Source organism: Abrus precatorius, unplaced genomic scaffold (genome assembly GCF_003935025.1).
Source record: "Abrus precatorius isolate BTA unplaced genomic scaffold, Abrus_2018 Scaffold3, whole genome shotgun sequence".
Classification (NCBI taxonomy): Eukaryota; Viridiplantae; Streptophyta; class Magnoliopsida; order Fabales; family Fabaceae; genus Abrus; species Abrus precatorius.
This window is the reverse complement of record NW_020874373.1, coordinates 19,158,802-19,230,890: the sequence shown is the minus strand read 5'-3', so window position 1 is coordinate 19,230,890 and position 72,089 is coordinate 19,158,802. Positions and strand designations below refer to the sequence as shown.

General features: G+C 32.2%; 3 protein-coding genes and 1 pseudogene across 6 annotated transcripts; 1 reads left to right on the top strand and 3 right to left on the bottom strand.

Moving 5' to 3' along the window:
- Nucleotides 1-6,101: 6,101 nt before the first annotated feature.
- Nucleotides 6,102-7,478, bottom strand: LOC113862294. The gene is made up of 2 exons (XM_027495381.1): nt 6,344-7,478; nt 6,102-6,256 (listed from the first exon to the last, which is right to left on the bottom strand). The coding sequence occupies exons 1-2, from the start codon at nt 7,476-7,478 to the stop codon at nt 6,102-6,104; spliced, it is 1,290 nt and encodes a 429-aa protein (XP_027351182.1).
- A 17,562-nt stretch (nt 7,479-25,040) lies between these two features.
- LOC113861780 (uncharacterized protein At3g27210) lies at nt 25,041-29,117 on the top strand. The gene is made up of 3 exons (XM_027494807.1): nt 25,041-25,483; nt 27,442-27,522; nt 28,054-29,117. The coding sequence occupies exons 1-3, from the start codon at nt 25,264-25,266 to the stop codon at nt 28,491-28,493; spliced, it is 741 nt and encodes a 246-aa protein (XP_027350608.1). The 5' UTR covers nt 25,041-25,263; the 3' UTR covers nt 28,494-29,117.
- Nucleotides 29,118-41,624: 12,507 nt separating this feature from the next.
- On the bottom strand, nt 41,625-56,059 carry LOC113863606 (DNA replication complex GINS protein PSF2). 4 transcript variants are annotated; one of them, XM_027497244.1, is made up of 9 exons: nt 48,338-48,507; nt 45,115-45,271; nt 44,953-45,027; nt 44,747-44,861; nt 43,405-43,504; nt 43,294-43,324; nt 43,131-43,223; nt 42,133-42,285; nt 41,625-41,902 (listed from the first exon to the last, which is right to left on the bottom strand). In XM_027497244.1, exons 2-9 carry the CDS (start codon nt 45,160-45,162, stop codon nt 41,885-41,887), a joined length of 633 nt encoding a protein of 210 aa, XP_027353045.1. In that variant the 5' UTR covers nt 45,163-45,271; nt 48,338-48,507; the 3' UTR covers nt 41,625-41,884. The 4 variants fall into 4 exon arrangements, with proteins under 4 accessions (XP_027353045.1, XP_027353047.1, XP_027353046.1 ...); XM_027497246.1 differs by having other exon boundaries at nt 41,631-41,902; nt 45,115-45,206; nt 48,338-48,487; XM_027497245.1 differs by lacking the exon at nt 48,338-48,507 and adding an exon at nt 55,854-56,059 and having other exon boundaries at nt 41,784-41,902.
- Nucleotides 56,060-60,585: 4,526 nt separating this feature from the next.
- On the bottom strand, nt 60,586-65,678 carry LOC113862293 (annotated as a pseudogene).
- Nucleotides 65,679-72,089: the final 6,411 nt, after the last annotated feature.

The following is a 72,089-nucleotide window of genomic DNA, read 5'->3' as shown; positions in this document are numbered from 1 at the left end:
AAATTTTAAGAATATTGATTAAGGGTCAAATAAAAAATTAATAAAGAAAAATTATAAGATTTAGCTAAAGTAAAATTGACTAACCTAAAAGTGGAAGAGAAACATGTATTAAAAATTTATTAAATAATTATAAAAATATTATATTTTATGGTCTATATATATATTTTTCTCTTTTGTAAAAAAAATAAAAAGAATAAATTTTGAGTTTAATTTTAATATAAAATGTAAAAAAATTATATCATCGATCATTTAGAACATACTGTGAATATTACTTTTATATTGATTACTACAAAAATAAAATTTTGTTATAATATGATAATATATGATGATTATATAAAAGGTTTTTATAGTATTAATATATTTATATCACTATCATGAATTATTGATTCAATAAAAAGTGAAAGGAAATAAGTTAATAAATAACTTAAATGATATGTGATATTTAAAAAAAATATATAATTTATACAAAAATATAAAAGGATAAAAATATTATTATTCATTTTATTAATTAAAAATACCTATCGAAAACTATGAGCTATTTTTTCTTTTTATTTTTTTATAAATTGTTGTGAAAATATTGTTAAGAAGAGAAAGTTAATAATAAAGTTTTTTTTAGCATTTCTTCGATGATTGGTCTAATTTTTAATAAATTAAATCTATATCTTGTATATTGATCCTTTTCAAAAATTATTTTGACGTTTTAAAGAAGGACAAAATTTGTGTATTATTTTTCAGGTGTTATTAGTATTGTTTATTAATTAAAATTAAAATTTTATTTTTGTAAAATATTTATATTTAATGTTAATACACATTATTAAGATAAATTTTAAATTTAATTAATAAATAACACTAAAAATGAATGTAAAAATTATACTTAAATTTTAATTTTATCTCTTAAAAATTAATCAATCATAAAAAAAAATATTAAAAAATCTATTTAAGAGAATATATTACTAAGCTTCCTCCATTTCTCTTAAATAAAGGGAGAGTAAAATTCGTTTTGCAAGCTTTTGTTTGAAAACCACAATCATGTCTCCACGGCAAAGAAAGTGACAGAGTCCCACTATGAATTTTACTTTTTCACCACGTTTGGTTAAAACACCCAAACTGTAGCACTTTTCTTTTTCTTTTTCCAAGCTTCCTTTCTATTCACTGCATTTTTCTTCTATGCATTTTTACACAAACCAAACAAGGCGTAAAGAAATCCCCTTGGAATGCATATAACATTTGCCCATGTAAAGATTAGATAGAGAAGTGAAACATACCTATCAATAATAATAATAATAATTATTATACACTGTTGCTAAAAAAATATCATAAAGAGAAAAATAAATTTGAGACAAAAAAAACTATTTAACTTGAAAAATAAAACATTAATACTATATTATTAATTATTTATGAATTTTCTTTTCATGAGATACATACAACTCTCAATTATGATTGCATAAAAGTCAATACACACATTAAAATATCAAGGAATGTACATGAATCCTTTGAATAATTGTCCTCCCTATATAACTCGCTTTCAGTAACACCTTTCCTTTTCTAGCTTTTCGTTCACTGAAATTATATTCCTTATTTTTCCATGCACGTATTTGATTTGAATTGAAATCAAGATAACATAACTTACATATGTTAATAATTGAATATCGTGGGGTAAACAAAGAAAACGGGAAATCGTAATAATTGAAAAGGAAACGGGAAATAGACAAATAACCAATCTTTATTCAACTTGAATGCAAAAATTAGTTGTTCTCGAGCAAATTCCGGATGTGTAGGGTAATTTTTTTTTTTTTATAGGCAAAACAAATATTATTAGAGAAAGTTTAAGGGGAATTCAAAACTCATATACACTGAAAAAAAATTCCTTACTCAAAGAACTAAAAAACAAATATATATTTATACAAAGCTAAGACGGATGCAATTTCGTGAGTTTAAATACCAATCAGTTAACATAATAGCTTCTCCCTTACTAACAAGTGATAGTCATTTCTACGACTTTAGAATAATAGAATCTAGGACCTCCCTCTCATCCAAAACACCATTAGAAAACACAATTCTATTTCTATGTAACCATAAATACCACACTGTATTTACCTAAACAATTAATAAGCATATCCCTTCTCTTTTACTACAGCCAACACCAACCTAAGAAAACAAGTGAGTCGATAAATCTGAAGGCAAAGCCAGTAAGAATCCAAGCCAACGTGCAGTAAAGTACCAGATTTGAGATGAAACTGGACACGTTAAAAATAAATGAGTTGAAGTTCCTCCAAACCATGACAGAAGCAACAAGTTATATCATCATCAATTTGAACTCCACGATCAATTAGCAAACCTTTACAAGGAAGTGCATTCAACAATAATTACCAAGAAAATACCAGACACTTAAGAGAGACCTTCTCTCTCCATAACCTTTGCAAGGCATCTGCCGTACACTGATCTACACGATTAGGAGCACCAAAAAGTTCAAATAGCCATGAATATGCAGATTGCACTGAATAACAACCTAAAGAATCTGCTCTCCATACCCATTTATCTTCTTGTAGTAACTTAGTAGGAACTCCTTCCACAAGCTCCAACAAAAGATTAAAACTTGAGATCTCATGTTGAAAGAGTCTTCTTCGCCAACTAACGTCCCAAACCCACTTAGTGCAATCATGAAAACCATTCTCCAATACACACGATTCAACATTCCTCGCCACCACAAACAATCGAAGAAATGCTTCACACAATCGCACCCCGCCTACTCACTTGTCTCTCCAAAAAAGTGTGTGTAAACCTGCACCCACACTCCTATCAAACTTCTCATCTAGCCATTAATTCCCTTGATGAATAACATCCAGCAAATCAGGCCACCACAAAGAATATCTGTTGTGAACTGAAGAACGCTAAATAAAAGAAGCTAATCTTCCATATCTAGATTCCAACACCTGCACCCACAATGAACTAGAACAATTAACACCTCGCCACAACCATTTACCAAGAAACGCCCAGTTAAACCACTGCACATTCCTAATGCCCAAGCCATCATTCTTCCGCGGTCTACATACTGTTTCTTATTTCACCCAGAGGATTTTAGATCTATCCTTAACACCCTTCCATAAAAAATTTTGTTGGATAGTGACAATCTCCTTTATCACTGACTTTGACACCTTAAAAAAGGATAATGAGTGCAATAGCATAGAATTAAGAACATCATTAATCAAAGTCACCCTGCCTCCAATCGATAAATACCTATGCTTCCAAGATGCTAACCTCTTTTTAAGAGCCTCTAGCACACCCTTTCATACACTAGGCTTTCTCGGGTTAACACCTAACTGTAACCCGAGATGCTTTAATGAGAAACTACCAATCTTACAATGTACGAACTCCGCAGCCAAGTTTTCAAAGTCATCACCAGTGTTAATCCCCAATACATAAGATTTATGAAAGTTAATATTCATACCTGATATTAATTCAAAGCTACGCAATACTGCTTTCAAAGTCCACAAATTCTGCACCGAAACCTCTCCCATAATCAATGTGTCATCCACAAACTGCAGCAAAGAAATATCTGGTCCCTCTACCCCAATCTTCACACTAGAGAATAACCCACTAGTCACTGCCTTTTGCATAAGAACTCCTAACCCTTCCACTGCCACAAGAAAAAGAAAAGGGGCAAGAGGATCCCCCTGTTTTAGGCCCTGCTCAATATGAACCTTCAATGTAGAACAACCATTAATCAAAGCTGATAGGCTACCCCCCCCCACACACACAAGCTTCCATCCACTTAACCCATTTTTCTGAAAATCCAAAGCTACGTAACATAAACAAAAGATATCCCCACTTTACCGAATCATAAGCCTTCTCATAATCAAGCTTTAACACAAAACACCTCTTGTTATACCTCTGCACATAATCAACTGCTTTATTAGCCACAAGCACACTATCTAACATGTTCCTTCCCAGGATAAAAGCTGATTGTTCTTCTGAAATTATTGAATCCAAAACCCCTTTCAACCTATTTGCCAAAAGCTTGGAAACAATCTTATAAAAACAACCTAATAATGAGATAGGCCGAAAATCATATATCTGTTGTGGGCAAGACACTTTTGGCATGAGTGCTACAAAGTAAGATAACAAAGACCTAGGTAGTTTCCCATTTTTACAAAATTCAGTAAGCATACTCATCACTTCTTCCTTGATCACTCCCCAAAACCTCTTAAGGAACACAAAATTGAAACCATCAGGCCCAGGACTTTTATCCCTCTCACACTCCAAAATCATCCTTCCCACTTCCTCCTCTGAAAAAGCATTAACAAGCCCTTCATTCTGTAGAACAGAGGCTTTCGGTAAATTATTAACATCAATAGTAGGTCGAAGCCAACCTCTATTACTAAAATGAGCCGCAAAATAGGACACCACACCTGCTTTAATCTCATCCACCTCTTCGACACATCTCTCCCCAATTTGAAGCGCATGTATATTATTTCGTCGCCGCTTCCCATTAAAACACAAATGAAAGAACGTTGTATTTAAATCACCCTCCTTTCTCCATCTCACCCGAGCTTTTTGGGCTATGAGACTCTCTCTATTCTTCCTAACCTTCCAAATATCACCCACCAATATCTGTTGACGCTTCTTCTCCACATCGAAAAGTTCCATCACATAATTTTTATCATCAATCAAGCTTAACTCAGTTGTCAAATCAGAGATCACCTTATCAATATTTTCAAATACCTCAATATTCTATTTTTTCAATGCAATCTTAACATTCCTCAACCTCTGGCTAGCTCTCTGGGCAGCCCATGGGAGGGAAATATCTTTTTTCCACACTTCCTCCACCACCTCCACAACTCCTTTATGAGTCAGCCAACAATTATTAAATCGAAACAACTTTGGACCTCAATTAACCACTTTGTGCTTAAGAATAATGGGACAATGATCAGACACATCTTTGCTCAGAACCTGAATGAAACCATCTCCCCAGTAATCAAGCCAGGAACTAGAAATAAGGACTCTATCCAGCCTGCTCATCATAGAAGCATCCCCTTTTATTCATGTAAATTTTCTACCCACAAGTGGAAGATCCACAAGTTTCATTTCCTAAATGAAAGAATTGAAGCCATCCATTTTAGAGATATCATGATATGCCTGACAACCCTTCCTCTCTTTCACTTGTCTCACAGCATTGAAGTCACCAAATATACACCACATAAATTTGCCAAAACCCCTTCTTGTCATGAGCAAATCTTCCCATAACTTTCTCTTCTCACTTAGTCTACACGATGCATAGACATTCACCACAACACATAGGTTTCCAATAGCCAATACCCGCAAGCAAACACCCAGGAATCCAGTACCAAAAAAGGAGAAAATTATTTTACTTTTGGAAGTATCCCAAAGTGAAAGCATACCCCCGCTTCTGCTAATGGAGGGTAAGATATACCAATCAAAATTCACAGAACCCCACAGACGCGCACATAAATTACTATTACATGTCTCAAGTTTTGTTTCCTGAATCACCAAGAACTCCAGACCTTCAGAGTGAATAATCTCACACACCTTCTTTTGCTTGACCTCGCTCCCCAACCCTTGACAATTAAATGAGCCAATCTTCATTTAGAATCAAAGCAAACCCCATGTTCTTTCACAATCGTTCTGTCACGTACCTCCATCTCAATCAATTTCTCTCGAACTTGCTCATCGTTCCCATGTACAACCAAACCAACCTTCTTGCCAATGTCTAGTAACCTCAACGCCTTTACCTCATCATCACAATTTGTAGCAGTCATTCGCTCCCCCACCTCCACTGAAGGATGCGAGTTGTAGGAGCTCTTAGAAGCATTAGCTAAGATTTCATCAGTTAGCGATACCTGTCTTCTAAGTTGTGATGACATTAACGCTTCTTTATTATGATTCTTAAGGTTTTTTTAAGGGGGTTCTATGGAAACTGCGCTCTTCTGTCTCTTCCCTCCTTCATTACCTCGACTACCTTTCATAAAGCGTGCCCTCCGAAGGGATTCACGTACATTGACCCTCTCTTTCAAAATTTTTGATTGAAAGAGGTCGTCTTGTGTTGTCTCAATTGTCTTCATATCCCCTGATTCTGGATTTTTTCAAATCAATGCATATAATCCAAATGAGTCTGACAAATTCAAATCATCTCTTACTATTGGGACTCCCCTCTCCACATTTTTAGAAGGCTCATCATTCACAGCATCACAGATAGCCACCGTCGGACCCATAGCATCCATACCACCAGCCCCCAAACCTTTATCCACCAAACACCCTTTTGCTGACACTTCACCCTTAATCACAGAATCAAGACCCTTACTTCTGATATCACCTTACAGCATACCCTCCTTTTCACTAGAATAGTTATCCAACGCTTTCAACTTCATTGAACCAACCTCAGATGAGTCATTGCCGTCCTCGGATGAGTCATTGCCGTCCTCAGAAGAGTTAGCCACGTCTTCCTCTGTTACGGCTACTACGTCACAGGCATGCTCTTCAAGCATGACTATTGAGTAAAAACGATCATTGACTTTCATTGTAATGTTTTGCTTGATAAGCTCAGCAATAGTAGTACCTACTTGTATCCTCCCATAATCCAATCGTCGTCTTTTTGTCGTGACTTGGTCTATCTGGATAAAATCACCAAGCGAAGAAACCAACTTACGGAAGAATAATTCACTCCAAGCATGCAAAGGGACCCCATAACACCGTACCCAAGTCACCCTCCGCACAGCTACCACATTTGGGTGCCACTCTCGTAGATCATAGAACCATTTCTCCCACCACAATTTCTTGAGCGATATTGTATCCTCTAAATCTACCCCCGCATCAGATTTCACTAACACCATATCATCACCCATGGTCGTGAGATTAATATCCAACATACTTTCTCGCAGAAGAGCCCTTCGCATATTTTTTAAATCATGTTTTCTATAAAGGCGTTCGACCATAGCACCTCTACATTCCTCAATTCGCCCCTCATCCACCTCAAACTCAAGGTGAGCCCAAGGTTTCTTCTTTTTCACCCACTTCTGCCCTTTGTGTATCTCAATTAGACGGGGTGCTTTAAGCTTTTCTGCATACGTATTCCTTGATGTCTTTGTAGTTCCTATGACAAAGGAGAGTCTTGTTTTATTGCCCTCCGCAGACACCTTTGTACCCACAGTTTTCTCCCTTGCATGCCTCATCAAGTTGATATATAAGCGCATTCTGCCAATGATAATAGATTTAAGCTTAGCCTCCAAACTCTTGGCATCCGCCACTTCCATAAAATGCACAAAATCAAAGCGACGTCCTAGTTTATCACTCTTTTGAGATATGAAAACATTAACCACCTTCTCCCATTGTTGAAATATCTGCCACAAGGCTGAAACACCAGTAATAAATGGAAAATTCGTAAAAACGTACGATGTGGAATTGTTGAGAACTTTTTCAAGATATCCACCAAATTTACCCCTTTCTCTAGACCTCCGTTCCATCATTGAACTTTTCAACTTTTAGATTCTTGGATATATACCGGTGAAAGCGTCTGCGTTGTCATTGCAAAAACGTGAGCAAAGACGATGCAGGAGAGCGTCAGATGCTAACCAAGTGGTCGTGGACACTGACCACGCCAACACACTCGAATAACTGAGTTCAAACTTAAGATTTCAGAAGATATTTGAAAGAACTTATAAATATCATTTCTAAAAATAGTTTACGATTATTAAAAGTTTTTTAATTTATTTTTATATAATTTATTAAAAAAACTAACTTATTTCAATATATTTTATAATTAATTTATTACATAAGCACTTTAATTATCATATTTTCAAATTTCATTTTCTGGACGGTAACGAACTTTTAGTTTAAGATTTGAACGTTCGAAATGTGTGTTTAGAATTTATTGCAGCTGATTTGTATGCTAGTTAAACGGAGTTAACATGATTCAGGTAACACGCCGTCAAAAGTAAAAAAATAAAGAAATAATAATAAATTGTTTTTTTTTTTTAAAGATGTAAGTGTTATAAAATAAATTTTCAAAAATAAAGAAAAATACATGGTATTTAAGAAGGTATTAATAATTTTAACATAAATAAAAATTACTTTTTATAGACTTATGTAAATAATCTTAAATATTCCATGTGTTTTGACTATGTTAATGACTGCATGAGATATTTAAATAGTTAACTGTCTCAAGACCTAAAATAACAAAGTTTACTAACGAAGCACTGGGATTGTTTTTTATTAGTATAGCAGTTTTTTAAGATAAATTAAATTGCTTTGGTTAGAATTAAGAACATTTATTTATTTATTTTATTAATGATATAACTTTAGAATATTGATAAAATTGTATAACGTTTTGATAAGTGTATAAGATTCAGTTAAATAGACTTCTCCATAAATACTTTTTAGAGTAAAATAATTAAGTAGTATTATAAATTGAAATTTTTTCATAAGTTAAAATTAACTTATTTTTCTTTATTTTCAAAAAGCTACTCTCATCTAACTTTTTAAAATTTTGAAAAAATAAATTCTTTTTAACTTATAAATGAAATTTTATTTATTTTTATATTATCTTTTGGTAAAAAAATATTCATAAGCTTAACTAAATTGAGCTAATTAAAGTAACTTTAACAATCTTTTAAAAAGCAGAAAATCATAATAAATGTTTTCTAGAAAACTGCACACAAATATCCCCCAACATCTTTGCAAAGCAACATCTGAAGTATTTAAAAGACTTTATATGGAGTGGTTGACATCTGCATACAATTATATGAAGTTACTTAAGAGGAAATATTTGAGGGTCCTTCAAAAGTACTATACTTGCACCAAAAGAGGATCAAGATGCTGACGCAAAGTTTAGAAAATCTTTTAAAAATTAAATACATGTATTTATCAAGAAATTATTTGAAATAATTTATGTATAACTTGTTCACAATAACTTACGACTTTTGTAGGTTAACTTTAACTTATTTCAATATATAAGCTTCTTAATTATCATTTTAAAAGTACTTATTTATGTTCATACTGAGTATCAACTGAATTCTTTGTTTAGATTTTAAAATGTATTTATGGGTCTATTAATAATGTGACACGTATGATATTAATTCATAAAAATCATATAATATTTATTAGGCAAAGGTTATATTAAAAAAAAAAATCTATCATCAAACAATAATATATGAAATTTTCTCCGGACAGGGTAGGTAGATAAATTATTGTGAATCTTATCTAGGAACAACAACTTGGTCCAGTAATGTTAGTTAATATTGTTAGTTAATTCGGTCATTTCAACGTTGGCCTTATCCAATTCAACTTATTTTAAACAGAATATCTTCTCTCTGTCTCTAATTGCAATTTGCAAAGCTGAAGACTCATCGATCGTACGTCAAGTTTGAACGTGGATATGATAGCAATAGCAAAAGAAACAAAAAGAGAAAAAAGTTGATATGATGTATATATCGTGCCTTTGTTTATTCGATTCAATTGTTTACTTTATTTGTCTTCTACCATGCATTCGCATTCGCACTTCTCTAATGTTCTCTTATAAATATTCAAAATTTTACTGTTTAAATAATATTTGATATTTGATATTTATATTTATTTTTTATTTCTTATGCTAATATATAAAAGGTTGGAAAGCGCAATATGCAAAGCGGAGGAATGGAATTTCATTTAGAATCGGAATTTATTGTTATATTCGTTATAAATATTGCACATTATTTTCACATGATGAATGCAAGTTAACTCTCTTTTCAGTTTTCACGGACAAAACAACTTGTTCCTGTGCGAGTCTTACAGAAAAGAGTATCTGATTAATGACAGAAAGTGGTATTTATAATTTCGTATAGCTGAGATATATATATATACAAAATTGAAGACAATAATTACTAATAAAAAGTGATTCAAGTCTGTCTCTTTATTTATTAATTTTTAGTTTATATTTTTATTAAAACTATTATTTTACTTCTTAAATTGACTAATTTTTTTAATTTTATTATAAAATTTTTCAATATTACAACCTAATTGTAAATAAGTCAAATTATAAAAAAATTATTAAAATGAGTGAAATTAATGAGTTTTTAATTTAAATTTTAAAATTAGATAATAATTTTAATTTTAAATTTTGAGATAGAATATGAAATTTAAATATAACATAGGCATGTCCCATGGTAAAACTCAGTAACATTAAACAAAAAATCTATATCTTTTTTAAGAACAAATGAGATCTTTTTTTACAAGTTAAAACATATTTTTTTTTATACACTTTATATAAATGATTTCATTCTTTCGTATAGATATATTTGACACTTAACCTATTATTATCTCTATACGCTAAAATTCTAAGAGCATGTTTATTTTTTTAAAATACAATTTTTTGTTTTTAAAAATAAAAAAATAATTTTTTTTGTCAATTTAAATTTGTAAAAGCTATTTTTTTTAAAATTTTAATTTTCAGTTTTTAAAATTAAAAAACAAAAATAACCGCTAAAGTATTTTGGGTTCAATATTAATTAGATTTGATGTTTTAATACTTTTTTAATTCAATATTTTATTTTAAATACAGAAAATATATTTAAGTAAATAAAAAAAATTAAATATCAAATATATATATATATATATATTTTTAATTTAAAATACTAAATAAAACAAAACACATTTTCTTTTTCTAGTTTTTAAAATTTGTTTTCAAAAATAAATTTATCAAACAACTTTTTTTTTCTCATCTTAAAAATAATTTTAAAAACTAAACTAAAAACAATTCTTATTTTTTATTTTCTCTTTAAAAATATTTTTTAATTTTTTTAAATTATAATTTTTTAAAAAGCAAAAATAAAAACAAACAAGTCCTAAGTCTTCATCCTAAACTCCCCTACTCCCCTCTTTATTATACTTCTCTCTTTCTTGTCACAAAGTTGTACTTCCGTCAACTATGATATTTTTTTTCCTTATTATTTGTGATTATAAATGTTAAATATTTAGTTATTTTTGAATTTATCTTTTTGACTATGTGTAGTAAATATCACTTACTATGTGGTGGGTTCTTATGATGTAAATTTTTTGAATTTTAGCTTAATTTTTATGATATTAATATTATTTGTTAATCATAATTATCTTTTTGATATTATTTGTTATTATTGAATTAGTAACTCAAGTAAATCTTAGTTAATTAGTTGATAGGTGATCATATCTATCAGATATCAATTGATTAACTAAGATTTATCTTTTGAATAACTAATTTAAGAATAATAATTACTTGAAAATATAATTATAATTGATAAATAATATTAATATTGTAAAATCAAATTGTAATTTAAAATATGTTATATCATAAGAATCCATTTTAGTTTCATAACAAGTAGTATTTAGATACACATAATCATAAAGATGAATGCAAATGTAACTAAATACAAAACATTCATAATAACAAATAATAAGAAAAAAAATTATTATAATTGATCTGTTTTAAAAAAAAAAACACAACTTTGTGATGAGGAAAAGATGAATATATGAGTTTGAAATGGAAAGTTAGGATTTTGGTTTGTAGAGAGAATGATAGGTCAACTTTGTGATTTTTATAATCACTCTCCAAAATCAATTTTATAAAACAACAATGTTTGATATAAAGACTTTTGTTTAGGTTGCTGTAGTTCAATTGGCACTCTCCTATATATAACTTGTTACAAAAACTAGAAAAGGAATTAGTTAGGTGTATTGGACTATTTAATTTAAAAAAATCTAATTTGTAAAATGTTTTATGAAAACAAACACATTAACTAATGAATTTCTTACATTAAACTATATTTTATCAAAACAATTATTATCTTTCATAAAATAAAATATAGCAAATGAGTTAATAATTGATTAATGGGTTAATGATTATTAGTACTTCTATTTGTGATTTTTATATCATTACTATATTGGATAAGACATAATTCGGTTATTTTCACTTAAACAGAAAATCAAATATCTTTTTGGCCTCATCTTGGGCCAAAGGACACCTACACCTCTTTGGCCTTGGGTCGAACGGTACTCACATTTCCTTTGATCACATCAAAATAGATTAACAGACTAGTTAAGATAATTAATCAAATAAAAAAGAGTTAATCATCTAACTAATCAGAAGATAGTTTAAGGCTGACTCATCAAGCCCATTAGCCCAACATTATGCCTATAAAAAGAAATTAAGAAGGACAAGTAAGGGAGACTGGAGAATATTTAATAACATTTATTGTTCTATACCGAATACTTACTTGACTGTTGGAGTGTCATTGCAAGTACCCTCCCCCTACGGACAAGGAGAATTTGGAATATTCTACGAGAACGTCACAGCCGTACGTGAGGACAGAATCTACAATGAACTACTGTATCTTTTGCAGGAACATTTTGATGCCCACCGTAGGGCTCGAATTGCTTCAGCCCTCAATAAACATGGTATAGACTAGGAGTTAGCAATGGGGAATGCCTGGAGAACCCATAGGACCTATTCAGAATCAGCCTATACCGAAAGAAGTTCATGTGGAGAGGAGGAAGATGAAGTCCTGTCCTCATTTGTTAGGTAGCTGAAAGCGGAGATAATAGAGATGCAGCGTCTCCGAGAAAAAAAATGCTCATGAATTGTTTGCGTCACGGAGGGAGAACCCTAATCTCAGAAGTGAAATTAGAACCTACATTCCTTCCCGAGTTACACCCCTTGTTAACGAATAAGAATCTTCGCCCTGTAAGAGAAGTCGAGGACCATTTAGCAGCAGACGAGGGTTAGCCCCTCGGTTGCGAGGGATAGACTTCCAAGTTGCAACCCCTTTACTCAACAGACTTTGAAAGCGAGATTACCAGACGAATGGAGAAGTTTGACGCTGAAAAAATATGATGAAACTTTTGATCCTGAGGAGCATGTGGATATATTCACTACCCAATTTGGCCTTTACACTAACGATGATGCCCTACTATGCCAAATATTCCCGACATCGCTATGTGGACCAGTTCTCAACTGTTTCACTAGATTACCGCCCACTTCCACAGACTCGTCTGCGATGCTTGTCCTGCGCTTCAATTTACAATTTGCCACTAGTTGTCCTCATAAACTGACCTCGTTGGCTTTGGTTAATATTAGCCAGGAGAAGAAGGAAACACTCATGGGATTTATGAAATGTTTTGGGCAAATGGTCCTCTCTGTCCGAAACTTGGATCCGGCAGTTGCGATGCACTATCTGATGACAATCACAAACCGTGTCTCCGAATTAAACAATCTTGAATTGGATTTCACATAATAAAAATGAAATTATTAGGGCAAAAATAGGAATTGAAATAAGAAGAAAATTAATAAAAAGTGAAAATAGAATAGAGATGAAAAATGGCGTCATAATCGCAAAATTGATAAGTCAAGGAACGATCACTTAAAGTCACACGCTCTCACAAGAGTGTTCAATCTCAAATTGTATTCAAAACTGATTAAAGTGTTTCTCCAAGAACTTATATATGCTTAATGCTTGTAAACTAATACTAATGCAAACCCTAATGGGCTTCTTGCACCAATAGGCCTAAATTTAAATAAACTAAATAAAATAACAAGATTTTATCTTAAATAAAAAATTAAAATAAGTAATGACTAATATTAAAATAAATAAACTAAACATAATAATTAAATCTTAATAAAACTCGTTAGAGTTCAAATCCTCTAAGCATATGTAATTGACCATATTGGGTTTTCCTAACTCTAAATTGAGCTCCCTTTCAAATAAGACAACAACAATCTTTTTTAAGTCTCCATTTATTCTTTTTACCCTTGCCTTTGTCATTGGTCCTTGAAGTTCTTCCAATGCCTTCAAGTCTTTGTCTTCAATGGGCCTTCCTTGATCCTCATCAATCCCTCCTTCTTCAAGAGAATTTGTCCTCAAATTTGACTCTTTATTACCTACATCAAAAAGAGATAAATCAAATACATTAAAAGTAATATTAACACTATACTTACCTAGTAAGTCCACTTTGTATGCATTATCTCCAATCCTTTCTAAGATTTGGAATAATTCATCCCCTCTTGTTTAAAGTTTTGAATTTTCTTGCATGGGGAAACTTTTTTTTGCGCATATGTATCTAAACCCAATCTTGAGGTTCAAATTTTACTTTCTTCCTTCCCTTATTGATATACTTTGCTTGTTACTCCACTTTCTTTTCAATTTTATGTTTTATCTTTCTAATTGGAGGTAAGCAGTAAGATACTTCTTTAGGGAAGACATCTTCAAAATCCTGTAGAAGAGAGAAAAACACCACTAGGCAAAATATTGTTAGCAAAATAATCAATGAATTTATTATGATGACTTTTTTTACACAAAAGTAGACACATAGGCCGAGAGGCCAACAAAACTTTTCTCACTTCTTTTTCTCTCACAAACAAATTTTCTCTCCTTTCACATTGATTTTTCTCTTCACCTTTCTTTTCACTCTTATATTTCTCAATTGTAAGTGTCTTTACTTTCATTGATGACAATCACAAACCGTGTCGCCAAATTAAATGATCTTAAATTAGATTTCACACAATAAAAATGAAATTATTAGGGCATAAATAGAAATTAAAATAAGAAGAAAATTAATAAAAAATGAAAATAGAATAGAGATGGAAAATGGTGCCATAATTGCAAGATTGATAAGCCAAGGAACGATTGTCACAAGAGTCTTGGCCTCTTGATAAGATCAAAGAAAACTGACTCACTCAAGAACCTAGAGTCTTACGCTCTCACAAGAGTGTTCAATCTCAAATTGTATTCAAAACTGATTAAAATTATGTCTACAAGAGCTTATATATGCCTAATACTTGTAAACTAATACTAATGCAAACCCTAATGGGCTTCTTGTACCAACAAGCCTAAATTCAAAAAAACTAAATAAAATAACAAGATTTTATCCTAAATAAAAACTCAAAATAAGTATTGACTAATATTAAAATAAATAAACTAAACATAATAATTAAATCCTAATAAAACTTGTTAGAGTTCAAATCTTCTAAGCATATGTAATTGATCATCTTGGACTTTTCTAACTCTAAATTGAGCTCCCTTTCAAACAAGACAACAATAATCTTTTCTAAGTCTTCATTTATTCTTTGTGCCCTTGTCATTGGTCCTTGAAGTCCTTCCAATGTCTTCAATGAGCCTTCCTTGATTCTCATCACCATCTCACAATAGCCCTTAGGCTAGGTCTGTTTGTCAATAGTATCTATAAAATATTCCTTATTGACCTAGATGATCTACGTTGTCGAGCAACCAAGTACATGCAGATGGAAGAATTGGACGAGTTCTGCAACCAGGCTCGGATGGAGCAAGTTCACAGTTGAAGAGAATCTAAAGAGAATGAACACGCAAGAAACAAACACGGAAAAAAGGACCAAAGGATCAGAACTGAACATCTCCTAAGGGAACCTAGGTTTGCGAGTTACACAACGTTAAACACCAGTCGATCCGGGGTACTCGAGCAAGCATTAGCAACAGAGATATTAACAATACCAAAGCGCGCAAACATTTCCACTCAGACTAGAAATTGTACTTCGTAAATTTAGTGCACTCTTTTCTCACTCAGGTTTTGTCTTTTTAAAAGAACATGAAAAGATGTTTTTCGAATAAGGTCTTTAACGAGACACTTCATCAATAAAATGACAGAACTTTCTTTACAAGTCAACAGTCTCTTATTATTCCCTCCCAGGTACCTCACTCGGCTAAAGTTGAATCAAAATTCCCTCCCGAGTATCTCACTCAACTAAGGTTGAATTAAATATTCCTTCCCAAGTACCTCTCGGCTAAGGTTGAATTAAATAATCCCTCCCAAATACCTCACTCGACTAAGGTTGAATTAAATATTTCCTTTCGAGTACCTTATTCGGCTAAGGTTGAATTAAATATTCCCTTCTGAGTACCTCACTCGGCTAATATTGAATCAAAATTCTCTGTCGGGTCCTCACTCAGCCAATGTTGAATTAATATCTCTCGGATATCTTGTTCAACTAAGATTCAATTACTTTTTCCAGATAACCTATCTCGATTAGTATCTATATTCCCAAGTACTTCGCTTGGTTAAAAGTTTGATTATTTTCTCCTAACAACCCTTATCAGTTAAGGTAAAATTTACATTTACGAGTACCGATTCTGTTCAAATATTTGCTGACACATACCTCACTCAGCTATTGTCTAATAACGAATGATTGTTGTCGTGTAATGTATTCGGTTCGAGGCGTTAAAAAAACTACAAATATTTTGAAAGTTATCATTAATACACAAGTAAACATGAAAATAAAACTTGTCTATTTCATCCTTGGATGAACACTGCCAAACATCCCTTCGGCCTCATCTTTTGATGAAAGGTGCCAAACATCCCTTTGGCCTCATCTTTGGATGAATGGCGCCTAACACCCCTTCCACCTCATCCTTGGATGAAAGGTGCCTAACACCCATTCGGCCTCATCCTTGGATAAATAATGGCTAACACCCTTTCAGCCTCATCCTTAGATGAAAAGTGCCTAATACTCCTTCGGCTTCATGCTTAGATGAAAGGTGCCTAATACCTCTTTGGCCTTATCCCTAGATGAAAGGTGCCTAACATCCCGTCAGCCTCATCCCTGAACAAAAGGCGCCAAGACGGCACAACTCCAACACCTAATTTCTTTGAAACCCTATTTCTATTGATACATAATTAAAGCTCTTACGTCATACCTCCTCGGGCTTGAAGGGAAAGTGTACTAGATAAGACACGACTCGTTCATTTTCACTTAAACAGGAAACTGAATACCCTTTTGGCCTCATCTTGGGTCGGAAGATACTTAACCCTTTCGACTTCACCTTGGGCTAAATAGTACTCACAATTCCTTCGGTCACATCAAAATAGATTAATAGGCTAATTAAGATGATTAATCAAATAAAGAAGAGTTAATTATCCAACGATTCAGAAAGTAGTTTAGGGCTGACTCATCAAGCCCATTAGCCCAACATTATACCTATAAAAGAAAAGTAAGAAAGACAAGTTAGCCCATTAGCCCATTATTCTATGAGGACGTCACAACAGTACGCAAGGACAGAAGTTACAGTAAATTAATGTATCCTTTGCAGGAACAATTACTATAGCCTTAATTAACACGTTCTATATAATATAACTTATAGTGTGTAACACCCTCATTTTTATTGTATTTTGTTTTTAAAATAGAAGAAATTAAAATTTGAAAATTGCAAGAGATCTAGCTTAAATGAGATATGTTTTGCTTAAGTTAGATTGATGATTCTCGATTACTTGTTGCAAAGTATTCTCATTCAGGAGAGAATGAATAATATCACCTTAATTGTCCTCTCGCCTAGGTGAGAAGACACATGAGAAAGTGAGAGCTCTTTAGACTCACAAGTCTCGCTCAAGCGAACTTGTCTCGCTCAAGAGAGATTATTAAAAAATTGAGTAAAATTTTTTGTCTGGTATTTTCGCTGTCAGGCTAGTGATTTATTATTAAGTAATCTATAATATTTTATACTTGTTCAATGTTAATCGAAGGATTATTTGGTACTGGAATAGATTTAGATGGAGTTTGAAATTATTTTTAAAAAAAAAGTGAACAGTACCGTATGAACAGTGCCGAATGAACAGTAAAACCGCCTATGAACAGTGCAAACTGCGTATAAACCGTGTATGAACAGTAAAAATCGCGTATGTACAGTGACTGCTGATGTCATCAGTGACATCATCATGACGTCATGGCTGACGTCACATACGCATATAGTGCGTGTACAGTACGCGTGCACAGTATTTTCTGGCGTGAATAGTGCTTTAAATAGTGTTTCTGACATGAACAGTAAGGCGGTGAACAGTAAATTCCAGTGGTAAACAGTAAATTTCAAAAATTTTCTATAAAAAGAGGGCTTCACACAAAATTTTCATTTCTTCATTCCTCTTCAAGGTTCTCAAAGGTTCTAAGGCCGTATACTACTATTTTCTCTCATATTAAACCCTCCTAAACTTAGATTTCTTGCCAGATCTGAGATTCTACGTCTATTCTGAGGGATTTGAAGTAAGTTTCTTTAAGTTTGAAACTAGATTTACCGTTCGTTTCTCTTCTTCTTCTCTTTCTTATAGAAGTTCATGGTGTTCTTAGGAGAAACTCCGTTCTAAAGCCAAATCTTCGGTGAATCTTGCTATAAAATAAGTAATATTCGGTAAATCTAGTGTGAATCATCGTTCTGAGGTAAGGAGAGTTTACTTTAACCTATGAACTACGTTTTAAACGGTTTAATATGCTATTTCAAGATGTTTTGATATGAATTTTGTTAGGTCTTTTGAATAAAAGCTATTTTCTAAGCTGTAACTGCTGTTAATTGATTTAAAATGCTGAGATTTTGGCTGATCTATTATAAACTTGCCTTAGCTGAACTGTTAAAATAATTTTGGCGGTGTGCATCATGCTGAGATATATGTTTTGCATCATTATAGAGCCGAGTTACATGTTTAGGTGGGTAGACGTGTAACGGTAAGTTCATGCTGAGCTGTGCTGTCTGGATCCAGATACCGAAATGGGTCACTCCCGGACCGGCTCGGTTCCTTCTGGATTACTTAGACTGTGAAACCAATTGGAGACCGTTTTCATGTTGTGCATTAGATGGGCTGGAAATGCATGGGGCTATTGCTGTGAGAAATAGTTTGCTCTATATATATGATTTTATTTTATTTTTGTAAGCTCACCTTTGCATTTCTTTCTATGTCGTTGTGTGCGTGTGTACTGCGATGATCGTACAGTGGTACGTGAGCAGATGTGCTAAGATATACTGAGATTTGACTTATTTATTATAAACTTGTCTTAGCTAAGTTGTTGAAATGATTTTAGCTGTACTACATCATGCTAAGATATATGTCTTGCATTATTATAGAGTTGAGTTACATGTTTAGGTAGGTAGACGCGTAACGGTAGAGCATGCTGAGCTGTGCTGTGCTGTCTGGATCCAGATACCAGAATGGATCGCTCACAGACCAGTTCGGTTCCTTCTGGATTACTTAGGCTGTGAAACTAGTTGGAAACTATTTTTCATGTTGTGTATTAGATGGACTGTGATACACGAGGCTGTTGCTGTGAGTAATATTTTGCTTTATATATATTATTTTATTTTATTTTATTTTTTTGTAAGCCTTTGCATTTATGTCTATGTCGTTGTGTACGGGTGTATTGCAATGATAGTATGATGGTATGTGAGCAGATGTAGCCGGTGTTGCATCTACTTCACAGGCTGAGAGGCTAGTGGAGAAATGTTAGAAGTTGGAGTCGAGTAATTTTGCATCAAAGTCCTTTTTCCTTATATTTTGAGACCTCATGTAGAGGGAGCTATAGTATAATTTTGGGTATTTTGAATATTATGAACTAAATGTAATATTATATTGTTCTGTTGGATATTTGTTGTAAGAAACTTTGTTTTATTTTAATTGAGAAGAGAATTTCATACTTATATTCTCTTTTATTTATTTATCTTAAATAAGTATGTGATGTACAAAAAATGTTCTCGGTTCCTTACAAAAAGGGGTCGTGACACTCGCCCAGGCGAAAATGCATCTCGCTCAAGCGATAAGTCACAAGTGAAAATAATATATAAATGACTTTAGGGTTTTAAAAATTAGAACATAAGGCCAGTAAAATTTTCTCATATCACTCTTTGTTCTCTCATTCTGTCCCAAACTAGAAAACACTATTACTTTCCAAATATCTCTCAAATGAGCTTGAACATATTTTTTTACTTGATCCCAAGTAAGTTCTTGAAGCTTGATCTTTGAATCTCACTTTTATTCCATCATTTTGTTCTCAAAATTACTCCATTTTGTAATGTTTAGAAAGAACTTGATATTTCAGACAATATCTTCCTTAAAAAACTTTGCACCTTTCCTTTTGATTTCAAGAAAAACTTGGTCTTAGAGACATCATCTTTTATCTCTTTGTTGCAAAAGATCTATTTCTAGATAAGGAGAATTGATCCCAAACTCTAAGTCTTATTTATATGTTTTGGCTTGAAAATATGAAATTACTATGTTTTAAATAGTAGGGCTATAGTGTTTTCTTGAAATTATAGTGTCAAAAATAAATTTTTTGGATATGAAAATTTAGGGTTTGGTCTAAAAATCACCTAAAAAAAAATAGAATTTTATAGTAACAGTTATGAGCAAAACAAGTTTTCTTTTAAGAAGTTTTCTTGTTTGCTATTCATTATCATATACGTACTATTAATGTTGTGAACAATTAATTTTAGGCAATATATGTGTTGAAAGATGAAAAATATGAAATGCTAAACTTTAAGATAGGTGATTTTTATTATGACTGAGAAAATGTGATCTTCGACAATATTTTTGTAATATGTGACTTACTTTCAGTGTATTTTAAATTGTATGATTGTATTCAGTTTGAAGGTGTCTTACTTTTGACATATTGTATTGATTTGTATAATGTGATATTTTGAACTGTTGACAAAGTGTAAAATTAATTGCATGTAAAAGGAAATAATAAAAAGACAGTTGATGTGAATGGTTGTGAATGAAGATTTGGAGTTGCTTATGTTACCAAAATGTAAAGTATTGTTGAGAAAATGTGTATGTGAAGAGTGACAGATATGTGTGGAATAAATGAATTTAATGCAAATTATCATTATTAAATTGTCATACGAATAGTTACAGAGATACACTGGAGGTATAGAGTTCATAGATTATTTTAAAAATTTGGAGAAAATGAAGATGTTGAATGTTATTCTATTGGATGCACATAAATTATGAAAGTAAAAACATCACATGCCTCATACTCATTTCTTAACTAGACTCTTGATTATATCTTTGCTATGAGGTCGTATAACGTACATATTGTATTTGTGTGTGGTGGTGATTCAATGATTATCTATGCCGGTGTAAGTTTTTCATGACGAGAAAAAGTACCTTAGCAGTGATTTAAGGCCCATGAGTACTCTAAGTACCAATAAATGATGAATCCATCAGTTATCAAAGTGACATGAATTCAAGAGTTGCATAATCGGATTTGGTTGAGTGTGAAATTTTGTGTCTTGGTGACTTTTTGATGAAAATTTATAAATGAGTTATTCTTATTTTGGTGCATACTATATATTATATAATATTTTCTATATTATTTGATTATTTCATAAAATAAAGATTTAGTGAGACTGAGAATACTTACCCTTATAATTATTTTTAAAGAAGTGAAAATGAAAAATAAAAGAGTATTAAATAGTAAAGAAGGATTGCTCTGCTAGAATTTAAATTATTCTAAGGATTGTAATAATTTTTTATTAAGTTTTCATTTAAAGTTGACAATAGTATGTAAATATTTTAATATCAATTTTACAATTATTTAAAATGTAATTTTAGTTTTTACTTTGATTAAAAATTTATATTGTAAAGATTAACTTTCATCACTAATATGATGAGAAATATACATGAAGTTTCAATATTTTTTGTTAACTTCTATTAGTTTTAAATTTGTATAAATGTAAACCTTTTCAAATTGTCCATATATTTTACCTATTTTAATTAAGTTTTATTAAAATTTATATATAATAAAAAATATTTAAATAAGAAAACATGTTACATAATACATACACATAAAGTTTTATCATTAACTTGTCCAATATTGCAAGTTATTCAAATCTTAAATAATTAAATAGTGGTGCAACATTGGTCTTTACAGCCTTAATGTTTTTTTTTTATTAGTTTCATTATCACAATGCTGCTCCAAAATTAGTTTCGTTTCAAGATATAGTATTTATGTGGAATTACTATTTGACAGTATTCCTAGGACTTGGGTCTTTTTTTGGACTGGACATCAAATATACGTATCTTTACCAATCAACCAATTTCAAGAGATTTCCGTAAATCATGTTCTTAAACATTAACCTTTGGTATTATTTTGCAATAAGATATTACCAGTGACATTTTTTAACTTCCATAAATCATGTCCTTCACATTAACCTTTGGTATTATTTTGCAATCAATTTCAACAACATTTTATACAGTCTTCAATACAAATTTTAATATATTATATCTATAATATTTTGCAAGTAAAGGATTAACTCCATACATAAATGTTAGGCTCATTAAAAAAACAAAATCTTATAATTTTATTTAGCAGTTCTAATGCATTAGAAGGATCCCTCGCAAAAAGAAAAGACAAGTAAACATTACAAGTACAATCCGCAATAAATTACTTTCATAGAAGCAAACATGTACAAAGTAATGGTCAAAATTTTCTTCTTACTTGCAATATTGAAAAATAAGATAATTCTCATTTTGCGAAAATATAAAAATAAGCATATTGAACAAATTAGAAACACATCCTAAAGGAAAAAATACGATGAAAGAAATTAGAAAAGTGAAATGAAATTTGTGTTGAAAGGGTTAATCATATATCTTGGATTGTATGAAACCTTAGAATTTCAGTTTTCAGTTGCAAAAAAATTAGTCATTTTCACGCTTTGTGGGTGGCATCCCTGAATAATTCATGCGACAATGTATAAAGTATAACTATACTGTGCACTGGGAGTAGTCGTGACTGATGACTCATGAGATGCGACACCACGCACACGTTGTTGTGTTGGTGATTGAGATGCAACGTAAAAATAATTGAATGTTGAACATAACTTGTACATTTTAAAATATTTATTCAGAATCGTGTTCAATCTAATAATTCTATTAAAGAATTTCATTTTAATCTTAGGATTGTATGAAAACCATTATTTATCAAATAAATCTAAAAACAATTAGGTTATTTCATGCCAATAAGTAAAGATATAAAAGTATAATTATTAAAATTTATATAAATAATTATATATATGGGGAAGGATCTTCTTACACTGGTATAAGTCTAAAAACTCTTACACCAAATCTGAATCTTTCATTTAACTTACATCTAATAAGTTATAATTTACTACTTTACTAGCTGTTAGATGTAAGTCAAATGAAAGATTTAGATTTGGTGTAAGAGTTTTTAGACTTATACTAGTAGAAGAAGATCTTGTCCTTTTATATATATATATATATATATATATATATATATATATATATATATTGTTAAGGTACTTGTTAATATGAGAAAAATATATTGAAAACTCATTAAAAAAAAATACCAACAATAAATATACTTGGACTAAATTACTATTAAAAAATATTACTTATAGTAGATAGGTTTTTACTAATAAAATGAGTCTAAATAATTAAAAAATTATGAAAACGGGTACATGTTTAAGAAACCTTTTATATTTTAATTGATATTTTTGTTAACTTATCACAATAATTTTAATATTAAATAACATTTGATTTTATTAATTTGCTAAAAAAATACATATTAAAAAGAAACATATTTTATGAACCAAAACACTAGTTATAAATACGGATCATCTAATACCATACCCAATCCTATCTACTCTAATCCCTAATGAGAACGTAAATGCCATAGAGTGAGATTTCATAATCATTTCTTTAAAGATCTGGGTGTGTTTAGATACAAAATATTATTTAACTAAATTTTTAATATTTTTTTAAAAATAACTAATGTCATAAAATTAACAATGAAATTAACTAAAATAAACTAAAAATAACTTATTTAACAAATTATATTAAATTTTTTATTAAAATAAATTAAAATTAGATTATAAAATTCATAAAATATTTTTTTATAAATTATTCATAAGTTGTTCCCACAGTCCTTTAATATTAGTTTAGTTTAACGTTTAAACATTCGATAATCGATTTTAAAATTAAAATAGAGGATTAGGATATTTTCTTTACAAACTACAGTATACATTCAATGCCGGCGACTATTTATCAACTTCTTTGAAATTGATTTTTGAAGAATACAAATAGAATTATTTCAACCAATAAGATATGAAAATTCAATATATTCTATAACGCAGTTATTATATGCTATTTTTTACTATAAATTTTTTCATATGACCGGGTTAGTTTACAAAATAACATAGTATATTTACTTATTTTGATATGTATTAAATCTAGATATAAAATAATAATAGTTTAAGATACTTTTATTTTATAATATTTTTATTCAATTCTCATGTCTAATTATTTCTTATTCTCATTTACCCAATAAGTCTATAATTTTGAAAATTAATGTATTTGCAGACGAATTCGATAAACTAATGGAATATATTTTTTTATTAAAAATTATAATGTTTAATGTTGTTCATATATTAAATCATGTAATTTAATAAAAAAAATGTTAGCACTAATTTTTAAATTTAAATTTAAACAATTAAAAGTAATAAATTTTTAATTATTTTTATATAATAATTATTTTAATATTTAATCTTAATTTTAAAAATTATAACAAAATCAATATTTTTTAATATGTATTTAATAACATACAAAAGGAATTTATATATAATAAAATTATATTAAAAATTATAAGATATTATAAAACTTGACGTATTGATAAAATCAAATCCTATAATTTTAATATAAATAAAATTTAAATAAAATTTTGATCCTTAATTTCTTTTATTTGATTTCACTTTTTAATTTTTTCAATCTTGTTCCTTAAATATTATATTTTGTTTTTATCTTGTTTATCTATTAATAATTTTTTAACTTATTTTATTATTTAGTTACATAACATTCGAGTCAATCAATATTAATTTGATTAATTTTTTTTGTATTTTTAAATGAAAATTTAGTTTATAAAATAAAAATTTTCAAATTAAAATTTAAAAATAAAAAGACAATAAAATATAACATCATCGTCTACATTAATCATATATTATATAAACCAAATTAAATGTTATGCAAATATATACTAAAATAAATAAATAAATTATTAATAGAAAAATATAAATATTTTTATAAAAATTATTTAGGAAATTAAGACCAAGAAATCAAATAAAAAATTATAAATTTTTAATAGAATAAAATTTTTATTCAAATTTAAAAAGTTGTTGTTTATTAATATCTTAATATATATCCTTATGCGTTAAAAGAAATATTAAGAAATTAGAATGAAATAAATAATGTAGATAGTTGGCACATTTTTCATCGGCTTTCCTTTGAAGGCCAATCATCTCTTACTTTCTCACTCATCGTTTCTTGCTCTCCCATTGGGCGTTTTACTTTTCTTACCAACGCATTTTTCCCACACCTTTGCCATAACGCCAAAACACCTTCTTCTTCTTCTCTCCCCACTTTGCTCATTCTTCACTCTCTCTCTCTCTCTCTCTCTCTGAGCATGACCTCTTCTTATATGCTGCAAGGTCCTTCAAGTTGAAACGTGAAATGGGTTTGTGCTCTTCTGTCCAAAGAAACCAGGAAACGAGCATGAAGCATCTGGGACTCTCATTTGAGTCCAAAACTGACAACCTCGTCATTCCCCCATCACCCATCAAAGACAAGCCCAAAAATGGAAACTTTTTGGTTCATCAAAGTCCCCTTATGTCTCAGTGGTCACCTTCTCGGTCGACCACCACCTCCACTGTCACTGACTATGCTCATAATGGTACCCTCCTTCTGGGTTTCTTTCTTTCTTCCAGAACTTTCTATTTTCGTGCATCATCATCATCATCATCATGTAAAGATGCTATTTTTAATTTTCATGTCTCATCATCGTATAAAGATTCTGTTTTATTGATATATGTGTCGTATCAGAATCGAAACTTTTTTATCTTGGGGGTTTTCTTTTTTTATATGTTATATAAAGATGCTGTTTTGATTGATATTTTCTTCATGCTTGAAGTTTTTTTGCTAGTTCTTTAAAGAAAAAAAAATTAGTGGGATATAATTATTATCTTTTTGTAGGCTTGATCTAATATGATTTTTATGAATTAAATTTCTGCTGTGATTTTATATGATTGTTGCTATGTTTTGATTCACAAATCGTCGTTAGAAAATTGTCCTGGTTATTTCATAGCAGAGTTCATTTCTACTGACTTTGACAGAACCTGTGTTTGCTTCTTCAGTTCTATGATGCTTTTTGTTGCATATGAATATGAAGACTTAGATTGGATTTTTGTTCCCGGTACACAGTCAACGGGATGTTTATCTTTATTTGGTCTATATGGGTTTAGAATATTTTTGCCAGGATAAAAGGCAAATATCTGCTAATATAGTATGTGTGGTATAGAAATTGAAAGAGATACTGTGACACCAGCTATTTATCAAGCCTTAATGATGGTTAGTTTGATGAATTGAGGAAACTTTATGTTTATGACTAATTTTAAAGGGATGATTTTGTTGTTTAGTTGTTTGTCTTATTTTGTTCATCATATATTTTCTTGATAAGTGACTTGATGGTAATTGTTTTTATATAATGAATTTTCTGGTAGAGTAGTTTTTAAAGAAGGAATTCATTAATACAAATTATTTGCTTTAAAATATGGCAAAAGGCCATGAGTGTTCTTGAAGATCCTGTTTTACTAATTCACCATTTTCTCACTTTGTGCTAGCTGTTGGGAGGGGGGCATAAATGGCTTAGGTTCAACATTCACTAACAATGTTTGCTGACAACAGCTGTACGCACCGTGGTTATATTTCAGTGACAATTTGTTGGCTGAATTCATGATCTGCTTTGATTGATGCTTGTGATTTTAGTTTCATGCGATGGAGGCTTTTATGACAGTTATTGTATTTAAATGTTATTTATGGTAGTCTGGTATTGCTTATGTGACCATGGTCCATGCCTTTTGGAGCTTTTATCCTTTTGGGGGACCAGTAATTTTGCACCACTTTTATGGCCGTACCTCTATCTGTGAATATGAATTTTCACTGATTATCATGCCATGTTTGCAGACTAATTTAAGTTATGGACCACAGCTGGCTGGTCATGTGAAAGTTCCTATTGAGGAGGAATCAAAAAGAAAAGTTCTATTTTATAAAAGGGATTAAGAGAACGTTGTGTTGTTAGTCCATTGTAACGATATTTATAGCAGGAAAGTAAGAGAAATGTCCAAACAATGTAAACTGTCTTTTCTGACCTGTTGTAACATTCATTGCTCATGACCTACCATATGTTGTTTTATGTTGAGTTGGGTCTTCTTAACACACTAGAACAGCAAATAGACTTGATTGTTTCTCCAATAAATGTTTCATAGATTTAGCCTTGAATTGATTACTGTGCTTGTTTGCACACGTAATTGAATTCATGTTGTCTTACACCCCCTTCCAACAGTGAGAGACTGAAAAGACTTCTTTGTCCTTATGAATTACTTGTAAATAGATGAACTGGTTAGGGATGAGAGTTTGTTTCTTTCCCCTTTTGTAACATTCCACAATCAAGAAGCCCTTCATGTGTTATTTTTTCAGTCGCTTTAATTGATTTGTTTTCGTTACTTCATTAGTTCATATGATGAATTCCAAGCAAGCCCTTCATGTGTTATTTTTTCATTATCATTAGTTTTTGGTACTATTCTTATGTTAGTTTTCTAACACTATTTTATCTTGGATTGCTATCCTGTCCAGGTAGCAAAGAAGAAGCATTTTTCGATTCGAAGGCCTGGTTAGACTCAGATTGTGAAGATGATTTCTATAGTGTCAATGGTGGTAAGGATGCCTAGCATCACCTTTTCCTTTTGTAGTTTCTTGCTAGAGTATCTTAATCTGTTTACTTGGCCTGATTATGTGCTTAAGAGTAGGAGCTGAAACTTTGCATAGTTAATAAATGAATGAAAGGTTCTTGATTTAAAATGACAAGTAGTCAGTAGTCATGGACATTGGAACTTAATCAGCTAATTTATTAAGCAAATGCTAACCAGTGTCCCAAGGGCAATAGTTAAGGAACCAAAAGTGAAAGTTTTTTGGCAGAAAATATTATAAATACACCACTTCCAGTAATTTTTAATGCATCTGACACATTTTCCAATAAAAACATTTCACTTTCAATTCCTTAACCAATGTCCTAAGGGCACTGGTTAGCAAGACCCTTTTTATTAAACAACTTTCGTAAAGAATTCAGAACTCACATTGGAACTTGTGCATGCTTTTTGTCCTTTTGCCATAGTCTCTCACATTTTCAATGTTTTAGCATGATCCTTCTCCTTATAATGAACTCACAAATATTTTGTTTTTATCCAGAGTTTACCCCATCTCGTGGTACCACTCCAGTGCACCACTCTTTTGGGACCCCTTCTGAGCATATGAATAATGCTGGTTCTGTTCCTGAACCATCTCCAACACAAAAGAAAAAGAAGCTGTTGGAACTTTTTCGCGAAAGTGTCAGAGAAGACCAAAATGATGATGTTGGAAACATTTGTGGCTATGAAAAGAGGGAAGAGAAACCAACTACACATGATGTTGTTCCTAAATCTGCACGCAGTACACCTTATATCTCAGGGGTGAACTCTGCATGTAGTAGTACTGAAAGAAGCATGAATGATAATTATGATGATGCATCCATTAGAGAGAAATCAGTTAAATCTGTTCAGTGTTGCCTTCCAAGCTTGGCTTCATGTCGTAGCTTTAGTGAGAGGAAGAGGAAGACAAGTCCTGCTATAGCAGCAAATGGAAAAGCTTGAGAATGTTATCTTAAACATCATGCATGTTCAAGGTGAAAGAATTGAATATAATAATAATAATAATGTACATTTTAACATTATCCCTGTAAAGAGATAAGTAGTAATGTGAATTTGAAATCATGTAATCAAACGTAAGAGATGCTTTAGCCTTTATGCCAATAAGCAATGACATTTTTGTTTCATAATCAGTTTTAGGGGATAATTTCATCTTCTTTTAAGTGCCTCTATGCGATTAGGTAGTAAGTATTACATTAAAAACAGGAATGCTAATAACATATTTTTCAACGCATTGTATTAACTTGATCAGAGACAAGTATATTCAAAATTTTCTCGTAAATTATTATTATTATTTTAAATTGACTAATCATATGAATTGTGTTAGAAAGAAATGTTCCTAGCATTTCTTAGATATGAAATACTTGCATAAACTGAATCTACCTAAGGTGCATTGGGTTAGTGAATTAATGGTAATTAGCATAATTGATTAGCGGTTTGTTACAAAATCCGAAACTGAAAGAAATGAATTGAGGAATAGGCAAAATTACAGAGTAGGGTTTATTTCATTTAGTTTTGATTTTTAATTTTTAAAAATTATATTTTAAAACAATTTTATAAAACTGTTTTTAGAAAAATAAAATAAAATAAAATAATTTTTTTTGATAATTTAATTTTAAAAATTTTTTTAGTTGGACTTTTGTTAGTTTTAGAAAGAAAAACAGAAAAATAAAAATAAAAACACCTAAATAGCAATTCTGTTTTTCAGTTTTAAAAACTGAAAATAAAAATTAATTTTCAAAAATAGTTTTTAAAACTTACATTAACAAGCAAGTTTTTTTATTTTTTAATTTTAAAAACACAAATTTATTTTTTAAAAAAAATCAAACAAGCTAACTCTGCTTTATTTGAATCCAAAACCAAAACATCACCCAAAGCACATAAACGCAAGCATTCCAATATACAATTGTGTGTCGACGCGTTTATTTTAATCATCTTTTTAATTTTCTTTTCTTTCGATCGTTTTGTATTTCATAATTTAAGTGCATAAGAAATTATTGATTTTTTTTTTTTAATTACAAAACTTAAAACATGAAAGCATCTTGGGAACCATTGTATTATAAGAAATGAAGGTTCATGATCTTTAAATTTGAAAAATAAAATGTATTTATTTACTTGTGTATAAATTATAGTTAATTATTTTTAGGTATAAGAAATTTAGTTTTCCTCTATTGTAAATACCCACCTTTGGAAAGCATTTTCACATTCTGATATGGTATGGTATCAGTTGATTGAACGCGTTCTGCTACTCTGTATAATTTTTTTTACATCATGGTTCAACAAAATGCACATGATCATCTTCTCATTCCTCTTTATGTCAACAATTCAAAGAATCTGGGTACGCTTCTTCTTACCCAAATTCTTCAAGGTTCCATGAAAATTTCTCTCATTGTCAAGAACATGTTATGTTATGTTGATGATTCTTTTTCTTGACCTGATGGGACTGATCCCAATTGGTTGGCGTCCTGGGAAAGAACAACAATATTGTATGTTCTTTGATCCTTAATTCAATTTCTACAAAGTATAATTTATAATGACATTGTTCAAGGCTCCATGACTTTCACTTGCAGTTCTGCTTATGGTGGTTCTCGAGAACTTCTTGCAAGCATCTAACAAGATGTTATAAACTCCATGGATACATACCCTCCTGATAGATGTTAGTCACCTACTTAGAATCATCTAATTGTAAATCAAGTTTCAACACCACAAAATACAAGGATCAATAATAAAACATTCATTTCAACTAGCAAGAGCATCCACTTCAGGATCTGCACCTCAACTTCATTTGACTACTGATCAATGTCAACTTTTGATTTCCTTCCTATCATCCTAAATGATTACGGCTTCTTAACCTAATACTGATAATTCCAATTTTGGCAACAATTCAGGTTATATTTTATCAGCTTCTTATGATCAACCTTTTTTTCTTTTCATAACAAATGCACATGGATCCTTGATTCAGAGCCATTTCTCACATTTCTTTTGATCTCAATGTCTTTACTTCTTACACTGATATTGATCATTCTTTTGTTACACTTCCTAATAATCACAAAATTGTTGTTAAAGCCATTGGTTATGTTCAAATCAATCCAAATTTCACTTTGCACAATGTTCTATTCATTCTTTAATTTTATGTTAACTTCATTTCTGTTAGCAAATTACTATCTCAACAACATTGTTCAGTTATTTTTTTTGTGTTAATACTTTTTTTATCTAGGACCTCATGTCTCACTAGATGATTAGGAAAGGTGAACTCAATCAAGGCCTTCATGTGCTTACTCCTACAGTTAAACCTAGTTTTAACTTTTAACCATAATATTGTTTCTAATATAGATTCTATGCATACCTTATGTAATAGTGTTCCTAGTACTCAAGACATTGTATCTGTTAAACATTATAATTCCAATGAATTTGTACTTGACCTTTGGTATGCTAGATTAGGCCACTTAGCTGATCATTATCTTCAACATTTGACTAAGACCATTCATTTATCCATTAAAACTATTTCTCATTGTTCTTGCAATATTTATCCTTTATCTAAAATGAGAAGATCATCCTTTGTTTTAAATAATAACTTTTCAGATGTTATATTTGATTTGGTTCACTTTATTGTTTGGAGACCAGATCATCATCCCACTCATGATCATAGTTTTTATTTCTCACTATTATTGATGATTATAGTATATTCACATGGTTTATATATTGAAACATAAATCTGAAACCTCCATATACATTAAGCAATTCTTTACTTATGTTAAGACTTAATTTAACAAAACCATCAAGTGTTTCTATAACATCCCAAATTTCCGTCATTTTTATTTGATTAAAAATTCTATCATTTTAATTAAATTAAAAATAAAAAATAGATAAGAAATTATAAATTGAAACACAATTAGTGAAATTAACCCAAAATTAAACTAAGCCTATTTAAGGAAGAATTATGAGAAGTAAGTGTGATGTAATTCAATTAGAAGTGACAATTATTTTTCTAAACTAAATTAAATGATTCGTAATTACCTTAAACAAGGTACACAAAAATTATATTTTGTTGTGAATGAAAAAAGTAGGAATTAAAAATACAAGTTATAAAAATTGTCTTAAAATAAGAAAATAGCTAAAATAGGCCTAGAGTGTTGACCCCTTTTTGTACAAGTTTGCGAGTGACTAAGAGCTCAAAACTTTTGTGACATCTAGCCTACTGAAATAGCAATGTTCGACGTACAAGAAGGAGCCCAAAAATCCAAAGGAAAAATTCACCCAAAAATTTCAATGGATCTTTTTTTTTTTATTTTATTTTAATAATTCTAATATCAACTTGAAGGCATATGAAGATTTAAATTGGAATTGCTCTCCTAACTCGAGAAGATCTACAAGAGAATAGTGTGTGTTCTTTGGTTCATCCCTCATATCTTAGAAGTCTAAGAAACAAAATGTTGTGAGGCTAAATACAAATCTATGACTAATGCTGCTAGTGAAATCACTTGATAAACTGCCTTATTAAAATATTTTCAACATTGGTCCTACCATGAAAGCACTAAATGTTGAAATTAATTGCCACTTCATTCAAGGAAAAAAATTGAAATGGTTCCATTTGACTAGTTCACGTTAAATGCATCTATCTATTTGCAAATTTGCTAACGAAGCATATTCTTCATTCTGTTTTTAGCACATTATTGTCCAAGATGGGAGTATTAACTATAGTTAGTAATTCTAGTGAAAAAAAGTTAGTTTTAGAATTTTATTAGTAGTTCATCTGGTATTATTTCTATTAATAGTTCCTATGGTACAAATACCTACCTCTTGTAAGCCTTTTCACTCACTTTTAATAAAGACTATACATTTAGTTATATCTCTTTCTTTTTATGTTTTCACATTCTCATGTATTGTTATTCAATTTTTTTCTTACATTAATATGTCATCATAAAATATTATTCTTCAAATTGTAATTGATGATGACATAAAAAAGGAATCAATAAGCTTAAAATTTGTCCAAAAAGTTAAGAGTATAAAACTCGGAGGCCAATTTTATGACCAAATGTCAAATCACTTTTGAAGTAAATTTATTGTAATGTTAAAAAGTAGCTTAGTATATATATTAAATATGAAAACTATAATATTTTATCAACACTTAAATATATCAAAATGATTGACTATTTCAGACCTGTAAATCACATTTTTTTTAAAAAAAATATAATAGTCTAATTTATTATATTAAAATCCCACACCCTTGTTCCAAAGCTAAAAACAATGTGATAGGTGACTGGTCAAGAAAATGCATTCTACTCTCAGTTTATCCACAAAGTAATTACAATAAAAAAGAAGAGTGAGTAACATTTATAAATTATTTTATAAAGAAACAATCACAACTAAATAATTTATATCATTGACCATTCTTGTGTTTAGATTTTTCATATATTAATTAATTAATTTATCACTTCACAAATTACTATAGATAAACAATTAATAGTTTCAAGCCCGCAATCCAGATAGTGTTACGAGGTACAATCACTTCTTAATTGTACTGCACTTAAAATAATATTATTACGTTAGCAATACATACATTCATCAATCATAGTTAGCCTAAGTGCATCTTAGGATAATTACGCAAATTTATTAAAAGCGTCACAAATTAGCTAAACTTTTTCTTTAACTAACATGTTATACTTAACTATCTCCTACAATCAAAATCAGACTAACATTCTCAATTTTCATTAATGCACTTATGGTACTTAATCCTTTTAATCATATTTTTTAATGGTTTTAATACAATTATCCCTTATTACAAGGAACCTCCCACCCTATATCTGGTGAAGCTTACACATTAAGTAGAAATACAATGTTTAATATGAATACTAAAGTTTTATGTTATGTTAGTTACTTGTACGAATAAAATTTTTAACATTTGAAATAAATGATTGTGTAAATGGTAAAATTTTAAAATATATACTTGTTATTTTTATTTCTAAAACAAATCTCTACTAAATTTTTATTAAATATAAAAATTTTAAACTTTATTTCCTATTTCTTTTCAAATTTGTAAAGTAGTTCTCTCAATTATTAAGATATTGCAAATTAGTTTTTTCATTAATAAATTGTGTTCAATATTTCTCTTTGCTTTTCCTTCATTCTCATGTGTACTTATAGAAAGTAAAACAGATTTTAAGTTATCCAAAACTTTAGTCAAGATTCTAATCAATATTTCACTTTACCTTTTTAACTTATAGACATAGTCATTATTAATTTTCACAAGGTTATCCTTCTGTAGTTGAAACTTTTTTCCCTAATGTACTAATGATTTCTTTACTCTTCACGTCCAAGGTAATTTATTTAGGAATAATTTGTTATCTTTCTTTTAACAAAAACTACCATACAATTTACTTTTGATTTTCTAACTTGTCTTTTTTTTAAAAAAAAAACTTATTCTTTAAGAATTTATCTCTTGTTCATTTTTACAAGATTCTATTTTATCTTTATCTTATCCATGACTCACGTCCTACGTTACTTTTGGACTCCAAAAGCTTATAGAAAAAATTTAAGTCAAAGTTCAAAATAAATATTCTCATTGAAAAATCTTTTTATTTATGTCCCAAACTTTAAAGTACAACCTCTTGTTAATTGATCTGAATGTCCTTGTAAGCACACATCTTGATTGTCCATAAGTTCTTTTAAGAAAATGGGGTTATCCATTAAAGTTTATTAAAAATAATTTCATTTAGAGTAAAAAGTAAAAAAAAAAAAATACTATTTTATTTATGAAAACTGATTCACACAAGTATAAAATAAATGGAAAAAAAATAAAGTTAGTTTGCAGAAAGTAAAATTAACATCAAAGTATAAAAATAGTGATAGAAATGTAAAGTTTAGTAAGTTAGCTTCACAAAATATAAAAGTTAGTATCCGAAATGTAAAAAAGTTAATGAGATAACTTTGCAAAATATAAAAAAGAAAATAGAAAAAATATAAAAGTGAGTGAGTTAGCTTTGCATAATATAAAATTAGTTACAAAAATGTAAAAGTTAGTAGCAGAACATAAGTTAACTTTAAAAGAAATTAAGTTTGTTTGGGATAATAAGAGCAACTCTTAGAAGGTAAGAGGATAAGGGATTTTTTCAATACATTTAATATTTCTTTAGTGAATGTTGTTCATTAATTTATGAGTTTCTACCTCCCTTACCTTAGTTGTGAAGGATGAAATCTTCAAACTTGTTTCGAGGACTATAAATCTTGATGTTGATTGAGTGATTGAGTGCTTATGAACAGGTTTGGTGAGGATTGAAAATGAAGTGTGTTTGTCGTCAATTTTGGTAACTGTAAGGTAAATTCTTGGATGCTTAAAGAAAAGAGAGTATCTCAAGGTGGGGATAGGAATGACTTTGTTGTTTGAATGAGATAAAAGACGAAACTTGCTTTTTCTCCTTCACAGGTTCTTGTAGCAAAACCTTTCTTTTGCATCAATCCACATTAAATGTCTTAAAATAGAATATTGACTTACTTTTTTATCTTGTATAAACTTTTCTTTATTGCTTTTTGATTCGTATCTACAGTTTTCTGTGTAATATTTATGTTTGTGGACTTACTTTTAACTAGTTCTTTATAGTTTCTCACTTGATAGCGCCTTACTTTGCTTCATATTTGATTGAATTTATATTAAAATAAATAAAGAAAACCATAATAACATTTAAGATTTTATTAATAAAATAACCGAATGTTAAAAAAATAATTTGAAGAAAAAGTTGGTAGGTAATTTAAAATGAAAAATAATGATTATCAAAAATAATTTGTGAAAATGATATGATAACTTTACAACTTACACTTTAGTAGACAGATAGATGTCATTCACAACTATCCTATTCTCAACCATTTATAATTTTCCTTCATCTGTTCTTTCGCAGTCCCTCTCCCTTGGAAGGTTTTCTTTTTTTGGTTTTTCTATTTCTATCACCTTGTACAAATCTTTATTCCCTTCACACCAAATACTAGTTTGTTTTAATTATTCCACGAGTCAAATTGTTGCTATTGTCTATTCAAAATTTCAAGTGGTAGAATGTTTAAAAACCTAAATCCATAGCATTAAACTAAAATGCAGTACTAGATACAATCTATCAAATAGAAAGATTCATGTCAAATTGGAAACTTTAAGGTAATCAATATATTTCTAGCATTACATAATAGACTTTTAAATCTCAAAATGAGAGCTAACATACTACTGCCAAGTAATGATGAATATGACGAGAAGTGCTTGGCCGACGCTTTTAATGAACACTTTTCACTGAGAATACTTGAGTTCTATTTTGACATTGATGACTGGTAGCTCAACATTACATGATATCATCCCAAACCTTAATACTCATCCCAAACCATGGTATTAAAAACCATGGTATTGATGTAATTTAATACCATGGTTTTTATAAACTTTTCTTTTTTTGCATTAACCATATGTAAAGGAGATGACAACAAAAATTGAAAGAAGAAATTAGAAAAAGTCTAGTGAAGATGAAGAAACTCTACTACTATGAAATTTCTTATTGTCTCACATTGCGGTAGCCCCTTTGACTGCATTATCAATACTCCCAAGACAACAAACACAATAAATACAATATTCTTGTCACCTTTTCTTCACTTTTTCCAGAATATTGTGAATTTACTATTTTGCATATTATGCCCATTAAAATGTTTTAGTGGATCGCAGTTAAGTCAAATTTCATTGTCGGTATATTAGCTTATATCACCTTAATTAAGAGATGGATTTTTCAAAGATCAATGTGCCCCATTTATGAGTCGGATTATGGTTTGATAAAAATACATGCAACTCACACGATTGTAAACAATTATTTAATGAATGCATCACAATTTTCGTATCATTGATTCCTTTGTAAGATCTGCAAATCTTGCTCCTTACTATACAAAAGTCCTTAACCTCGTCACTCGATACTAGAAAATTGCAATTAGGTCAAATCCAATGATAGCATATGTTACTACACGAGCTTGGCCCTTTAACATTAAATTTTTTTACTTCTTCAGCAAAGTTGGTGCAGGCATGCTTTGCAGAACACCATATGGTATGTACCTCAAGGTATGAGCTGAAAAGAAAACTATGGTTTGGAAGGTTAAAGAAAGAAATACACCGAGTTCACCTATTTGCCAACAAAGCCAGTCCTACTATACAGTCCGTTCTAATGGACATTTGGTCACAATCTGATTGAATATTGATCCTGATTTGTTTTGTGGCATATAATAAAACCGCATGGTAGATTTCCTTATACCTTACAGTACTATATATAGATAGCACCACCAATCATATTCACATCTGTCAGACCAAATCAAAAGATATGAACTATATTATTATGAAGAAGAAAATACTGCATAATCGATTCTACAATACCGAGTGCAAAGCTCGTACAAAGCTTCACAGCTCTGCCCACCACTAATAGGGGAAAAAAAAAAAAGCATAACTGACTCGTTCTCTCTTTTCACCCCACTATATGAAACATTACACGTCAATTTGCTTTTCATAACTAATTTCTTTCTCTAATTTCCATTCTGCCCCTTCCTATTTCTCCTACCATATGTTTTCCAAATCCAAGGCCCATGACTCAGTTGGACTGGACTTGTCCACTTAGGTTCATGGGACCTAACATTGCCACCCCCATCAATTGAAGCCTTGTCCTCAAGGCTAACATCTGAAAATTGAGTGGAAATTGTGACAGCATCTTTCCAAGTAACATCTTCAGTAGGCTGCCCTTTCCACTTGATTAACCAATAAGAAACAACACCTCCTTTCTTCTGTTTGTATTGAACTGCAAGAATCTTCTCATTAACTATGTTCGCAGCCACTTCTTGCTCCATCCAAATTGGCAAATCATGTGCAGGCTAATAATTTCCCACTGCCTTTTTAAGTTGAGAAATGTGAAAAACAGGGTGGATCCTAGATTGAGGAGGTAGTTTCAGCTGGTAGGCCACTGTACCCACCTGCTCTTCAACACTTTTTCATCCCACACCAATAAAAACATTCAGCCAACCATAGTTCTGAAATACCCTGAATGTCCACCTGTGGGGGTGCTATGAAATTCAGAGTAATGTTGGAATCCAAGTCGATGTTGCAGGGATAACCAATCTGTCATAGTACAATAGAACACCATGACGTAAAGAAAACCCAGGTCTAGAAGAAGGGTCTTGCTGCAAATCTGAAAGCACCTTCTGCATGAAAGGATCTTGCTGGACTCCTTGTATTTTCTCAGAATCCAACCACTTAGGTTTCCAAATCAAAACCTTCAAATCCAGCTCCTCTGTACACCTAGATAAAGCATCAGCAGCCTTGTTTTGGAGACCAGGTTTGAAAATCACTTCAAAATCATATCCCAACAATTTTGTAAGCCAACATTGTTGGTCTGGAGTTGTGATTCGCTGCTACAACAACTGCCTCAAACTTCTGTAATCAGAAAAAACTTTATAATGTCTTCCTAGTAAATAAGACCAATGGCATGAGTTCTTTGTGATATGCAGACTTAACTAAGTTTTCCTCAGAAAGAGATTTACTAAAATAGGCTAAAGGCCTACCATCTTGCATCAAAACTGCTCCAAAACCTCTTCCATCTGCATCACACTCAATTACAAATTTCTTATTAAAATCTGAAAGGCTCAAATTTGGTGCTTCTATAATAATATTCTTCAACTCATCAAAAGCTACCTGAGCCACTTTATCCCATTGGAAGCCTCCTTTCTTAGTGAGGTCTATTAAGGGTTTGGCAACTTTGCCATAAACAACAACAACCACCATGAAGCCGGTCCCAAGCCTAGATAAAGGAGGAGGGTTGTGTTAGACCCTCGGCAACAGCCAACATAAACCTTGTTGAAACCTTTTTATATGTATTACACACGGTAAATTTGCCATAATCTTTAATATATTTTCTATAATATCTTGTTAGTCCAAGGAAGCCTCTAACTCCTCTTATAGACTTTGGAATTGGCCAATCTAACACCCCCTCAAACTTTCTCTCAGGATCCATGGCCACTCCTTTTGCTGAAATTATGTGGCTGAGATACTCTATCTCTTGCTACCAAATTGACACTTCTTCTTGTTCACCACCAACTCATGATCATGAAGGAAGCCCAAAACATGCCTCAAATGATGGATATGAGTTCCAATCAGTGTTGTATATTAAAATGCCATCAAAAAACACCAACACAAACTTTCTCAAGCAATGTCTAAATACATCATTGGTTAATGATTGAAAAGTGGCTGGTGCAATCATCAACTCAAAGGGCATTACTAAATATTCATAATGATAGGAATGTCGTCTTCTCTTTACCCAAATCTAATGATAACCAGTCTTCAAATCCAGCTTTGAAAAGTACAAAGTTCCAAGCAACTCATCAACACACATTCTAATTGTTCAGAACTGTGGCTTTATTGAGGGCTCTATAATCAATACACATTCTCCATGTAAGGTCCTTTGCTAACATCACAAGGCTAGAATAAGCACTTGTGCTTGGTCTGATTTCCCCCAAATTCAGTAGCTCCTCTACTTGTTTCTCTATCTCAACTTTTTGATAATGGGGGTACCTATAGGGTCAAACATTCACTAGTCCTTTACCATATTTTAAAGTGATATTATGCTCTTTAGATCTCTTTGGAAGCAATCCTTTTGACTTTTGGAAAACCTTTGAGAATTCTTGTAAAATTTGTTGCACATTCTTTTCTTGCTTTGGGGTCAAGGTTTTTGAGCTAAGCCCCACTACCTTTTGGGACTTGGTGGACTAGACTAACCCCTCAACCTCTTCTTCTTGATTTAGAAGGCTAAAGAGGGAATCATTTCTTCCGCCAAGAAGAGATTCACCCTTCAATTCAACGCTTTTTCCATCCCATTCAAATCTCATGATCTGCTGCCTCTAGTTAGTAGTGACTTCTCCCAATGTTGCCAACTACTCTACACCCAAAATTAAGTCAGCCTCTTTCATATCAAACACATAAGAATCGATGCATATTTGCAAGTCTTCCAACTCAACTACTTGCACCTGTTTTCGGTTCCCATCTCCTAATCTGACTCCCACCTTGGTAATGTTGCCATACTATAACCCCAAGAACTCCACAATCTTCATTGAAATGAAATTATGAGCAGCTCTACTGTCAACCAAAATTACCAATGGAAACTCTTGATTTTAACTTTTATTTTCATGGTTTTGGGCTGAAATCCAACTCCTCGACCCATCGCATGACAACTAAGAGCAGAACACTCCAGTTCTCTGCTAGGATGCTCCTCCATCTCCAAGGCTAATACGTCCTTCTCTCCCACCTCCGATTGCTCATTATCCACAATGATTAATTTAAGTTGTTGCTAAGGGCATTGATGCAAAGGTTGAAAGTTTTGGCCATATTTAAAACACAACCCCCTTTTGCTTCCTCTCCATTAGTTCAACATTTGATAAACAATGCACTCCATGGTCTTTCTCATTATTGACTTGCCTTTCTCCAGCCCCAAAATTGCCCAAACTTGAACAACCAATCTTCCCTTACGCCTTCAAAACTCCATATTTTGTGTTTCACTAAGTCGCACCATAGGCAAAGGCTTTGTACCCAAAACGTAGAAATAGAGCATGAGTAACCCCCATTCCCTATATTTGAGCTCCTCCTATACTTTGTTTTATAATTCACATCCCCTGACAAGTCAGCCTCAATTGTTCTCGCTAACTCCATCATCCACAACTTGTTATTAGGTTTATGAATACAAACCTTTCATCGAATATTTGCCTAAAGACCATACATAAAGTACGCCATGAATTTCTACTCTGGCATTTTGGGACCAGAGAGACAAGATATTCAAACTCTTTGATATATGAATTCATAGTTCCATCCTGTTGTATCTCTGCCAAAATCTCAAAAGGATTCTCCATTAGAGTCCCTCAATACCCCCAAAGCAGTGCTACTTTTAGGTTATCCCACAGTGGCTCTGGCTTATTTTCTATCTATAGTTGAACCAATGGACCGTAGGCTCCTCTATGAAGATTTTGGCTAGTCGCACTTTTATCTTTGGCTAAGTGTCATGAACTTCAAAGTATGTCTCAGTTTGAGTACCCAAGCACCTAGGTCAGTGTCGTCAAACCCTAGAAGCTCAACCTTCTTTACTACAGACCAAAACTCTGCCAACATCTACTCTTCTGGAGAATTTTCTGGTATATGTTGGCTTCACAAAAGCTCCATCAATGTGATGCTGAGAATGAGAAGATTCTGGTGATGTATTTTGATCATGGGACAGATATCGCATCAAGTGTGATTCCATTTGTTTTATCTCTTCCATCAACTTGAAAAATGCATTCTACAAGTCTAACTGTGACTTCTCTTGCGTGTCAGCTAGCTTTTGAACTAGACACTCCAATGAACTCAAACGCCTTCCATGATTGGTTCCACTCCGCTTCTATGCTTAGACATACAGCTCCTTTAGCCGCTCTCTGATTAGGGTATTAGACAGGTCTAACCAATTGTTAGAGACCAAATCAAAAGATATAAATTCTATAATTACAAAGAAGAAAATACTGCAGAATCAATTCTGCAATACCTAGAGCAAAGCTCTTACAAAGGTTCACACCCTTGCTACTATATCAGGAAAAAAAAAAAGCATGACTAACTTGTTCTCTCTCTTCCCCCTACTATATGAAACATTGCACGTCAATCCATAACCAATTTCTCTCTCTAACTCTCATTCTGCCCTTCCTATTTCTCCTACTATATGTTTTCCAAATCCAAGGCTCATGACTGAGTTGGACTGGACATGTCCACTTAGGTTCAGGGGACCTAACACAATCATTTTTTTAGCTTCTAAAATTAATATTTTTTCATTATACTCTTGCATTTTCCATGAAATAAATACTTACAAAATGTTAACCTCAACCTTTAAAGTTGAGTTTAAACACCCAAAAGTAGCAATCTTTTATTTAAAAAATAAATATTCATCACACTTTTATAACTAACATAAAAGTATTTTTCCAAATAAAAACTTAGTAGGTTAACAAATCCCTAAATACATTTTTTTCAATAAAAATTTAGTATTTAAACATTAACTTACACTACCAATAGAAATGCTTATAAAATAACACTATTAATAAAAATAACATACAAGTAGCAGGGGCACGTAACTATATTAATCCCCATGAAGTTCATTGTTTTTCAATTCTTAACAAATAATTATAAGAAAATTTTGAGAGAATAATGTTGCATTCTAAAGATTCAACTAAAGTGTCTGCTACCTTTTTACAATGAATTCGGTAAGATGCACCTTTGGCTGGGCAGCTGTTACGATTCTAGCAGAGATCAGAGATGTAACCAAAAAGGTTATACATGATTATCTTCGTAGTTGCCTCTGCAAAAGCAAATATCAGTTGCATGAAAATCATTTCCTTTGAATAAAGATAATGCATATGATATACCAAAACTTTTTTTTTCTTATAATTATTTATAGTGAATTTTTATCATTGACATAAAAATGAATGACTGTAAAAAGGTATCTGTAGCTTTACAGAAATTCCCTTGTCATCTTAACCATATATATTGCGAATACAGAAAATATTTCGAAGTGTATATCAAACATACTCTTGGGGCATTGTTGACAACTTGCGGCCGTCTGTCAGAAACTCTCTCTGGGTCTGGTATCAACTCTGGACTATCATGCTTATAAAATGCCTGTAAAGCTCTTCCAACAAATGGTCGAACAATATTCACTTCCATTGCAGATAAATTTTTAATCTGCAATATATCACGGATTATGGGTGCATTGTCAGCAGAAAAAAAGACGTGTTTTCCAACCAGCCTTTCTTCTCCACACCAAAACATTATTAAAGGTGCAAAAAGGCCTAAAGAAGGTGAATGCATCAAATTCTCAAAGCAAGTATAAAAAACAAGGGTAAGAAAACCAACATCCCGATCTGTCACACTCCCAAATTGAAACTTCAATTTTATGATTACAGCGACAATTATGAGACTACAAGTAGAATGCAGTATTTGACATCAACTAAATCCCGTAATGTCCTTTTACAAATGTGCTAACATGGAAGCGTGGCATGCAATACAAACAACCTTAAAAGATTCAAACTTTTAAATTTATCCTGGATTCAGAAGATTTTTAATGTTGTGCTTATAGCTATTGACAGAAGTCACAGAATTGTAATGTTCACATTTTTCATCTTCTAGATTTTGTTTTCTCAAATTTAGTGACAAAGGAAGTTACTGGAACAACTTTGGTAGCAGAAGCACAAATGAGAGATGAGGCATAATCATGTAGGTTGTTCGTCAGCTAACTTTAAACAGAGAATGGTCATATACCTACCTTGCAACAAAGACCAGAATCAAGTTTAAATTGAAATATTTGAAGAGATCTAATATGATTGTTTGTTAGTGTAAAATTCTAAATGCTATTAGCAAACAGGAAAGAAACAAATCATTGAAGTAACTGAAATACACCACATGGTACAATGATAGCATAAAATTCTTTGAGTAGATCAACATTAAATCCTTACTAAAGCAACATGCATTTTACCATTGGAGCTGCAATCTTTCAACAAACAAATATCCCCAAAAACTATAAATATTACCTTAACAGCAATTGTGCGACCATTAAATGCTTCCAAGTCAGTTTCAACTTTATGAAACCTTACATCTCTGATGTCCTCAATTAGAGACCTCACCTGTACAGAAGAAATAAGCAGAAGAAAAATCTGGTGCATAATTCTGGAAGGCTAACATTTTTAAACTCACCATATATACATCAGGAATGTTGTCACGAGCACTAAAGATCAAAATAAAGTAAGTTAATATAGTAAAATAACCGCATCTAACAGAATAAGATAGTAATGTCTCTAAACTTACTGGTCAAAAAGAAGTCTGGAGATCTCTACATAATGAAATGGCAATTGATCTGACATTTCTTGAGAGTCTCGCTCTGCCTCCAAAACTTGAGTCAACTTCTCTAGTTACAAACAAATGCATTGGAGTAATATTAGTCTTGATTTCCACTTCCATTTACCTTAACACAACAGTAATCCCAACAAATTTTTAAACCAGCCAAAGCAGCACTACTCTCCATATCATATCTACCTCGACCACCCAAAGGAAAAGAAATTTTCAAAATAACAAAGTTATTTACATTATAAATTAGCCTATTACATGTCATAAGCAAAAACAAGCAATATAAAAACAAAGTTTAAAATTACAAAATCAATTCTTGCACATATCAATAAAAAATTATACACGTCCCAATACAAATATGCTGTCCAGATCATAGTAGTCAATTTCGGATAGCGATGCGGAGTGGCTGATTCCAAAAAATCTATAGCAGAATAGTGGATAGTAGGATAACTGCGATTCTGATAATTTAAAATACACCAAATATAGATTATGCTACACATATATATGTTAAAGATTCCAATTTTCAAATTTCAATCGTTTGAGGGGTTCTTAGAAGTCAGAATAGAACAGAGAAGAAAAATAGAACAAAACAGAGTGGTCTCACCAGAGAAAGCCCCCAATGCAAATGGTCTTGCCGGAAAATGTGTGGGTCTTGTTGGAAATGAAGAAGACTATAACTTGATTGGATATGGTGAATAGAGTCAGATTTTGGTTGAAAAGTAGCCCCTTAAACAAATGGTTAACATAAAAAATGAGTAGGTGTTGCTGGAGATGAAGATGATTGGAACTTGGTCAGAAAAGGACGTCAGCTACTGTAAATCTTGTTGGATGAAGCAGAAGTTGCCACAGATGTGAATGGGAGCACTTAGGGTTCAAGAGCACTGAGTTTGAATGATACAACAACATACAGAAATTGACAATGTAAAAGGAGAGCAAAATACCAAAATTACCCTCCTTAAAAGCCTTCTAATGTTAAGAAAACAAGGGTAAATTTGACATTTCTATCGTGCATTAAATAGCGGCCACAACAGCCACGATTTTCCATGATTTGCACTGCTCCAGCCACTACACTGAACCGTGCGCTTGGAATAGTGGCAGGGAGCCGCTCCACTCCACTATGCCACAATAGCGGCTGCTATTGACTACTATGGACCAAATTAATTTTAGTACTTCTTAATCACATTTAATGGTTCAAAATTAATTTTGTCAAAATCAATTCTACCAAAGTCTAAGCCAAACAAACACTAAATCGTTGTCTGATGGTTGGAGGGGGAGGGGAGCATAAGAAAGAAAGGAAGCTCACCAACAGACATCCATTGGGGAGGACAAATGGAGCACTTGCCTCTCTTCTTGAGAGCAATGGCCAGCCATAATGGTACTTGAGTAAGAATCTGTGGTGTAAATGGGCCAAAATCTCCCTGCCATTGTTAATTGTTAATATTTAAGTAAAAAGGGTCATGTATATGCATATGTGTATTAAAAAAGAACCAGTGTTATGTTATTGCTTACACAAATGAAATTAAGCGAACCCATTTTGAGATTGGGTACAATGTCCACGATCTCATCCTCGGCAATGAACTCAAGCTGAGTTACATGCAAAAGCAGAATATATTAATAAATTTTTAAACAAAATCATTAGAGAAAAAAGACAAGAATGTGACAATAACATACCTCCTCTGCTGAAAATAGTGAGAGCTCATTGTTTGATTGCCCAGCCATCTTGTCAATTTCAACTTGAACTCAAACCAAAGGGAACTGATCAACTGTTTTACTTGCATCAAGATGAAAACCTTGTGAATAAAATATCCCAATTAACAAATGCAACCCACTGTAAATTCAAAAAGTTAAGCAGTGTATTATTATTTGCTGCAAATTTGGGTTTAAAATATGAATAAACAAAATTCACTGTTAACAACTGTAAATATGGCACCAAGAGAGGGAGCAGAGGCACTGAAACAAGGAAGCAAAGGTTGAAAAACATGAAATCAAACACACAAATCGAATCTTAGTATATTTTACCATTATTTCAATGACCATTATTCAAAATATAACAACAACCAAACTTTATTCCACTAGGTAAGGACTACGTGGATCACACGTTATTAAGCTCGGTGAAAAACCAAATTTTTAGAAATCCATTTAATCAAAAGGAAATTACCATTATTAGTAGAGAGCATGTGATGGATATTAAAAGACAAGAGAAGAGACTGCAAAGCTGACCTGAGCAGAGCACAGTGAAAAAAGAAAACAACAGAACATAAGATGATAGGGAACTAGAAGGTTGAGATAATCTCACCTAGAGGTGTGCATGGACATGGATAGTTTTGGCATGAAATAGAACCAAATTCACTTGTAAACCAATCAACATCTTGTCAAAACCACTTTGTTTTAGACAAAACCAGTTTTAAAATCCAGTTCCTTAACCAAAACAGGGTTTAAATCCAGTCTTTTTAGCCAAAACCATTTCTAAAATTCAGTTTTCAAGTACAACTTGTTATAAATCAAGTTTTATATCCAATATTTCTAGTTGAAACCAGTTTTAAAATGGGTTTTTGAACCCAATCCAGTTTCTTAACCTATTTGAACCTTCTAGTTTTGGGCATGTAATTATTTTAAATTTCTAAAGCTATAATCTGTTTTGAAAAGCAAGGACTGGACTTAAAACCAGCAACACGATAAATTCTCAAGACCAATATTGCCACCAATGCTATATGAACATAAAGAAAGGTAAAAAAATACTTATACTGGGTCAGCTGCATACTGCATGGTAGTGTCTGCCTTCCTGTGTCTTTTTTTTTTTTTTTTTTAATTTGACAAACCCCTAATTTCAGTACTCTGATACTTCCAAAAGCAAATGGCTCTTATACCTCTAGTTTGGTGTTGCCATGTTTGTTGAAAACCTAAGGCATAATTAAACATATGCAGCAGAGGAAATTAATTTAACTGTATGTGCCCCATCTGCCATCCATATAGTGGTTGTAGTGTTCCTATTATGTGCCTAATACTCTTATTTCTTAGGCATCTATATGAAAATTTTAACTCAAATTGAAATATACAAATTAATTACACAGTCTGTACTCATCTTTGTAGGTGATTAATTGTGAGAAAAGATGGTTATAGCACAGGATAAGCATGGGCCAGACACCAGAGTAGATCACAGATGACATATAACTGATGACGCTGCTCAACTATAGATAGAGGATTAATATTTATCATGCTAAAGCTATTTAATTTGACTCACAACTTCCATACTCCATAAGTAGTTGCTTCAGTGCTGTGAAACATAAATACATTGGGTAAACAGCTCAAAAGTAAGATACCGATAGGCCCACTAATGCAGACATGGGCCCAGGGAATCATTTTGCTCAGCAAACATCTAAAGAGCCTAAGGTTTGGAGGGTGAATACTAGGAGAAAATGAAATAGGAAAGAGAGTAAGAGAGATGCTGAAGTGGCAGGGAGAGAGAACATGCTAGGAGTTTGTTAATGGAGATTTGCTTCCAGTTACAAGGGATGGTGTGAGATATGTGTAAGGGGGGAGAGAATGTAGCATTTTTTGTTACGGATAGAGAGCAGTGGCTTTCTATAGGAGCAGTGCTCTGTGGCTGTAGGATATTCATCCTCAGTAATCTTAATCTCTAATTTCAATTGAATAAAATACCCCTTTTGTCTCTGTGAGTGTGTCCACTGCTTGTTCTGTGTAGTTGACTCCAGTTTGTATCAGATACCACTGTTAGATTGGATTAATTTATATGTCGGCTCACTTCATCCAGATGTTGGCATATGAATTAAGATCTTAATAAGTTTTCTAGTAAGTTGTTGCTATGCCATTCACAAATAAACAAATGTATAAGCATGCCAGGTTAATGGACAGCAATGCTAACAGGTTAATGTTGATTGTTATCAAGCAGAAGCAGGAAATTTGAATGCAGATATGGTTGATAAACAATTCACTAAGAAATAACAAAAGGAGTAGTTAACAGGGGAAACTGCAAATGGATTGAGTGAGGGAACCTTGGAAAAACTTATAACTAAAGTAAACAAGTTTATGGTTTAAGGGTAGCAGAATTCTTAACACAACCCTTCCTTGCTTAAAAGAAATGGCTATTTTACTTCAGCAAGCCTATGAGAATTATTAGTTATCAATCTCGGATAGCGGCAAGTGAAAAATGCTATAGTGGTATAACGCATAGCGGGTCAGCCGCTATTCTGAAATTTGTTATACAAATTACATAATTTATACTATATATATTTAAAAAACATTCAAGTAAATAGCAAGGAGTGAGCATAGACAAAAAAATGAGTCTGGGTCTTTGGGAGACAGATGACAAAAAAACCCTCGAACTTGAGAGAACAAAAAATTTAGAACAAAGATAGCAATCGGACTAAAAAAAAGAGGAAAAGGAGAGAACAAAAGCAACCAGCAGGACAGTGAGAACAAACTGGAAAACTGGGCACTTGATGAAAATGCAGAATGAGTGAACATAGAGCATGGGTTAAACAGAACACAGCAAGTTCTAACAGGAAAATACTATGACGCGGCCAGAAAATCGTCGAAGAGCAATGGGCTGATGTGTCACATTGAGACAAGAGAGAGCGCAAAAATCAGAAGATTCATATAATGGTAGAAGTCAGATAGTTTATCTTATATCACATGACATGAAAATCAATGAGGACAATGAATATAAAATTGAGTGCTTAAACTAAAAATAAATAGGCGAAATTGACTGTTACTGGGAAATTGTATGTATAACAGTGTAATACATGAACCCTAATAGATACCATTGGCAAGCACAAACTCATTTGATTTTACATTGAAAATTATTTGAATATAGTGACTTCAAATTTGAGTTTGGTACTGCTTCAGAGAGAGAGAAAAAACACGGAAATCTTACCCGATCTATGAGCGAGAGAGAGAGAGAGAGAAGAGAGCGAGAGCCCGCAAGATAGATAAAAAAGAAGCTTGAGAGATGAAAGATGACTAGGGTGAAGAGACAATGTAAGAGTCAGAGGGAGAAGAAGAGCACACAAACGGTGATGAGGATCCACAAATCAAGAGTGAGGAGGGAATTTTAAAGACTAGCAGAGTACTGGAGGGAAATTCCAAAGTAACTTGTAAAATATGAGGTCACTCTCCGCGTAAAAATTAATAGTTTATTTAAATATATAAATATTTTTTAATTTTTAAAATATCAGAAAAATTATAATCATTAATTTAAAAAAGAATAGAATGTCTTCTTAAATTTATAAATATCACGTTTAAATAGGATTAAAGTTTAAATATAATTTTTTAATAAAAATTTAAAAATATATTAAATTTTTTTAATATCTTATAAATTAAAAAATATTTTATATCTTCGTAGAATAATTATTATTTTATATTAAATATGTATAATAAATAATAAAAATTAATAATTTATTTAAAAAATATATAAATATCTTTAAATTTTTACACGAAACACAATAGTCTATTTAAAAAAATATAAAATGTTATATCAAACTCTCTTAGAAATCATTTCATCGTAATAGGAAAACTCCAAAATACCCCCCAAAGCAACGTTAAAAATTTACGGCATATTTGAATTTTTGATGGTCTTCCCCGCTATGGCGCAACACAGCGGTTTTGCCACTATAGCCAACCATGATAGTCACAACACAAAAATGTGACACGATGACGTGAGAATAGCGGCCAACCGCTACAACACAACGCAACAATGCTACACCCTACAGCCGTAATTTATTGCATGAATTTTTCAATTTGTAAAGTAATTCCAAATTCAGAACTTGGAAGAATGTAGGCTGCAAGTATCAAACTCCTAACCTGCATGGTCATAAATATATAGGATCGCCATGTTTCCTATTATTAACCTAGCTACTACTCTTAGCAAATCTACCTACTACATGCCCTGTCTGTGTGTCTCAACTGTTAAGTTACTATTAATAGTTTAAAGGACTTTGCTAGAGTAAGAGACTATTACATTGTGTGAGTTAAAAATGGGGTGGACCCCTCTTAGGCTATAAATAGGGGCTTGGGGCCCCTTTATCAAATCCATCCCAAAATCTTCTCTCTCTCTCAGTGTAATACAAAAGTGAGAGAGAGAGAAGATTTTGGGATGGATTTGATAAAGGGGCCTCAAGCCCCTATTTATAGTGGTGTGTAAGAACTGATCACTGGGCAAGTGTACCCGTTGTCGGAGTAATATTATTAAAATTAAAGTACCAAGTGTCGTATCCACATGGACTGTTATTAAGAAATTTTTCCTTAATTGCGTAATTATTAATAAATATGAAAAATAAATTTTGTTAATGAAATTGCTAAAAGTAAAAGAATAATAATTTAAAAGAAACAGATATTCTTGTGAAAATAAATTATAGAAAATTATAACTAAAGGTATTCAAAGGAAAAAGGCAAGTATCTAGACTGTAAATCCCCCTAAGTGTCCAAATAACTGAAATTATTCTTCAACTACTTAGTTCCAAACCCTTATCGCTGCAGGAAATTCTAATTTAAATTAATACATTTCTCAAGGATAATGATTCCTAACCCTCAGTTGATTAATCGGAATCTCTTCCTTAATTAATACCCCTAGGTTGCATTAAGTTCATTATGAATTCCATAATTAGGGTTAATCCTAATACAGAAAACTCACGTCTTTTTATCTCTAGAAATACATTCAAGTCTTTTTAATTGAGCAATGTTAAATTCATGTAAGAATTTTACTCAAATTCAAACAAGAACACAAGATAGAAGAAAATTGATACTACTCAATTAAACCCAAGAGAAAGGAACATGAAATAGCATTAGAAGAATTCCAGAAAATTTAGTCAATTAGGATTCATTACGTCTAGATATTCAAAGGAAAGTTAGAACCTAAACATCTTGAAATTAAAATTACAAAAGAGATGAATTAAAACACTTGATCTTATCCTTTTGTCGTCTCTGAGTCTTTCGTCTCCAAAAACTGTCTCCTTCCATTCAAGACCAGTTCTCCTTTTATAGGAATTGTCCTAGGGTTCTCGCAAAAGTTAAATTTTTGACGTGCGTAAAAGTACACGCCCAAGTACACGGCCATGTACTTTGGCCGTGTACTTCTCTGTTTTCTAATAGTTGTCCTTCAAATCTTTCCTGACAAGTACACGCTCATGTACACGGCCGTGTACATCTCTGGTTTAGATGATACACTTCAATTGACGCGACCAGTGAGATACACACTCATATACACGGGCATGTACTTGCCCATGTATATCTCTGGCTTCATTATGTGTTTCAAGTCTCAATATCTTTTAAAGCTTTCACTTCTTGATCCTTTTTCCTGAAATATAAATAAAATAAAATTAATAATAGTAAATTTTATCAATGAATAGCTTAAAACTCTCAATTATCATTCATGAATTACAATGTAGGATTAAGTATAGAAAACATTTATCATATAGCCTAAGAGGGGTCCACCCCATTTTTAACCCACACGATATGGGACTAACAATTCTCCCACTTGAAGATTATGATTAAGTTAATCATATCTTCACACATTCCTAATACATTACAATTATATATTGTTTATATTCCTAATAGGCCATACAAGGATCGACACCATGTAAACTTATCAATGTTGACTGGTTTTGTCATTATGTCTGCTATGTTGTCTTTGGTATGAATCTTCTACATATCCACCCTTCCTTCCTCTACTACTTCACGAACAAAATGATATTGTATGCCTATGTGCTTTGTTTTGGAATGAAAGGCTGGATTCTTTGCAATATGCAAAGCACTTTGACTGTCATAATACACAGTAGTAGTCTGCTATTTGTGCCCGAGTTCCTCCAATAGCCTTTGAATCCAGATTGCTTCCTTGCATGTCTCAGTAGCTGCCATGTATTCAGCTTCTATAGTAGACAAAGCTACAACAGTCTGCAACTTAGATAACCAGCTTACTGCCCCTCCAGCAAGTGTAAACACATAACCAGTAGTAGATTTCTTTTTATCCAGATCTCCTGCAAAATCTGAATCAACATAGCCTTTCACAATAAATTCTGATCCTTCAAAACATAATATGTATCTAAGGATCCTCTTTGCAATATTCCAATGCTCTCTACCAGGATCTGCCATAAACCTACTGACTGCTCCCACTGTTTGTGCAATGTCTGGTCTAGTACAAATCATGGCATACATAAGACTTCCCACTGTTGATGCATACGGCACTCGAGATATTTTCATCATCTCTGCTTTATTGCTAGGCTTCATACTTGAGGATAATTTGTAATTGACAGGAAGTGGGGTAGAAATTGGCTTACAATCTTGCATGTTGAAGCGCCGCAAGACTTTCAGTAAATAATTCTTCTGAGAAAGCCAAATCTTCCTATCTTTTATGTCTCGGTGAATTTGCATCCCTAAAATCTTGTTTGCTGATCCCAAATCCTTCATATCAAACTCCCTAGCCAATTGTGCCTTTAATTCTTGGATCTGATCTTTATTGGGGCCTACCACCAACATGTCATCCACATATAACAACAAAATGATGAAATCATTTTCATCAAACCTATTGTAATACGTACAATGGTCTGACTTTAGTATGTTGTAACCAAGGCTAATAATGAAGGAATGAAATCTCCTGTACCAACATCTCGGCGCCTGTTTTAGACCATACAGAGATTTGGTCAATCTGTAAACTAAGTTTTCTTTTCCTTGTTCTTTAAAACCTTCTGGTTAGAGCATATATATTTCCTCTTCAAGTTCTCCATGGAGAAAAGCAGTTTTTACACCAAGTTGCTCAAGATGTAAATCAAATGCAGCACAGATTGCCAGAACAATTCTGATTGTGGTTAATCGAACTACTGGAGAGAATATCTCGTTGAAATCAATGCCTTCTTTCTGAGCATATCCTTTAACCACTAATCTTGCACGATACCGCTCCACTTGATCATTACCATCTCGTTTGATTTTGTAGACCCATTTGCAACCAATGGCTTTTCGATCTTTTGGAAGTTCAACAAGTTCCCATGTCTTATTTTTATGTAAGGCCTCAATTTCTTCCTGCATTGCTGTCATCCATAATAAAACATCTGAACTCCTCAAAGCCTCATGAAAGGTTGACGGTTCACCCTCTTCATTTAGAAGACAATATGCATCATGGCTTGTCATAACATAGTCTGAGTGCCAAGATGGTCTCTTTATCTCACGTCTTGTTTGTTGAGTTTCTCCATCATTGGCATCATTTGGTTCTTGTTCTCCATGCTCTTGTTATGCTTCAGAGGTGTCATCTTTTTCAGACTTCCTTTCTATCACTATTGAAGTAGTGTCTTTGGTAGTACTGTCATTTTTTTGCTCCTTTTGCAGTTTATTTTCTGCAAAGACTACATCTCTACTAACAACAACCTTGCGGGCAGTGGGATCCCACAAGCGATACCCCTTAATATTGTCAGCATAACCCAAGAATATACATTTCCTGGATTTTGGATCCAGTTTTGTTCTTTCTTGGGAATTATACATCACGTACACAGGACATCCAAACACATGTAATAAAGAATAATTAGGTGGCTTTCCATTCCATACCTCTATTGGTGCCTTCAAACCAATTGTTGTTGATGGTGATCGGTTTATCACATAACAGGCAGTTTTCACTGCTTCTGCCCAGAAAGATTTGGCCACTCGTGTTGTCCTTAGCATAGCCCTTGTTCTTTCTAGAAGAGTTCTGTTCATCCGCTCTGCTACACCATTCTGTTGAGGTGTATAAGGCACTGTGAATTGCCTTAAAATACCTTCTTGCTTGCAGAATGCCAGAAAATCACCATCTACATATTCTCCTCCATTGTCTGTCCTTAAGCATTTAATTCTTTTTCCAGTTTCAAGTTCTACTAGTGCTTTGAATTCCTTGAACACTGGAAACACATTTGACTTCTTCTTGATTGGGTACACCCACAATCTCCTTGAGTGATCGTCAATGAATGATACAAAATATTTTGCTCCTCCAATAGATACTTCCGGTGATTCCCATACATCAGAATAAATCAAGTCCAATATGTGTTTGCTTCTTGTAGTCACTTTGGCAAACTTCACTCTATGCTGCTTACTTGTCACACAGTGCTCACAAAATGGTAAGGTTACCGTTTTGAGCCCTGGCAAGAGATTACGTTCAGCTAGAATTTTTAAGTCTCGTTCTGACATATGACCAAGTCTACAGTGCCACATCATTGTTTCTTCTTCTTGACTAATTGCAACTAATGCATCTACTTCTTGCAACGTATCTCCCAAAAGCATGTATAAATTGGTTGTGATTTTTTCTGCTTTCATCACCACCAAGTTGCCTTTAACTACCTTCAAGATTCCACCTTCAATGTGGATCTTACAATTGAGGTCATCCAATTGTCCAACGGACAATAGATTCTTTTTCAAGCCCTTCACATGTCGTACTCCTTGAATTGTACGAATAGTACCATCATGCATTTTCAATTTAACAGTACCAATTCCAGCAATTTCTAGGGCATGATCATTTCCCATGAACACAGATCCTCCCAAGATAGGTTCATAATTGTAAAACCAGTCTCGACATGGAGTCATGTGCCAGGTTGCACCTGAATCCAATATCCAACATTCATGGAGTTGTCTTCCACCTCTAGAATTTATTACTGCTTCACTATATAAGATTTCACCATCATCTGAGGTACATGCAACACAACCTTGAGGGGTTGATGCTTCAGTATTCTTCCCTCCTCCATTCTTCTTGTTCCAACAATCTTACTTCACGTGCCCTCTCTTGCCACAGTTGTAGCATTTGAGGTTCTTCCTTCTCTGAGATTTTGATCTACCATGATTCTGACTCCCACTGGAACCACGTTCCATTGATCTTCTTCTCATCATCGTCAATGCTTCTGCTTGTTTAAAATTTTCCAGTCTATCTTCCTTATTTTTTCGCCTGGATTCTTCTTCAAGAACTGCTCCAACAACATCATCAAAGGATAGACGACCAATAATGTTGTTATTTGTTATATTGATGATGAGTTGATCGTATGAATCTGATAAACTCCGGAGTAGAAGCTCTGCACGTTCATTTTCTACTATGTTGAAATCTGTGGCTGTAAGCTGAGCAAACATCGTATTCAGATTGTTGATATGGTCCGTTACTGATGTGTACTCACTCATTCGAAGAGTGTAGAGTTTTCTCTTCAAGAATATTCTAATGTGAAGTGACTTGACCTCGTACAACTTGATTAGTGTGTTCCAAATCTCCTTTGTAGTCTTCTTCTCTGCAGCACTGGATAACACTGAATCAGCCAATGCTAAGTGCAAATTGGCAACAACATTGTTATCCATTTCTCTCCATTTTTCTTCTGAAATATCTGCAAGTCTGCCTTCAATTGCATCAAGATAATTGTCTTTCCTCAGAATTGCTCTTATCTTTAATTTCCATAAGGAGAAATTACTTCCATGAAATTTCTCTATCTTATATTTTGCTGCCATAATTTCTCTCTTAATTATACCGACTTATGTAACTTTCATTGTGAATAGTACTACCTATTGAAACAATAATGATAGACTGTAAATAAGTACATACTAAATATGCACTTTTACACTACTACCAAATTATATGTCAGTAACAAGAATAATTCTTTTCTGATATGGCAGATCAGATAATACTATAATCACAGAGCATACTAAGAATTTCCTCTAACACTATACCAATGTACATTACAGCGAAATAATATAAATAATCTAGAAGCTCTGATACCACTGTTAGGACCAGAGTACCAGTATAATAACACACAACTAAAATAAAAGATGAGAAAAATAAAAACTAAAAGAGAGAGATAATAAAGACAAAATAATAATAATAAAAAAAATGTTCTGGAAGAAAAATTATACCACTTTTTTTTTAAATAAAAAAAATGTATGAAACCATATAAATAACTGTTGTTCCCCCTCTACACAGCCCACCATACACTCCCTATGTCAAATTACTCCAAAAACTTTTTTGAACATGCCATTCAGCAGATCAGTTCAAGAAGTAGATAAGAATGCCAAATCTCAACAATGGCCACTCCCACAGACTCCTTTATCAACACTCTAACAGTAAAGTTTGGTAAGCTTGTCAACAATGGAGCCTTTGTAGATTCTGTTTCAGGTTCTAATTAGTTTCGTCATCATTTACTTCAATTCTATTGTACTAGTAAATGTTTCATCTTGTACATAAGAGATGTTCAATCATTTACCTCAATAATATTGGACGTGGTTTGATGGAATAAACATTGAAACCATAAAAAACGGGGAAAAAATCGCAATCAAAACCAGAAAAACTAGTATGCCCTCAGCAGTAGGCTTACACACGGCACATAATCATTCTGTAATTAGCTAAATCACTTGCACACAATCTTCAACAAAATAAACAAATAAACAAAGTCAAAAAAATTCATTCCAACCTTCAAAGAGCGAATGAAAGCTCCGTGGCCTTGTTCTACAGCAGAAATTCAGAATCAACACGTTCAATACTATGTCTCTGAACATTTCAAAAGAAAATCAATTCACAAAATAATAATAATAATGTCAATAATAACAATAAGAGTAGAAATGAAAAGCAAGCAAAGGAAGAAGCAGACAAACTAACAAAGCTTCAAAGAAATGGGTAAGAAACCTACAACGAGAACCAAAAGAGAATCAAAACACAATCGAGATTTGAAGTTTAATGTGAGCGGTGTGAGAATCGAGTGAAAAGTGTAAAATGGATTGGATAACCAATTAGTTCTGAAAACCTGTTCAATTTACAACCTTAATATTATTTTTTGGTCAACCACATTACAATGCCAAAAGGCTGAACAAAATAAACTTCGCTCTTTCATCTTAGTCATAAAAGTGTGCTAGTTTAGGAATTCTAGTCCCCAGTCGACTCCAATCCATATATGCAATTTCATGTTTTTACTAATTTATGTTTACTGATAAAAATGTAATTTGCTATTTATGCTCTTCCAAATTTTTAGAAATTGTAAAAAACCAAAATTGACTTAGCTCAAGGTGGGATTAATGCTTCTGCACTAATTTGAGATTTCTGCTTCAAGCTCAACATTTTTGCATCTGCAGTGCTTTAGCAATTTTCATCAAGAAATAAATGTAATATATTTAAATTTCTTTATTAAAAACTTAAATTAAACTAATATAAATTTTTTGGCACCACACTAGTTTTGTTGTGCCTCTTTCAATGTCTAAGTTGAAGATTGCACCCAGTATTTTCAAGTTTCAAGCATGCATTATGAGCTCTTCCTTATTCAAATGTTGTACCTTCTTGTTTTGCAGCACCCTGCATTTGCAACATAAAGAAGACCATTCCCATTAGGTAAAACCAGTATTTTTGCTAACAAACTTATTGTGTTTGGAATCTCTGAACTTGGAACATTCTGTATGAGAAAAAAATTTATTGTATTTTTAATGCAGTAGACATTATCCTTTTGAAACAAGAAAAAAAGTCCTTATAATTTTTCTGCTCCCATGAGAGATCGAAGTAATTTTCCTTTCCTTGGCTTTTCATGCCTTTAATAGTTTTATATTGTTTTAGAAATGTTATAATATAAAATCATTCAATTGTTATGATTATATGATGTTGTGTTGAACAATAGATTTTTTATTTTTATTTTTAAGATGGACATTATTATATTAGATTGTCTTACAATTCTAGTTTGTTGTTTGCATTGTGGATCAGGAAGATTAGTTGCTTCAATCAATGCTGGTTTTGTTGCTTCTGTTGGCCGTAAGAATGCTAGAACATGATTTGATTTGATCTTTTAAGTTTTTTTAAATATATGTAGATTGGCTGAGTAACCATTTATTCATTTCTTCCCTATGAATGATGTATACCATACGTAGTTGAGTTCATTGCAGTATTTTTTGGGTGTATTCGGCGTTTTAAAACTCGGCATATGCAGCAGGAGAATTTAGGATTCTATCTCATAATTAGAATCAGACTGAAAATTAAAAATTTAATCTTTACAAAGATACGGGGTACCCACCTTAGTTTGGAATATTTAACTTTGACTAAATTCAGTTTACAAAATTTAAAATTTAAAATTTTAGTTTCTAAAATTAACAATAGTCAATTATATCAATTCTTATTTTTAAAAGACATTAAATTGGAGAAGCGTAGTTAATGACTTATTATGTTAAATGACACATGGTAGTCTATTATTAACACAAAACAATGTTGTTCTAAAATATTTTTAAAATAGTTTATTTTCATTCTTGATTTTTAACATTTTTTAGCAATAAATGCCTCATTATTTTCTAATTTTTTTCTTTTGTTCCATTGCGTCTTCTTTCTTACTCTGATCACCACTACAATAGACTATCAAAGGTAGGAACGATAAAACTAACATTTTCAACATGTTTGAGGAAAACTGCAATAATCTTTTCTTTATTAGCCTCAAATAGGTTTTAAACTACAAAGGAATCATTATAGGGGATATAAAGATTTCATAAGTGTTAGCTTTTGGGGCATCAAGGGAATCAAAAAGTCCTAAAGTGACAGATTTAAGTCCTTCTCACTGGATCGATCACAATTGGTTCTCAACTCACAATTTTGATACTTGAATATGATGATTCAACTAAGAAAACTCAAAACGAAAGACTTTGATAGTGTAAATGTCATTTCACCATTGTCAGAGGAACAAAAAAGACATATGAAAAAAGGTAGAGCAACATACAGACAAAAATGGACCTTATTATTCAAAAATATTAAAATCAAGAACAAAAATTAACTATTTTTAAAATATTATAAAACGTCATTTTATATCAAGAATAGACTGTCACATGTTATTTAACTTGACATGTTTTTATTCTATTACTCAATTTTAATACTTCTTAATAATAAAGACTAACGTGACAACCGATCCTTATTTTTAAATACTAAAAAATTCAAATTCAAAATTTAAGAGATTAATATAAACTATGCTACATATTTAAGGGATAAAATGAATGTTTACTTCAATATGGCATAATAAGCACCTTTGTGGTTACTGCATTGAATTTTAGCTGGGCTCCAAAACCCTCCAATTTAATGAGGTACCAAAGAAATCTCCTTGAAAATAACAAGTTGAAGTGAATGAATCTAGGTCATTTATTACTTTTAAAAGCAATCACCAGTAACTATTAAAAGGAATATAAGATTACTTTATTGTGACACAGTATACTTTTCCTTATTTTCTCTCGTTGTTTTCTCTTCAGTCCTCCGTTACTGACGACTACCACCCCCCAAAAAAGTAGCATCATATGAGCTCCCTTTTTTGCCGATAACATAAACCATGGTATATTTCAGGCATTATCTCACACAAAGCTTTAGTCATTGCATGGTCTTGATCTATAAAAAGGGTTTGCAACTTCTTACTTTTATGTGCCTTCAAAATTTTTCTTACTTTTACTATGAAGATAATTTTTTTATCTTGTATGACCAAGGTTTGCTCTTCCACCAACTTGTCTACTTACATCAATTCAAATGTGGCCTTTTGCTTGATGCTAGAATCATTAACTAAATCTGAGTTTGAACTTCAGTTAATTTTCACTGAGATGTTTGCATGTTTGTCGTCTTTGGAAGGTGTAATTAATGACTATGCTCTGCAACAAAGTCATGAATTTGATAATTCCAATCTCTTTCATGTATTTCAATCTTAATCTTGTAAGGCATTTAGTTCTTGTTTGGAGTCAAGGAATTATTGTTAAATAATCGCTTTTGTCTGGTCTGCATATACTCTCTTTATTACAAACATATCTAGCAATCAAAATCTTTCCATCTTTGCTTTTGTTCAAATATTGGTTGTGAACATTAAATCCAATTTTCTCACCATAATCAATTCAAAATTTCTTTACTTCTTCTAAAGCATTCAACATTTTGCTTATCATAGGTTCCCACTCAAGTTTATCACTTGAGTACGAGGCTTTCGAAGCATTGTACTCTTTAAACCACGGATGGTGGATAGGTTCAACCATATTGTATATGCAATGAGTTTCAATTGTTGGCAATAGAACAAAAGTGTTGTGCTTGATGGTTAAGAGAGAATAGAGATAACCTGGAGAACGATACCGCAAGAAGTGAAAAGTAAAATGAAAAATGTATTTAGCATCACAAAATAAAATAGTTTTATATTGTTTATAATCTAAACCATTGATTTCTTTTAACAAGCAATTAATAGCTTAGATTGATTCACTTGATCATGTCATGTTATTTTTCAATTGAGTGATCTGCATTCGCGTTGGAGTGCCCAAGCACGAATTCTTCAATTTTCAATTTAACCATTTTTAGTTTTTTTTTTCATTATTTAACATAAAAGTGTAATATTAACATTATATTATAAAATTTCAAGAATTAAACAATCAAAAGTGATTTTGGTTTACATTATCTTAACATTCATTTACCAAAATTACTTTTGAAATAAAAGTATTTAAACATAAATCATGTTACTACAAAATCAGTTCCAATCAAAATCAAGTTTGCAAAATCAATTTAATCTAAACCACACTTTACAAACTCTATTTCAAACTTGTGCATGACTAGTAGACTTCCAGAAATGCCAAACATGATGAAAAAATACAATAAAAAGGGAATTTGGACATTTCAAAAACTGGTTATGAAGTTCCCAAACGGTATGCCAACATGCACTGTATCTTTCCAAGTTCAATGTAGTCCCATATAACAGCCTGTACGTGACATCCCTAAAATGGCTTTAGTTTTGCAGATTTGAGTTTCTTAATGAGAAATTGTGTAAAGAAAAATATAACCACTTGATTTTAATTCAAATTACAACATACTCATTCTCAACCCCACAATCATAAATTAAACGTCATCTTATAGGACTAGTACCCCTTATTTTGGTACCTGCAAACACTTGAGCTTTATAGCTTAAGCTGGTTAATACTTAATAGTATGACTTAGATTTAGTTTTGCTTCCAATAATTAATTTAGAATATTATAATTTACTTTAAAGCAGTTGTAAGTCCAGAATGGCAAATCCTTGCAAACAGGCTATCCTTTTAAACGTTATCCTATCGCTAATCAGCCTCAATGGCTTATCATTCACTTAAATTTCAAGCTGAAACAGCTCCAATAATTAATCACAGCATCACCTGAATCAGATGTTTAAAATAAAATAAAAAAAAAGGTTAAAATCTAAGCCTGCCTGAACTACCCGCCAAAAGAAAACCTCATCCACAATTCACATAGTAAACCACAATAAGCCAACAATGAGCTTACCACTTAATTCATTAAATCATAGTCATCCAATTTGTCATTGCACTGAAGCACCTTTCTCTTTATCTTGGAGGAATCCACCCATGTAACAAAGTCTTCCATATTCCTAGTTACAAGGAAAGCTGGATCTGTGACTGTCTCTGGACCAACTCGTATACCCTGCTCTATGTAAGTGACAGCTTCTTTCAAGTGCTCAGCAAATTTTAGTCGCACCAATACCGTTGCAAGCCTACGCCTGCACAATGAGAGAAAATAAATTTTTGGAACAATCACAGCAATATAATGTAAGGTGGTGTTGTGTTACTAGAAAATTTAGCAAGTTTTGGTCAGTATCATTAGAAGAAAATTATAATTAAACCAGCAACTTTCCTACATTATCATGAAACTGATATATATGAGGTTGAGCACACCATTTTACTGTATCTGGATTTGGAGTTGCGCCGACGTACATAAAATGGTGGTTGTCTTTCAATCCTCTTGGTGCACTAAATATACTCTTTTCCTCATAAAAACTAATATTTGACTTTATCTAGCCAGTTACTTGGTTTAGCCTATAAATTTCAATAATAAAGCATGCTAAAAATAATCTGTACGTCCATGATACTCATACCTTTCAAATATGATGCAATGTTATAAGTAATTCAGATTTCTCAGCACAAAATGAAAAAACTCTCAGGTATTAAGTAATTTAATATCATAGAAAATATCAGCTTTAGCCTTATTTCAATACACCTCTCTTCATGCAACTCAAATATTTAACTATCCTTGTATTCCAGCCTCCAACGTGAACTACATATTTAACCTTAAAGTGACAAAGTTCGTATCTAAAATTAGATCATCTGAATAATCATCCACTTAATTTGTACAAAATTCTAGAGCTACCTCCACAGTATTATAGAGTCACGTCTCATGTAAACATCCAAAATTAAACATAAAGATCATTAAAACTCCCAAAATTCTTAAGTTTTAAATTTATAAACTATACCTCCTCCAAAATTGAAGGCCTAAAAGGTAAACTTCATCAGAGTCCATAATCATAAATGCTTTCTATATTTCTAAACTTTGCTTCATTACTGGTCCCATCTAAGTAACCTGATTTCCTTTGTTTGATACACAAAAGTAGACACATAGACATTTACACATTTGTTAACCTAGAAAAATTTTGGTTCTACGTTCTAACCACCTCTATTTGAAACTCCAAAATGCAAAATACCTTAAAAATTCTCAAACAGAACTAATCAAGAATATATTTTTACTTATTTACTAACTTTCCCAGCTCCCTCTGTCACTGTCTAAGATACTCAAAATCTAAAACCTGATTGGCCATAATATTTTATCATAAAACAGAAATATCTATCAATACCATATCTTAGAATCATAAACTCGAAGCCCAATCGATAGGCATTGGTACTTGATTAAAACCTCAGCTTCAAGAAGTGTTGAATGGAACCACATATTTGACAGAAATGACATTCAAAAACAGATCCTTCAAACTATTTTTAGACACATGGAACAAATTTTAGTGGCAAATTGTAAGGATCCATTTGCAAGGTACGGGACTTGAGTCCCACATTGAAAGTAGGCATTCTAGTGTGGAGTTTATAAATCCTTGAGCTCTCCAACTACAACGGCTAGTTTTTGTGATATGGCTCTCCCGAGGTTTTTACTACAATTCTTTTGTCACATCATGCATTGGATCATAGCATACAAGGGAAAAATATAGGGCCACAAACCATAACCAGAAACTAGAATGTAGGACTAAGTTTTAGCAAACCATGATAGTAGAGGACAGAATCTGTGTTCTTGCACCAAACTTCAAGTGTCAAGACTACAAGAGCATGTGCACACAATTCACATCACTCCGTGAAACTAACTATCACACAGCATGACCATTAAATCGTGACCCAAGTATGGTTGTCCAACTGCAAATTGAAAAAGAAAGGACAAAATACAATAAGCATCTCAAGCCGAGGCTCGTTGTAAGTCAGAATTTAACAGCAAAATTCATAGCATAACAATTTGGAATATATCACACAACAGAATTGGAACCACAATCCAACTGATCTATTTTACCTTGGTGTGCATCTCTAGACCTTGTGTAGTGTGTGTGTATGTGTGCGTGTGAAATTGGCCACAAAAGACTTTAAATTGAACTTCTAACTGTGGTAGACTAAATTTGTAGTGAGTTAAGAAGAGACGCGTGTCTCTTGAGGTAGTCAAATGGGTAAAGTTGTGTTGTTTACATGCTCTAATCATCGCACTTAAGTGTATAGCCAATGGAATCCAGCATGCGGACAGAGATTCCAGCCAAGACTCTACCTTGAGGTTCCTTCTCAAGGTTCATTTAATAACAGCTACACCTATAGTAATATTTATTGGATTTTCTTTTGCTTTTGTCCAATTATTTTACATGCATGACTTAATTACAATTGACAGTTCATTGTCTATTAAAATTTTGTGGTTTTAGTACAATTTTATTATGCCCTTTATTATTTTTGTTTACCTTATTTTAGCTCATAAAATTTTAATGACTTATTATGACTTAATTACCTTAGTTTTGTTAAAATTAATTATTAAACTACATTTAAAGGCACAAAATTTATATGTTGGAATTATGTAATTATAGTAATATTGTAAATAAGGAAATTAGTATTTTTGTAATCACAGTAACTACGTGACTCTATATTCTGTTTTATAGATCCTTATTACAAATATATGTTCCGTTGTGTAGTCAAAACACACGAATTTATCTTATGTTCTCTTTCTTCTTTATCAACAGTATATTATAATAGAAGTGAGAGTGACCATGAAACATCATTTAACAATGTACAGTTCTTTTTCCTTTTGTTCTTTACAACTTTCTCTCTGAACAGAGCTTCAGGTTGTAACAGTTATAGATATAAATGACATTATTTGCTCCAAGCTCTAGACTATAAATGTCTTAAAAATTAAAATCTCATCGGTTTCCTCTTTCTCTTGATATATTTTCATTTCGACATTCTAATGTGCGAACAAATAAAGTTAACAACTAAATTTTCATTCAATGCAATACGTAGCAACAAGTTTCTTTTACCTGCAGAAGGATGTCACAATCAAGCATTCACAGAGTGGTGCTTTGCCTAGTTGGAATCACCCCCATGTTGTAACTGTCATTCTAAAAAAATGAAACAGATATGTGTAAGTAAATATCATAATCTCTCCTTACATTTATTATTATCCTCTATTTTCAGGCATTAACCAAGAAGAAACCAAAAAAATGTGGTCCCTAAATCAGTACAGTATTTTTATTTAAAACTGTAAGGCTAACTTAAACTCCTTGAAATGGTGTTACATCCATTCAAATATTTAATACAAACTAGTAAGTTATTCAGCAAAACTATGGTCATCAAGAGAAAACCAAAAGAACCAGAGAGCCTTGCACCCAGTTCACCTATTTTTATCACATTTTACTTGATCATATATGTTTACTACTTTTAGCATAAACAGTTAACTGAAAGTATCCAACAATTTATATATAATCTGCAACTTTATTGTAATTGAATTTAGGTAAACCAATTTCATACCACCAAAACCAATCCAGTTCAAATGAAATAGCTGAAGAACAAAAAGATTTAAAGAATCTTAGAACATTGAAGTATAAATAGTTTCAAAGGGCAATAGAAAATGTAAATATGAAATATAATTTCTAATATAATTAATAAACAGAATATTCATTACTAATTACTAATGAATATCATTTCTCAAGTCACAAGTTTGAACTCTAAACTCCAATAAAACTAAACTGACTCAACCATATGTTTAAAAGTTTACATAAAATGAGAGTGAATCATAGAGAACCTACAGCTTTTCCAACAGCTTATCTGTCATATCAATCTGAAAAGGGTCCTTCGGTCCATCTGTTTCATTATGTTTACCAACTTCTGAACCATATTGCAAAAACTTGAATACCTATTCATATTTCCACCATCCCAGTGGCAAAAAAAAGGGTCAGCAAAAAGCCTATCTAAAATAAAGGAAAAAACATAAACATCAGAACAACTGGTCTCACTTACTTTTGTGATTGTATGGTACATGCTCAGATAGATCTCAAAATCTTGCATTAATCAAAGGTAGCAGCTAGAAAGCTCCACATATAAGCGCTTGAGTATTTTCCAGCAGTGCCATTTCAATATGGGATGTTCTAAGAAATGTCTAAGCAGTCAAGCCTATTACACCATTCTAAATATTTCAATGCCTTTCTCCTTTCCTTCTTTTGTCATAGTTTCAAATCAAATGGTAATAATGTGCTACAAGGCAGTGTGGGTGCACAAATACGAGACTAATGCATTTACAGTTTCTTCATAAGATCTTCAATTTTCTCAGTAGCTTGATACAAATATTTTTGCTTGACTGCATCCAATAGCAGACGACAAGTTCTATATCTAGGTAATATACCTTTATCAATCATCTCCTCAAACAAAGAGAATGCCCTCCGGCATCTCTCTGCTCTACATAGTTCATGAATAGCAGTGTATAGGTTGAAAGATCAAGACCAAGATGGTGTTTATTGATCATATCATTTAATATGTCACTCAACAAACTATCTATTTTTCCAGTCCTAAAGCATGACTTGATCAAGGGGTGGTATGCCTGAACATCAGGCTAACAAATGCAAGAATTCTCCATCTCCTTCAATATTTCAAAAGATTTTTTTTCTTGTGCATAATGAAAAAACATAGAAATCATCGAATTATAGGTGGATGCACTATATTTTTTAACCAGTTACCATCACCTGAAAATCTGTGACAAGGTTAGGAAAAATTCTCTTTTTCCCACCACAAGTGCCTGCTCTCCCCAACATGTAGATGTATGAATTGTAGAAAAGTGTATCAGGCGTACATCCAGCAGACTTCGTTCTCTCAACAACTTCCAAAGCTTCGTCAAATTTTTCTGCCTTTGCCAGCGCACACATGATAGTAGTATAAGTGACCACATTAGGGGAGCAACCTTGAGCCTGCATTTCATCAAGAATCTCATACATCCTGCTAAAATTCTCTTCTTGACAGTAACATTGAATGATGGTAGAATAACTTATAACACAAGGGCGACAACCATATCCTTTCATCTCCTGGATTGTCCAATGCCCTCTTCTACACGACCAACTTTGCACCATCCATGAATGAATATATTGAACGTGTGAGCATTTGGAGCAATGTGATGCTTCAGCTCTAAGAAAATTTCGCGAGCTTGCTCCAAAAACTTCTCTTTGCACAGGGCATCAAGCAACAAGTTCATGGATTCCCAACAAGAAGCAAAATACAGATATGCAAGCCTAAAGGAAATATGAGTGGAGGAATAGGCAAAAATAACAGAGCTATGGTTTATTCCAATCCAAAAGGATCGCATAAGGGTACGTTTGTAAAGGGGTTTTTAGTGGGAAGAAGAACTATTTTTAAATTTTAAATTAAAAGAATTATATATTATAAGATAAATATATTATTAATGTATTAAATTTATATTAACTTTAAATATATTTATTTAAAATATAAATTTTCTGCTCATTCTCAAATAACCTAAAGCTCATAAACTCAAACATTATAAGGTAAACAAGTAATGATAAGATCTCTTTCGTCACTCTCACTAATCATAACACTAATTAGGTCTTTTATACGTGGCTTTATGACAGAAATACAACTTTTTCAATGCAAAATTTTGCATGTGTCCTACAAAGTATTGTTTTATGCAAATATCCTAAAATTAATACTTCAAAGTCGATTGTAAATGATTTTTAAACATTGGAGATTAAAGTCAATTATCGTTGTAGCCGACTTTTGTACTCCATTGAAGTCGATTAAAATTGACTTTGTTGCTCCAAAGAAGTTAATTGAACTCAACTTTCGCTATTCATTTCTGATGGCAAAGAAGTCGATTATAGTTGACTTGCAGTGTAAAGGGAAAACTATTAAAATTGACTTCAGTGTAAATCTGGACACGATTACAATTGACTACTTTGTCATAGAGAGGATCAAGACTAGAAAGAACCATGACCAGAGAACCGAGACCAGAGAAAACTGTGATCAGAGAAAAACAGAGACAACAGAGGAAGATGGATAACGATTTATATCGGCTTAATTTTATTGATCATATTGCAAGCAAGCTATTAATACAGGTAAATTAATTTTTAAATATATTTAATTAAATTATAATTAAATATTTTGTATTTAATTTAATGCATTATTAATTCTGTAATTATATATTTAGAAATATGTGTAAATGTTAATTAATATTGTAAATTAATTTGAATTGTTTGTTATAATTATAATTATTATATTGAGAAATGTAAATAAAATTTTATTATATATTTTTAATAATTATGATACTTTAGTTTTGTATTGTAGTAATTTATAAATTATAATAATTTTGTTATAATGTTTTAATTTAAATCTTGCATATATTATTTTATTATTGTACAAGAACTTCAAATTTTAAAAAGTAGGCATTATAATATGATAGTTGCTCCAGATTCAAGAATAGAACCATTTCTTAGGGAGACTGGTTTTTAGCATGTTTGCACAGATGGTCCCAATATTTGATTATGATAGAACACTCATAAGTGTACTTGTAGAACGTTGGAGGCCTGAGTCACACAAATTTCATCTTTCATACAGAGAATGTACGATCACTTGGAAGGATGTTGTGTTTCAGCTAGGCTTACATGTGGATGGAGTCCCTGTGAGTGGTTGCATTGGAGCGTGGGAGAAATTTTATGATCGGAATATATGCTCATTATGTGAAGATTTACTTGGAGTAATTCCTGATGAGAGAAATATAAAAGGATTTTGCGTAAATCTATAATGGTTCACATATATATTTGAAGTATTATCTCACAATGTTGATAGACAAACTATTATCTGTTACACTAGAGCGTATATAATTATTCTATTTGGTGGAGTATTGTTTCTAGATAAATCAAGATTTAGGGTTCATATGAAGTAGCTACCTCTTTTAACTAATTTTGCTGAGATTTCAAACTATAGTTGAGGTTTTGTTGTTCTAACATCCCTTTATCATGAGCTTTGTCATGTGGTGAAATACAATGTCATCGAGATTGCAGATTGTTTGCCTCTTCTACAATCTTGGACATGGTACAGAATACCTCAATTAGCTCCTAAACATCATCATTCTCTCACTTTTTTACTAGCGTTGAGGTATATTTATTTATCAATATATTAATTTTTGTTATTTATATATGTTAAATTTGCAAGTAAAAATTTTATGCTCATTTCAGGTGGAAAAGTTTTAGGTCATCGACGAGATCATATACGAATAAGTTATTGCAATATAGGAAGATCATTGATTCAATTGGCATTACTGGGGTAAGTTTAAACATGGTGTATGGTACTAACTTTTGTTTTAAATGATTTTATTTTTTGGTCTAATATTTGTTATTGATTATTTCAGTTTAAGTGTACTCCTTACAGCAACAAAGAGGTCAGTAACATTACACCTCCTTTTGTGTATGATGAGGTTGATATTTAGGCATTTGTGACTGCTCTTATACATTTACTGTGATTGAGTGGCATGTTGTTAATCACATGGTTCGACAATTTGGTAGAGCACAACACATACTAATTAGCCTAATAAGATCGGTTGCACGCTAAGGATGGGAGGGGCGATCTAAGCATAAGGTGGCCTGATTATCATGTGACATGGCGTGCTACATGGGTGTCACGTAGGAAGCGATGAGTTCAATATCCTTTAGCTGATGATGATCGTCCCTCTATCGAGTATTTCCAATGGTACTTGTCATTCGCTAATAGATTTTTGTCGTTGGATAGAGTCTCATAGGATTCAGAGCTTAGGGACTTGCCTGATGGTGTACTAGTACATGCTCCTTCGACACCTGATATCACACACCCTGATGATGTACCAGATAGACGCTCTATTAGTCGTCGTTTGCGTGCAAGTACACGTGGTAGTAGATGCTAATACCCCAATGAGGCATATATACTAGCTGCTCTTCTAGCACATGATGTACAACCTGATGCAGATCTATGCCACCACTAGATCTGCTATATCGACCATCTTCAACACATATTAGAACTCCCTATTTCAATGGTTTAGCGGAGGAGGACAACGAGGAGGAGGAACACAAAAATGCTTAGCAGGAAGTGGATGACCAGTATATGAATGACCATAGTCAGCAGGAGGACGACGATGCACACCGCAAACCTATACGATAGATTGTATATCGTCGTTGTACAACAGGTAGTCATCTTGCTGCGCTTAGGCACAACAGGCGTGGCTCATAGTCACTTATATCGTCATTTGGAATTTCAATTTTGTGTACTTTGAAATTTTAATTTTATGTACTTTGGTCTTTAAATTTTATGTCTTTTGAAACACAGATGGTACACAAAAATCCAATAATCATAATTCAAACTCCAACAATACACATTGAACAGAGACGGTACACAAAAATTCGATAATCAACAATATTACTATTAGTACATAAAACATTGAATTAATTATGTTGGCTAGAGGATGGAGCATGTAGGCATGTTTGTCTGGTGTGATCGGTACTTTTACACAATCCACATCGTTTTCCCTGACTCAGATCAGTCTCGTCCATTTCATTGTGAATCCTCGTGATAATTGGATGACCCTTAAGAGTACGCTTAAGTGTAGGTGGTGTGTAAAAACCAATTACTGGGCAAGTGTACCCATTGTCATAGTAATATTATGAAAAATAGAGTACTAAGTGTCCTATCCACAAGGACTGTTATTAATAATTATTTCCTTAATTACGTAATTGTTAATGAATATGAGAAATAAATTTTTGTTGATAAAATTACTAAAAATAGAAGAATAATAAATTAAAAGGAACATATTTCTTATGATAATAAATTATAGAAAAGTACGACTAAAGGTATTCAAGGAAAAAAATGAGTATCTAGACTGTAAATCCTCCTAAATGTCCAAATAACTAAAATTCTTCTTCAACTACTTAGTTCCAAACCCTTATCGCTGCAGGAAATTCTGAATTAAATCAATACCTTTCTTAAGGATAATGATTCCTAACCCTCGGTTGATCAATCAGAATCTCTTCCTTAATTAATACCCGTAGGTTGCATTAAGTTCATTATGAATTCCATAATTAGGGTTAATTCTAATACAGAAAACTTACGTCTTTCTATCTCTAGAAGTACATTCAAGTCCTTCTAATTGAGCAATGTTAATTTCATGCAGGAATTTTACTCAAATTCAAACAAGAAAACAAGATGGAAGACAATTGATACTACTCAATTAAACCCAAGAGAAAAGAACATGAACTAGCATTAGAAGAATTCCAGAAAATTTGGTCAATTAGGATTCATTACTTCTAAATACTCAAAGGAAAATTAGAACCTAAACATCTTGAAACTAAAATTACAAAAGAGATGAATAAAAGTGCTTGATTCCATCTTCCAGCCTTCTCTGAGCCTTTCTTCTCCTCAAAATAGTGTCCCCCAGGTTTCTGTGGCAAGTTTCCTTTTATATGAATAGCCCAATGGCTCATCTTCTTGTTGAAATTTAAATTCTGACACGCGTTAAAAGTACACGCCCATGTACACGGCCATGTACATCTCTGGTCTCTAAAAATTGCACTTCACAGCTTTCTTGAAAAGTACACGGCCATGTACTTTGACCGTGTACATCTCTGGTTTTGATGATGCACTTTAATTGACGCGACCAGTGAGATACACGCTCATATACACAGGCATGTACTTGCCCATGTATATCTCTAGCTTCATTATGTTCTTGATTCATGCAACCAGTGAGATACACACTCATATACAAGAGCATGTACTTTCTTGTGTATATCTCTGGTTCTTTGTATGCTTCAATTCCTAATATCTTTTAAAGCTTTCACTTCTTGTTCATTTTTCCTGAAATATGAATAAAATGAAATTAATAATAGTAAATTTTCTCAATGAATAGCTTAAAACTCTCAATTATCATTCATGAATTACAATGTAGGATCAAGTATGGAAAGCATTTATTAGTAGGATTTAGCCGTATAGTTGGCCTAGTGTATTGTGGTCACATGTCTTCATTAGGAATTGAAGAGAATTGTGCTTTGTACACATTGAACACAGACTCCATGGTGTAAAACTCATGAACAAAAGCAAGTACATGACGACATAGATAATGCAATTTTTGAAATTCTCCATAATCACACCATCGATTTGTTAAATGCACTTTGAATTCCCCTTGACCATGACTTTCTATGTTGTCTCGTTCAAACACCAAGTATTCTAAAGCATCGCAAGTCACTCGAGAATTATTCATGTTACCAAAGTGTTGTATGTGCTCCTCAATTGCATTTAACAGGTCTGTGAAAACTTTTTGCCACTTCCAAGTTGCGTCTTTGCCTTTGTGCCCTTTTGTACAAACAACTCAATAAGGCGATAATAGGTTGATTTAACTATGGCTGTAATAGAAAGATTATGAGTGTCTTTCATGACAACATTCATACACTCAGATAAATTAGTTGTCATGTGGCCAAATCAACGACCCTCGTCAGCATATTTACACCACTTTTTGCGCTACATGTTGTTAGCCCATGCACACATTGTGGGATCCACATTGCCTAATGCTCTAAATCAGTATAGAAAATTATTCTCAGTCTTTACATATGTTGCATTCATTAGCAATCGCTTTGCACCTTTGTTCTTGAACTTTACAGCTAAATTTGACGCAATATGTTGCGAACAATATGCATGATAAGCTGAAGAGGGATGTCACCCACTACAGTAGCTTCTATAGCTGACTTGATAGAATGATGCCTATCAGATATCACAAGAATTCCTTCTTGTGACGTCGCATGCTCACGAACATTTTTCAAGAAAAAAGACCATGCTTCTTTTGTCTCTCCCTCCACTACAGCAAATGCAACCGCAAGATATTTGAGTTGCAATCTTGGGCTATTGCCATTAACAATGTACCAGCATATTTGCCATACAAGTATGTTCCATTGATTGAAAGTTGAATGCCTCTATGCACGGTGGATAGGTCCATAAAAGACGCTGGAACATAAAGCTACCATAATCAACAACATCACCAACATAGTATGGTCCTGTTTGCATTTAGACAATAGTACCTAACATATAAGACTCCAAGCCACCTAACCATCTAGGGAGTTCATTATACGATTCTTCCCAATCTCCATATATTATAGCAATAGCTTTATGTTTTGTCAACCATACCTTTCTATATGTTGTCTTGAACTTTAGCTCTGACTCCACTGCTGCTTGTAGAGATTTAATGGAGATTGTCGGATCTGCTTGAATCATAGGATATATGTGGGCATAGATAATATAATAATCCATTTGAACATGCTGATTCATAGACTCTAGAAAAACACATGTGTGCGGTCCTGTCAACTTTTGAACATCCCAAAGTTGCAATT

Coding starts and splice junctions, on each gene's coding strand:
- LOC113862294 (XM_027495381.1), bottom strand. CDS start 7,478: ATGGAACGGAGGTCTAGAGAAAGGGGTAAATTTGGTGGATATCTTGAA. Junction 6,257..6,343: donor CTATTCTAGTGAAAAGGAGG/GTATGCTGTAAG, acceptor TGGTGGATAAAG/GTTTGGGGGCTGGTGGTATG.
- LOC113863606 (XM_027497245.1), bottom strand. CDS start 45,162: ATGGCTGGGCAATCAAACAATGAGCTCTCACTATTTTCAGCAGAGGAG. Junction 45,028..45,114: donor CACTATTTTCAGCAGAGGAG/GTATGTTATTGT, acceptor CATGTAACTCAG/CTTGAGTTCATTGCCGAGGA. Junction 43,325..43,404: donor TCCAGACTTCTTTTTGACCA/GTAAGTTTAGAG, acceptor TTTGATCTTTAG/TGCTCGTGACAACATTCCTG.
- LOC113861780 (XM_027494807.1), top strand. CDS start 25,264: ATGGGTTTGTGCTCTTCTGTCCAAAGAAACCAGGAAACGAGCATGAAG. Junction 25,484..27,441: donor CACTGACTATGCTCATAATG/GTACCCTCCTTC, acceptor TATCCTGTCCAG/GTAGCAAAGAAGAAGCATTT. Junction 27,523..28,053: donor TTTCTATAGTGTCAATGGTG/GTAAGGATGCCT, acceptor GTTTTTATCCAG/AGTTTACCCCATCTCGTGGT.